Below are 72,089 nucleotides of genomic sequence, written 5' to 3'. Positions count from 1 at the left end.
TAGTATTTCTTTTAAGTTATTAATTTCTGATTTTAATGATGAATTCTCTTCAAGTATTAGATCTTGAGTTGGATTTGAATTTTTTATTTGTTTCTTGAGGTCTTGATTTTCCTCAAGGAGTTATTTGTTTTCATTTTCTATTTTAATTAACTTACTATTTAAGCAAGAAATAATTTTAAAGAATTTTTTGTTTAAATTAAAATATACCTCATCCTGGCCTTCGGAAACGAGTACGGACTCGTGGCTTGATTCGGGTTCGGGCCATCAGCGCGAGGTGGCTCTGGTGTTTCTTCTCTTCTACCTCTGATTCGTCCGAGGAGTCATCCCACGTTGTTTTGAGGACCTTCTTTTTGGTTGGCTTCGGTTTGTCGAACTTCAGTCTTGGACATTCGCTCTTGTAGTGCCCCTTTTTGTTGCATCCGAAGCAAGTCACATTCTTTTGTTCCGCGGGAGGACTGATCTTTTGAAGGTCCTTTTTGCTGAAGCTCTTTTTTCTCCTGGTGAACATTTTCCTTACCAAGTTCACCAAGTATTCTTCGTCTTCTGAATCTTGACCGGAATCCTCTTCAGATTCAGACTTGCTCTTCTTTTCTTTGGATGGTCCTGCAAATAAAGCAATACCTTTCTCGGCTCCAGCATTAGTTTGTTCATGTAATTCTAACTCACAGAAAAGCTCGTCTAATTTTAACTTAGATAGATTTTTTAAAATTTTGTAGGCATCTACGATTGATGCCCACAAGCTATTACGAGGAAAGGCATTTAGTGCGTACCTTATTAAATCTCTGTTTTCCATCTGATGGCCTATCGCGTGGAGTCCATTGAGGATGTCCTTGATTCTCGCGTGCAGTTGACTTGCCGTTTCCCTTCCTGCATTTTTATATTATGTAACTCGATCAATTTGTCCCACAATTCTTTAGCATTCTGATGCGGTCCGACCCGGTTCAGCTCTTCTCGTGTTAGGCCGCAGTGTAGCGTATTGATTGCTTTGTTTTCTGTCGACACCTTTTTCCTCATGTCCGGAGTCCATTGTTCCGTGTCTAGTGGATTTCCGGAGTTGTCGGTTGGAGCTCGGTAGGCCTTTATAACGCTGAACCACTGATTGTAATCCGCCTTTAGGTACACCTCCATTCTTTTCTTCCAGTAGGAGAAGTCATTTCCGTTGAATAGGGGAGGACGTACTGTGCTGAAGCCTTCTAGTTGAGACATTCTGCACACAAGTAAACAACGAAAAAATATTCCAAGACTTGGTCTTGGATTAGCAGTGTGGAAAAAAAATAATAGGAGTATTTAAATTAGTGTTTCACAATTATAGATTTAATTGCAACGAAAAAAAAAATTTCCCAAATTAACAATAATATCAACTTAGAATTAAGCTTAAATCAAAAAAGGAAAAAAAAATTTTCGCCCCCTGTCAGATTGGTGGTTGCACCAAATCAGAGCGGTACCCGCTCTGATACCACTTGTTGGATCGTGAAACGTCGATAGAGGGGGGGGGTGAATATCGATTCGAAAAACAGCGTTAATAAGAGTTAAGCGATGAGATTTACTTCGTTCGGAGCCTGTGACGACTCCTACTCGAAGGCCCGTACTCCGTGAGTACTTTCGTTGGACAATCACTAGCAGTTCGAAAATGATTACAATTTAAAGTACAGGAATGCTAGCAAAATAAAGAAAATACCGACAAGAATTAAAGAAAAGGAAAGGAGCGTATTGTCGGATCTTTGTTAGCGTCGCTGGAGCGATAGAGCAGCAGAGAGACTTTCTTTGGCTGCACCCTCGACCCTCCTTTTATATGAGGCTCGGGCGCCTGGATCCTGACGAGTCCAACCAGGCAAGCTCCACGTGTGCGAGTTTGGATAAAACATACCTCGGCGCCGGATCCCGAAAGGCTCGGACCTCCTATTTCAGAACTCCTTCTCCAAAATAGAGTTAGTCCGAGGCAAATATATATAAAACATATTGTTAGCACAATTAAAGTTCAACAAAGTTATAGCAAAGAGTATGACTTGAGGTCGGAATCTAGTCACGATCTCGACTTAGATATCCGAAATGGATCTAAGCGGATCGATGCCTAATGTTCCTTCTAGGAACGCCTCGATCCAACTCCGACTTACCTTACTTACCCGGACATCCGTCAGCCCGTTGACCTCTGGACTTCCAACTATCCGTCAGACCTTTGGGACTTCTCGTTTGGCCCGTCGACCAGTCTTCTCGCTATCCAACGACCTAGCCGGGCTTCGTGTCAAACATCCGTCGACCTGTCTGGACTTCTCCTACACACTTGATCAAAGTGTCAGACAACAACAAACTAACTTAACCTGATTTGTCATTCATCAAAACCTAGGTTAAATCATTAATGCTAACCGCACCAACACTTGTCATATAAAACATATCATTTTCATGCATAGTTAGGGGTTTTGAGCCTTCTACAAACCCTAATCATACTTGGAAGAAACTTGCAAGGGTTTTGGTCTTGGATCTTAAGCAACTTTAAATAAGGAAAGCATCATATTAACATCGCATGGTACTTATCATAACATAGAGGACCTTTAGCAAATATAAACCCTAGTTTTCTTGGTTTGGCCGAACCTACATGTCATGGTTCTAGGTTTTTTTTTTTTAGCAACATAAGCATGAAAGATTTAAACTAACATCATATAGGAGAACCCTTCATCATAAGGAATCATGAACAAACATAGTTAGGTTTCAAAAGTTTACTCCAAACCCTTTTTTTTTCTCTTGGCCGAAACCTAAGGAGATGGTTTCTAACTTTTAAATCAACATGTAGCATGAAACTTTTAACCACCATAGCATAGCAAGTGAGGTTCTTAATAAGCATAATTAGGCTTCTAACCCTAGTGTTCAACCTTGGCTGAAACTTGTAGACATGATTCTTAGGTTTTTCACGCAACATTTTAAGCATGGATCTTTAACCTAATTTCTCATGATACATAGCATACATGTGAGGCCTTTAGATATCATGGAAAGTTCCTTAACCCTAATTTTCTTACTTGGCCGAAACATACATGTCTTGGTTTTGGATTCTCTTTTTTTTTTCTTTTTTAAACAATATGAAACTAGAAACTTTTTAACCAATTATCATATAGTGGGTACACATCATGAGGAAATCATTAGTAACATAGTTAAGTTTCTAAACTTCCTCTAGTCTCCTTATTCCTTCTTGGCCGAAACCCTAGGAACATACATCTAGGTTTTTAACAACTTGAAGCATAAAACCTTTTAAGCAAATATCATACAATGGGTTATTTATCATGAGGAATCATAACAAGCTTAGTTGAATTTTTAAACTTCCTCTTATGCCTTTATTTCTTGCTTGGCTGAAACCCTAAATTATGGATCTACCCTTTTATGCAACCTAAACATGAGAACTTCAGGCTAACATCATGTAGTGAGTTATAAACCATAAGGGGTCATAAACAAGCATAGTTTATATCTTAAACTTTCCCTAAACCTCTTTATCTATACATGGCTGAACCCTAAAGAGCAAGGTTCCAAAAATCTAAGCAACATCAACATGAAAAACCTTAACCTAACATCATGTAGTGAGGTATAAACCATAAGAAATCATGAACAAGCATAGTTTATATCTTAAACTTTCTAATAACCACTTTATCTTTTCATGGCCGAAACTTCAAGAATGCGATTCTATGTTTTTAAACAACATGAGTCCATAAAACTATTTAACAACCATAGATGACCAAAAACTAATAGATAGCATGTTTCCATCTTTCTTATCATGGCCAAACCCTACAAGATAACATCCTAAAAATTTTTTTTCAAAACATTTTCAAACATAGAAATCGTAGGAGGCTACTTGTACTGCAGGTGATGGGGATACTTACTTCCTCTCGCTTGATTTACTAAGGAAAGTAACCTTGCTTGGTGAAACTTTTTCCTAGAGAGAAGCTCCTTTGCTTGGTTCGGCAATGGTGAGGAAGAAGAGGTTGGTTTTCGGTGGAGAGAAGGAGGAGGAGGAAGAGTGAACAAATGAAGTTTTCCTACTCATTTTTCTTATTTATTCATAATGAGAAGAAGAAGGAAAAATGGTCTTTTCTTCCCTTAGCTCTCTTACTCTCATTCATGAAAAGAAGAAGACAAATGAAATTTTCATTGGAGGAAGAAGAAGAAAACTCAAACTTTTCTTCTTAAGTGAAGGGGGCCTTCACCTTTCCTACCTTTAACTATCATTTTCCTCCTCTTTCTAACAGCACACCCCTGTTGGGGCTACTGGTTATAACATGGAACCACTTATTAAGAGGTCTAAGGTTCAATCCTTGTCATGCCTCTTTTTGGTTCTTTTTATTATATATATTTTTTTAAACAAGGATCCACATGAAACCCATTTAATCATGCATAATTTATGTAAAATTTCTAGGGATCCTATGGGTGTTACATGAATTGTTTTATATTGAGTATTATTTTAAGAAATTTGACTATAAAGTTCTGGTGACACTCCTTCATGATCTTGATGCAACATCACATGTAATTAGTAATAAAGTAGAAAAATAAGTTGATATCATTATTATTTCACTACTAAGGAAATACTGAGAGTAAGCAGATTATTAGTACAAATAGTAAAATTTTAGTATACATTGTGAAAATTTATGTAAGAATTATTTTAGATTGAGTATTATTTTAATAAATTTGAGTATAAAGTTCCGATGACATCTCCTTCATGATCTTGATACAAACTCACATGTAATTTAGCAACTAAGTAAGAAATCAAGTTGCTATTGTTATTATTTTAAGAGTAAACACATTATTGGTATAAAATAGTAACATTTCAATATACATTGTGAAAATTTAAGTATAAATTATTTTAGATTGAGTATTATTTTAAGAATTTTGAGTATAAAGTTTCGGTGGCACCTCCTTCATGATCTTAATGCAAACTCACAAGTAATTTAGCAACTAAGTAGGAAAATAAGTTGCTACCATTACTATTTCACTACCAAGAAAATGCCAAGAGTAAGCAGATAATTGGTACAAAATAATAAATTTCAGTATACATTGTGAAAATTTAAGTATAAATTAGTTTACATTTAGTATATTTTAAGAAATTAGAGTATAAAGCTCAAGTGGCACTTCCTTCATGATCTTGATGTGTAACACCCATAGGATCCCTAGAAATTTTACATGAATTTATGCATGATTAAATAGGTTTCATGTGGATTCTTCTTCAAAAATATATATATATAATAAAAGAACCAAAAAGAGGCATGACCAAGGATTGAACCTTGGACCTCTTAGTAAGAGGTTCCATGTCATAACCAGTAGCCCCAGCAGGGGTGTGCTGATATGAAAAGAGGGAAATTATGGTTAAAGGTAAGGAAAGTGAAGGCTTTCTTCACTAAAGAGGAGAAGTACAAGTTTCCTTCCTCTTCTTTAAATGAAAAGAGAGTTTTACTTCCTCCCTTCATTTAGGATGAGTAAAAGAAAAGGGAAGGAAAAGTTCATTTTTCCTTCTTCCTTTCATTTGGAATAAAATGAGAAAAGAAAGAGAAAATTTATTTTTCTTCTCTTCCTCCTCCCTCCTCCTCTCCACCGAAACAAACCCCTCCTCCCTCACCATTGCCGAACCAAGCAAGAAGGTTTTCTCTCTAAGAAAAGCTTCACAACCAAGGGTACTTCTCTTAGAGGATTAAGCGAGAGATGTAAGTATCCCCTCACCTCCAGTACAATAGTTTTCGTACGCTATATGTTTAAAGATTTTTGAAAAAAAAACTTAGGGATTTCCTTTCAAGTTTCGGCCAAGATGAGGAATTGTGGTCACTTATGGTTGTCAGAGTTTACAATTTATGCTTCATGTTGTAACAAAAAGTCTAGAACCTCACTCTTTAGGTTTCGGCCAAGATGAATTATAGGGTTTAGATCAAAGTGTTGAAACCTAAACATGATTGTTTATGCTCCCTCATGATACATGATTTACTACATGTTGTTAGTTAAGTTTTCATGCTATATGTTGTATAAATAAAACCTAGAACCTCACCTTAGGTTTCGGCCAAAATGGAACATTAGGTTTAGATCAAAGTGTTGAAACCTAAACATGATTGTTTATGCTCCCTCATGATACATGATTTACTACATGTTGTTAGTTAAGTTTTCATGCTATATGTTGTATAAATAAAACCTAGAACCTAACTTAGGTTTCGGCCAAGATGGAATATAAGGTTAGATCAAAGTGTTGAAACCTAAACATGATTGTTTATGCTCCCTCATGATACATGATTTATTACATGTTGTTAGTTAAGTTTTCATGCTATATGTTGTATAAATAAAACCTAGAACCTCACCTTAGGTTTCGGCCAAGATGGAATATAAGGTTAGATCAAAGTGTTGAAACCTAAACATGATTGTTTATACTCCCTCATGATACATGATTTATTACATGTTGTTAGTTAAGTTTTCATGCTACATGTTGTATAAATAAAACCTAGAACTTCACTTTAGGTTTCGGCCAAGATGGAACATAGGGTTTAGATCAAAGTGTTGAAACCTAAACATGATTGTCTATGCTCCTTCATGATACATGATTTATTACATGTTGATTAATTAAGTTTTCATGCTACATGTTGTATAAATAAAACCTAGAACTTACTTTAGGTTTCGACCAAGATGGAACATAGGGTTAGATCAAAGTGTTGAAACCTAAAACATGATTGTTTATGCTCCTTCATGATACATGATCTATTACATGTGGTTAGTTAAGTTTTCATGCTATATGATGTATAAACAAAACCTAGAGTCTTACCTTAGGTTTCGGCCAAGGATGAACACAAGGTCTAGGGCAAGGTTTTGAATTCTAACCATGCTTGTTTTATGCTTCCCCATGATGTATGATCTTCTATACAATGTTAGGTTAAATTTCCATGGCTTATGTTGCATGAAAAACCTAGAAACACCACCTTGAGGTTTCGGCCACGGTTGGATATTAGAATTAGAACCTCACTTATGGTTACCAAAGGACTCGCTATGCTATGTAGGTTGCAAAAGTTTCATGCTTTGAATTGATTAAAGGAAAAAAAAAATTAAACATGCCTTCATGTTTCGGCCTAGATAAGAAGAAAGACGTTAAGAAGCTACCTAGGGTTCCTTAGGTCTTACATGCTATGAATAATGATTATGAAGACTTAGGTAGTTGATTTCATGTATCCATGTTGTTTGAAAAGCTATGATGTATGTATATATGTTTCGGCCAAGCATGATTTAGGGCTTGTAGGAAGTTTCAAAAACCTTAATCATGTATGATGTTGACTCTTATGATATGAGATGAATTTTTATGTCACCATGTTAATTGATATGTGCACTCCATGTTATCATGCTATGTTTTTTTATGAGATGCTATATAATGTGTACTTCATGTTATCATGTTATGTTTTTATGATATGCTATATGTTATGTGCACTTGGTGCCATCATGCTATGTTTATGCAAGGCTTACGTAAGATGAAAAGCCTAAGAGATGCTTCCCTTAAGTTGGGATCAAGAGCACTCTTCATGATATGACAAGAATATGAAATGTTATGAAATGACAAGAACATGATATGTTATGATATGACATGCTATTTTACTTTGTATGACTTGTACCAAGGGTGGGCTCCACAAGCGCCCCTAGGTCGATGGTCTATGAAACGGGTCTAGTAAAAGGGATGAGCTCCTAAGTGCCCCTAGGTCGATGGTATATGAAACGGACCTAGTTCCTAGTAGGTTCAAGATTTGCTACCTTGGATCTATTTAGGATGCACGCATTTATGTATGTATGTGGTACAAGTCGGACCCTCATTTTGAGATTATGTTTAAGTATGTATACGATATATGTTTTCAAAAGGACATCTTGCATATACTCATTTCATGATACATGTTTTCAAAAGATCATCTTGCATTTACAAGTTCATGTTATATGTTTTCTTTATGTTTCTTAAAGATGTTCTTGGAAATATGTCCATGATGTTTATATGATCATGTTACTACTTTATGTTTATGTCCTCACATGATATGATATGACTTTATGTTTATGCTCTCACATGATATGATATGACTTTATGCTCTCACATGATATGATATGACTTTATGTTTATGCTCTCACATGATAGGATATGACTTTATGTTATTCTCTCACATGTTATGTTATGATTTACCAAATGAACATGTTATCACTTTATGTTCATGCATGAATCATGGTTTTTGTGAGTAGGAAAGGGACTTACTAAGCCTATGGGCTTATAGTTTTTATGTTTCCTTGTACTACAGAAAAAGGAAAGGAATGGCTAAACTAAGAGGAGCAGCAGGAAGGGCAAGTGTGTGTGTGTCAGTGGCACGGTGGAAGAAAACTGCTATATGTTTTTAAGTTCTAAGTTGCTTATGAACCATGTGTTATCTTTATATTTTGATAGTACTTTAACTAGTATGGATAGTTATGCACTTATGTTCTTTATGTTTCATGCTAGTATGCTTATGATATCATGAATTATGCTTCAAGTAGTTGGTACTAATTAAGTTGTATGCATGAGTACTAGTAAGTCTACATGTTCAGTATGATAAGCATGATGATTAGTGTCGAAAAAAAATTAAATAACTACTTCCGCTGCCATGATTTTATATGTATGCACGTATGTAAGTAAGTAACCCCGTCCCTCCTTAAGCAGTGGGAGGGCGGGCGTTACAGTATGGTATCAGAGCAGGTCTGCCTTTCCACTACACACACATCAAGCCTACATCCTGCCGCTCCAAGTAAGAATTTCTATGCCTACGTTATTTTAAGGAATGCTTTAATTTAAGTATGCATGTCTACCTCATATATTGTTTTTTTCCTTTTTATGATAAGTTACCGTTTTAGTTTAAGTATGCATGATGGTAGATTAGGAAAAAATAATAATAATAACTTATGCTAGCCTTGTTGTCATTCATGAAGATAAGCATGGCTAGAAGACGCAATACTAGAGCTGATGAGATAGTACCTCCACCTGTTCTGATGCATGTAGTCACTGAACTTCAGCGTCAGGTCACAGAATAGCAGCAGATAATAAATACTCTAATGAATCGGCAAGGGAACCCTGCTACCCCACCAGGGAATCAGAATACGATGCCGGTCACTGCTGCACGACACCAATACCACCAGGCTGCAAGTGGTTCAGAGGTGTATCGATTCGGTGGGCTGGTGAGAAGCTTTCTCAGTAATGAGCCACGCCCAAGCCTGGTTCAAGACTGTGGAGAGCATAGTGGAGCTATTGGACTGGCCTGAACACGAGAAAGTCAAATGTGCATCATTCTGCCTTACGGGTGATACCAGAATGTGGTGGGACTGAGTTAAAACAAAGAGGCAAGTAAATAAAATGAGATGGACAGACTTCGAGACTGAATTCTTCGAGGAGTTCTTCCACATGCGTGTGACGAACAAGCACTACGATGAGTTCACCGAGTTCCGGCATAATGAAGCCGTGAAGAGATTCAACCGTTTAGCGCGCCTATGCCCAGAGTTGGTCAAAAGAGTCAGACTTATGCTGAAGATGCTTAGACCCGAGATAGCTCGAATGTGGCCATGAGTTACTAGACCGCTCAAGAGTTAATCAGCAGTGCCTCGATCACCGAACACTACTTGAAGGCGCCGAGAAGGCAAAAGTCAACCCTGGGAAAAACACCAAAGCCAATGAAAGGAAACCACTGGCAAGAGAAAGCAATGGAACGATTCTAAGGGTGGTCCAGCAAGCAAGCAACCCACGTTCCTCAGTGTATCACATGTGGGAAGAAGCATCCGGAAAATGTCGTATGGGCACAAATAAGTGCTGAATACATATGGCGATGAAGCAGCACCAGTCGCGACCAACCCACCTCCTCACAGATATGTCCAAAGAGAGGTGCTCCCTCACTACACATGCAGCGATAGCTGCGAGGTCCTCGGATAAGCCAAGAGTGATTGGGCCCCGCCGCATTTAATGCCATGCCAAGTTTCTCCTCACCAAGGAAGATGTGGCGAATGCTTCCTACGTTGTCCAAGGTCAGGTGATATTTATACCCGATGCTACTGAATGTATTACATAGGAACAAGGAAGATAGACATGCCACCCCAAGCCTTAGATTGCAAATTCTTAACGACCCTGCCTTAAGGAGAAGGAATGTCATCTACTCATATGTTGCGAGCCGCACCCATCAGAATCGCAGACAGAGAACTCTACTGTGATCTGATAGTGCTTGACATGCAAGATTATGATATTATATTAGGCATGGATTTCCTGAGCAAGTACGGTGCTTCGATAGAGTGTCGTAAGAGAAAAGTGGTCTTCCAGCCAGAAGCAGAACCGACGTTCAAATTTATTGGAGAGACAAGGAAAGAAATTAAGAAATTCTTATCAGCCTTAAAGGCACAAAAGATGTTAGACAATTGATGCACTGGGTTTCTAGCACATGTGATTGATACAAGTCAAGCAGAGGAACTGAAGCTGGAAGATGTCAGAGTTGTACGCAACTACCCAGAGGTATTTCCCGATGAACTACCAGGGTTAGCCCCAGATAGAAAAATCGAATTTGAGATCGAATTGATTCCGGGTACTAAACCGATCTCTAAAGCACCTTACCGTATGGCGCCGGCTGAATTGAAGGAACTTCAGGAACAGCTACGAGAGTTACTCGACAAGGGACTTATCCGCCCTAGTCACTCCCCATGGGGAGCTCCAGTACTGTTTGTGAAGAAGAAAGATGGGTGTATACGAATATGCATAGACTACCGAGCGCTAAATAAAGTGACGATCAAGAACCGGTACCCTCTACCACGGATTGACGACCTATTTGACCAGTTGAAGGGTGCCACCATTTTCTCTAAGATCAATCTGAGGTCTGGCTATCATTAAGTAAAAGTGAAACGGGATGATATACCAAAGACGGCTTTCCGAACAAGATACGGACACTATGAGTTTGTAGTTATGCCCTTCGGAGTGACGAATGCTCCTGCCTTGTTTATGGACCTGATGAATCGGGTATTCTCAACATTTCTCGACAAATTTGTGATCGTCTTCATTGATGATATCCTCATCTATTCGAGAACTCAAGCGGAGCATGCCGAACACCTGAACATAGTTTTGCGAATTCTTCAGGAGAAACATCTGTATACGAAATTTTCCAAATGCGAGTTCTGGCTCGATCGAGTATCATTTTTGGGTCATGTTATCTCTAAAGATGGAGTAATGGTAGACCCAATCAAAATTGAAGTTGTGAGCAACTGGAACAGGCCAAAGAATGTCAGTGAGATCAGAAGCTTTCTCGGGCTAGCAGGCTATTACCGGAAGTTCGTAGAGGGTTTCTCCAGAATTGCAGCCCCTATGACAGCTCTCACCCGGAAGAATAAGAAGTACGAATGGACAAACGATTACAAGAAGAGTTTCATAGAATTGAAAAGGAGACTGACCAGTGCTCCAATTCTCACTCTTCCGGAAGGTAACGAAGGGTTCGATATGTACAGCGACGCTTCCAGACTAGGACTCGGAGCTGTACTCATGCAGAACAGCAAAGTCATTGTCTATGCCTCTAGGCAACTCAAAGAACATGAAAGGAATTACCCCACTCATGATTTAGAGCTAGCAGTCGTGGTCTTTGCTCTCAAAATATGGAGGCATTATCTATATGGAGCACAGTGTAAGATTTATATAGATCACCAGAGTCTAAAATATTTCTTCACATAGAAGGACCTAAACATGAGACAACGTAGATGGCTTGAGCTAGTCAAGGACTATGACTGCGAGATCTTCTACCATCCGGGAAAGGCGAACAAAGTGGCTGATGCACTCAGCAGGAAGTCCTAGGCCACCTTAGTTACCCGGAGCTATTTTAAGTTCGAGGACGAACTTTTATGAGGTATGGGGGACTATAACACCCATAGGATCCCTAGAAATTTTACATGAATTTATACATGATTAAATAGGTTTCATGTGGATTCTTCTTTAAAAAAATATATATAATAAAAGAACCAAAAAGAGGCATGACCAAGGATTGAACCTTGGACCTCTTAGTAAGTGGTTCCATGTCATAATCAGTAGCCCCAACAGGGGTGTGCTAATATGAAAAGAGGGAAATTATGGTTAAAGGTAAGGAAAGTGAAGACTCTCTTCACTAAAGAGGAGAAGTACAAGTTTCCTTCCTCTTCTTACAATGAAAAGAGAGTTTTACTTCCTCCCTTCATTTAGGATGAGTAAAAGAAAAGGGAAGGAAAAGTTCATTTTTCCTTCTTCCTTTCATTTGGAATAAAAGGAGAAAAGAAAGAGAAAATTTTAGTTTTCTTTTCTTCCTCCATCCTCCTCCTCTCCACCGAAACAAAGCCCTCCTCCCTCACCATTGCCGAACCAAGCAAGAAGGTTTTCTCTCTAGGAAAAGCTTCACAACCAAGGGTACTTCTCTTAGAGGATTAAGTGAGAGATGTAAGTATCCCCTCACCTGCAGTACAATAGTTTTCGTACGCTTTATGTTTAAAGATTTTTGAAAAAAAAACTTAGGGATTTCCTTTCAAGTTTCGACAAAGATGAGGAATTGTGGTCACTTATGGTTGTCAGGGTTTACAATTTATGCTTCATGTTGTAATAAAAAGTCTAGAACCTCACTCTTTAGGTTTCGGCCAAGATGAAATATAGGGTTTAGATCAAAGTGTTGAAACCTAAACATGATTGTTTATGCTCCCTCATGATACATGATTTACTACATGTTGTTAGTTAAGTTTTCATGCTATATGTTGTATAAATAAAACCTAGAACCTCACCTTCGGTTTCGTCCAAGATGGAACATGAGGTTTAGATCAAAGTGTTGAAACCTAAACATGATTGTTTATGCTCCCTCATGATACATGATTTACTACATGTTGTTAGTTAAGTTTTCATGCTATATGTTGTATAAATAAAACCTAGAACCTCACCTTAGGTTTCGGCCAAGATGGAATATAAGGTTAGATCAAAGTGTTGAAACCTAAACATGATTGTTTATGCTCCCTCATGATACATGATTTATTACATGTTGTTAGTTAAGTTTTCATGCTATATGTTGTATAAATAAAACCTAGAACCTCACCTTAGGTTTCGGCCAAGATGGAATATAAGGTTAGATCAAAGTGTTGAAACCTAAACATGATTGTTTATGCTCCCTCATGATACATGATTTATTACATGTTGTTAGTTAAGTTTTCATGCTACATGTTGTATAAATAAAACCTAGAACTTCACTTTAGGTTTCGGCCAAGATGGAACATAGGGTTTAGATCAAAGTGTTGAAACCTAAACATGATTGTCTATGCTCCTTCATGATACATGATTTATTACATGTTGATTAATTAAGTTTTCATGCTACATGTTGTATAAATAAAACCTAGAACTTACTTTAGGTTTCAGCCAAGATGGAGCATAGGGTTAGATCAAAGTGTTGAAACCTAAAACATGATTGTTTATGCTCCTTCATGATACATGATCTATTACATGTGGTTAGTTAAGTTTTCATGCTATATGATGTATAAACAAAACCTAGAGTCTTACCTTAGGTTTCGGCCAAGGATGAACACAAGGTCTAGGGCAAGGTTTTGAATTCTAACCATGCTTGTTTTATGCTTCCTCATGATGTATGATTTTCTATACAATGTTAGGTTAAATTTCCATGGCTTATGTTGCATGAAAAACCTAGAAACACCACCTTGAGGTTTCGGCCAAGGTTGGATATTAGAGTTAGAACCTCACTTATGGTTACCAAAGGACTCACTTGCTATGCTATGTAGGTTGCAAAAGTTTCATGCTTTAAATTGATTAAAGGAAAAAAAAAAATTTAAACATGCCTTCATGTTTCGGCCTAGATAAGAAGAATGAGGTTAAGAAGCTACCTAGGGTTCCTAAGGTCTTACATGTTATGAATAATGATTATGAAGACTTAGGTAGTTGATTTCATGTATCCATGTTGTTTGAAAAGCTATGATGTATGTATATATGTTTCGGCCAAGCATGATTTAGGGCTTGTAGGAAGTTTCAAAAACCTTAATCATGTATGATGTTGACTCTTATGATATGAGATGAATTTTTATGTCACCATGTTAATTGATATGTGCACTCCATGTTATCATGCTATGTTTTTTTTATGAGATGCTATATAATGTGCACTTCATGTTATCATGTTATGTTTTTATGATATATTATATGTTATGTGCACTTGGTGCCATCATGCTATGTTTATGCAAGGCTTACGTAAGATGAAAAGCCTAAGAGATGCTTCCCTTAGGTTGGGATCAAGAGCACTCTTCATGATATGACAAGAAACATGATATGTTATGAAATAACAAGAACATGATATGTTATGATATGACATGCTATTTTACTTTGTATGGCTTGTACCAAGGGTGGGCTCCACAAGCGCCCCTAGGTCGATGGTCTATGAAACGGGTCTAGTAAAAGGGATGGGCTCCTAAGTGCCCCTAGGTCGATGGTCTATGAAACGGGCCTAGTTCCTAGTAGGTTCAAGATTTGCTACCTTGGATCTATTTAGGATGCGCGCATTTATGTATGTATGTGGTACAAGTCGGGCCCTCATGTTGAGATTATGTTTAAGTATGTATACGATATATGTTTTCAAAAGGACATCTTACATATACTCATTTCATGATACATGTTTTCAAAAGATCATCTTGCATTTACAAGTTCATGTTATATGTTTTCTTTATGTTTCTTAAAGATGTTCTTGGAAATATGTCCATGATGTTTATATGATCATGTTACTACTTTATGTTTATGTCCTCACATGATATGATATGACTTTATGTTTATGCTCTCACATGATATGATATGACTTTATGCTCTCACATGATATGATATGACTTTATGCTCTCACATGATATGATATGACTTTATGTTTATGCTCTCACATGATAGGATATGACTTTATGTTATGCTCTCACATGTTATGTTATGATTTACCAAATGAACATGTTATCACTTTATGTTCATGCATGAATCATGGTTTTTGTGAGTAGGAAATGGACTTACTAAGCCTATGGGCTTATATTTTTTATGTTTCCTTGTACTGCAGAAAAAGGAAAGGAATGGTTAAACTAAGAGAAGCAGCAGGAAGGACAAGTGTGTGTGTGGTAGTGGCACGGTGGAAGAAAACTGCTATATGTTTTTAAGTTCTAAGTTGCTTATAAACCATGTGTTATCTTTATATTTTGATAGTACTTTAACTAGTATGGATAGTTATGCACTTATGTTCTTTATGTTTCATGCTAGTATGCTTATGATATCATGAATTATGCTTCAAGTAGTTGGTACTAATTAAGTTGTATGCATGAGTACTAGTAAGTCTACATGTTCAGTATGATAAGCATGATGATTAGTGTAAAAAAAATAACTACTTTCGCTGCCATGATTTTATATGTATGCACGTATGTAAGTAAGTAACCCCGTCCCTCCTTAAGCAGTGGGAGGGCGGGCGTTACATGATGCAAACTCACATGTAATTAATAACTAAGTAGGAAAACGAGTTGCAACAGTTATTATTTCACTACTAAGGAAATGTCAAGAGCAAGCGGATTATTAGTACAAAATAGTAAAAATTTTAATATACATTTTTAAAATTTAAGTATGAATTATTTTAGACTGAGTATTATTTTAAGAAATTTTAGTATAAAGTTCCGGTGGCACCTCCTTTTTGATCTTGATGCAATCACATGTAATTTAGCAACTAAGTAGGAAAACAAGTTACTACCATTACTATTTCACTACCAAGAAAATGCCAAGCGCAAATGAATTATTTATTAGTACAAAATAGTATAATTTCATTATACATTATGAAAATTATGTATGAATTGTTTTAAATTGAGTATTATTTTAAGAAATTTGAGTATAAAGTTTCGGTAGTGGCTCCTTCATCATCTTGAGTCAATCTAACATATAATTAGTAACTAAGTAGGAAAACAAGTTCCTACCATTATTCAAACTATGGCAAATATTCAATGAATGAATCCATTAAACTATTGTGCTAATGCTAGGTTGTTCCCTGGAAGGAACGCGTTGCAGGGTCCGACTGTAACGTCTCGGCAAGGACCGCTACATCTCCAGAACTCGGGTGTAGTGATAAATATGCAAGAGTTCGCGTTACAGGGTTCGACTGTAACGTCTCAGCAAGGACCGCTACATCTCCATAAGAACTTGAGTGTAGTGTTAAATAGGCAAAAGTTCTCACACCATAGGTTAGATAAGAACAAATATGATAAGAAAACTAATAATCTAAGATTTGGAACATGGAATATAGGAACTCTCACTGGTAAATCAATGGAGGTAGTAGATATGATGATTAGGAGAAAATTAGTATTTTGTGTGTACAAGAGACAAAATGGATAGGCGAAAAGGCAAGGATGATAGAGAACTCGGATTTTAAGTTATGGTACACTGGAAAGCGTAAAGCAAGAAATGGAGTAGGTATCATTGTAGTTAGTTTGTTAAAGAATGAAGTTGTAGGAGTAGTTAGAAAAGGGGATAGAATTATATCCCTTAAGATAATAGTGGTGAAAGAAACTATGAACATAATTAGCATATATGCACCACAAGTAGGATTAGATGAAGCTACCAAATTAAGATTTTGGGAGGACTTAGATGAAATATTACAAAATATTCCACCAAATGAAATGATTTTAATAGGAGGTGATCTAAATGGGCATGTCAGAGTGAAAAATGAGGAATATGAGAGAGTACATGGGAGTTATGGGTTTGGAACGAGGAATGAGGAAGGGAAAACTATATTAGATTTTGCGATAGCATATGACCTTATATTAGCTAATACGTTTTTTAAGAAAAGAGAAGAACACTTAGTCATATTCAAAAGTGTAAATAATAAATCACAAATTGACTTTCTTATGGTTAGGAAAAAAGATAAAAAGATTTGTAAAGATTGCAAAGTCATCCCTAGAGAAAGCTTAACTACCCAACATAGGGTAGTAGTGTTGGATATACGCCTCAAACATAGTATCAATAGAAAGAAAATATATACAATTCCTAGAATTAAGTGGTGGAAGTTAAAGGATGGGAAACAAAATATATTTAAGGAGAAGGTAGAAGTACAAGCATTAGGTAAAATATACGATGACTCTAACACAACATGGGATAAGATGATATCAAAGTTGAAAATAGTAGCTAAGAGTGTACTCGGTGAGTCAAAGGGGCATGCACCACTAAGTAAAGAATCTTGGTGGTGGAATGAGAAAGTACAAGAGAAAGTGAAGGAAAAACGAATAGCTTATAAGGAATTATATATTTGTAAGAACGAGGAAAACTTAAAAAAATATACAATAGCCAAGAAAGAAGCTAAGAAAATAGTGAGTGAAGCAAAAAAATGAAACTTTTGAATGGTTATATCAAAAATTGGATACAAAAGAAGGGGAAAGAGACATTTATAGAATAGCTAAAGTGAGAGAAAGGAAAACAAGAGATCTTAGCCAAATAAAATGTATTAAAGATGAATGTAATAGGGTATTAGTAAATGATGGAGAAATAAAAGAGCAGTGGAAGAGGTATTTTCATCATCTTTTTAATGAAGGTTTAGGTGACCAACTTAACTTAGGTAATTTAATTAGGTCAAATAAGCATAGAAATTTTAATTTTTATCGTAGAATTCAAACTTCAGAAGTAAAACAAACTTTAAATGAGATGCACAATGGAAAAGCCGTTGGACCAGATGATATTCCGATAGAGGTATGGAAGTGCTTAGGAAAACAAGGTATTGAATGGCTTACAAAATTATTTAACATGATATTGAAAACGAAAAGAATACCTGATTAATGGAGGATAAGTACTCTAGTTCTCTTATATAAGAACAAGGGAGAAATACAAAATTGTGCAAACTATAGGAGTATTAAACTAATGAGTCATACTATGAAACTTTGGGAAAAAGTAATAGAAAAAAGATTAAGGAAGGAGACCACAATGACAGAAAATCAATTTGGGTTCATGCCTGGAAGGTCGACAATAGAAGCTATACATCTCCTTAGATAATTAATTGAAAAATATTGGGAGCAAAAACAAGATCTACACATGGTATTCATTGACTTAGAAAAATCTTATGATAGAGTCCCAAGAAAAATTATATGGAGAATTTTAGAAAAGAGAGGTGTTAGCATAACATATATTGAACTAATTAAGGATATGTATGAGGTTGTAACGACCAAAGTAAAGACTTCAGGCAGAGTAACTGAAGTATTTCCAATAAAGATAGGGTTACATCAAAGATCATCCCTAAGTCCCTATCTTTTTACACTAATTATGGATGAACTCACTGCGCAGATTCAAGACACAGTACCGTGGTGCATGTTGTTTGTAGATGATATTATTTTGGTAGATGAGACACGTGAAGGAGTAAATGCTAAGCTAGAATCTTAGAAGGAAATACTAGAAGGGAAAGGTTTTAAGCTTAGTAGATTAAAGACAAAATATATGGAATTTAAGTTTAGCAATATTAGAAGTAATGAAACAATTGTTAAGATAAGAGAGGACGAGTTGCCTGAAACCGAGAGATTTAAATATTTAGGATCATTTTTACAAAATGATGGAGGGATTGAGAGAGATGTCTTACATATAATACAAGCAGGATGGGTGAAATGGAGGGGAGCGTCAGGTGTTTTATGTGACCGTAAAGTACCTCTTAAACTTAAAGGTAAGTTCTATAAAACCGCAGTTAGACCTGCTATGTTATATGGAGCTGAATGTTGGGCTATGACTCGAGCACATGAGCATAAGATGAGAGTTGCAGAGATAAGGATGTTAAGGTGGATGTGTGGACATACGAAGATGGATAAAATAAGGAATAAGAGCATTAGAGAGAAAGTCGGAGTTGCACCTATTGAGGACAAACTTCGAGGGGCACGTTTAAGATGGTACGGACATGTACTTAGATGACCAATAAATGCTCCAGTTAGACGATGTGAAACTATGATAAACATGCATATCAAACGAGGAAGAGGAAGACCAAAAAAGACTTGGTTAGCAACAATAAAACAAGATAAAATTTATTTAAATATAGATGATGATATAATAGGCGATAAAGCTCAATGGCGTAAAAGGATTCATACAGCCGACCCCATCTAGTGGGAAAAATGCTTGGTTGTTGTTGTTGTTGTTGTTGTTGTACCATTATTATACCAAAAGCAAGCGGATTATTGGTACAAAATAGTATAATTTCAATATACATTGTGAAAATTTAAGTATATATTATTTTAGATTGAGTATTATTTTAATAAATTTTAGTATAAAGTTTCGGTGGCATCTCTTTCTTCATCTTGAGGAAACCTTACATGTAATTAGTAACTAAGTAGGAAAACAAGTTGTTACCATTACTATTTCACTACCAAGAAAATGTAAAAAGTAAATGGATTATTGGTACAAAATAGTATAATTTTAGTATATATTGTGAAAATTTAAGTATGAATTATTTTAAATTAAGTATTATTTTAAGAAATTTGAGTATAAAGTTCTGGTGGCATCTCCTTCATCATCTCGAGTCAACCTCACATGTAATTAGTAACTAAGTAGAAATATAATTTGCGATTATTATTATTATTTCATTATCATTATTATGCTAAGAGCAAGTGAATTATTGATACAAAATAGTATAATTTTAGTATAAATTATGAAAATTTAAGTATGAATTGTTTTAGATTGAGTATTATTTTAAGAAATTTGAGTATAAAGTTTCGGTGCATCTCCATTATCATCTCGATCCAACCTTACATGTAATTAGTAACTAAGTAAGAAAATAAGTTGTTACCATTAGTATTTCATTACCATTATTATGTAAAGAACAAGAGAATTATTGGTATAAAATAGAAAATTTTTAGTATAGATTGTGAAAATTTAAGTATGAATTGTTTTAAATTGAGTATTATTTAAGAAATTTGAATATAAAGTTCTGTTGGCACCTCCTTCATGATCTTAATACAAACTCACATGTAATTTGCAACTATATAGAAAAATAAGTTGCTATCAATTATTATTTCACTACCAAGAAAATGCCAAGAGCAAGTAGACTATTGATACAAAATATTAGTATTTAAGTATACATTGTTAAAATTTAAGTATGCATTTTTTTAGATTGAGTATTTATTTAAAAAATTTGAGTATAAAATTCCGGTGGCACTCCTTCATGATCTTGATGCAACCTCACATATAATTTAGCAACCAAGTAGAAAAATAAGTTGCTACCATTACTATTTTACTACTATTATTATGCCAAGAGTAAGCGGATTCTAGATACAAAATATTGTAATTTCAGTATGTTAGATCGGGTTGCACGTGAGAGGGGGGGGGGGGGAGTGAATCACGTGATTTTCAAAAATTGGTCCTTTTAGTTTTCAAATCAAAGTATGAACGCAGCGAAGAATTAGTGACAAAATCATACGAACACGAGAGGTTTACTTGGTTCGAAGCCTTCGGTGACTCCTACTCCAAGACCTAGGTCTCATGGACCTATCGATGGGTAATCTACTAAAATACCTCTTCTAGTAACTCCGGAAGAGAAAATCGAGTACAAGGAAAGTTAGAACAAGTGCAACACACTGCACTTGTTCTTTTGCAATAATTAAGTACAAGGAAATAATTTTGTTACCAACACTTAGATGAGAGAGAGCTCATGTGTCTGTATGCCGACCACCATCGGAAATCCTCGGAGCAGTAGTCGAGCACAGCAGCTTCACAGCAGAGTCGTAGCAAGAGCCCAGAGCAATCAGAAAGTCGTTTAGATGCGTAGAAGCTTGTATAAGTGTTATGTTTGAAGCTTTGGGCGAGCATCCTTATAAAGAGCTTGGAAGGCGTCTTCCATAGCCATTGAAGGTGCCTCCAACTCAAGAAATTTGATCCTGAACAGCCCAGCTTCTATCCGCGACGAGGTCTGAATTCTATCCTTCGGAAGGCACTTTCAAGCCATTGAAGGCGCCTTCCATGAACAGTGCGAAAGCGCCTTCCATAGCCATTGAAGGCGCCTTCAGGTACTGTTCATCTAAAAGTTTTTTTGCTCCTTTTGCCATGCAAGTTGTGTTAGTTCAAAACTAAAACATCTAACCTGCAAAACAAAGTTAGCACAGTGAAAAATAGGAAGTAGTAATTAGTTCCTATTCTCCCAGGACCATGAACTTGTCATGGTCTCAGATTAGGGATCCAAAATGGACCTAACCTGGATGGATGCTTATTGTCCCTCAACCGAGACATGTCCTCACAAAGTCAGTCTTCTCTTGTGACTTACCTGCCAAACATCTGGTCCTTCAAACCTATCTAGACTTTCTCTAGCTTTGCTTAGTATTTGACCAAGCTGATCTACTAAGACTTTCCTACAACACTGAGTTAGCACAATAGATATAAAATGTAAAGACAAAATAGTGTTAACATTATTAATATTTCGCTGGTCTGGTCGACCGCACGCGGTCGACTAAAAATCAATTGATCACATATTACCTAGGGTTACCTTCCCCTAGGGATGCCCAGCTTCACTCACTAGGACTTCCATTGTTTGGCTTCACTCACCAGGACTTCCATCACTTAGCTTCACTCATTAGGGCTCAGCTTCACTCACCAGGACTTCCATTGCCTAACTTCACTTACCAAGACTTCAACCACCTAGCTTCACTCACTAGGGCCCGACTTTACTCACTAGGACTTTCACTACCTAGCTTCACTCACTAGGGTCTGGCTTCACTCATTAGGGCTTCCTCTTGCCTAACCTTCAGTTAGGACTAGTCACTTAGTAGACTTCTCACCTGCCTATCCTTCGGTTAGGACTTACCCTTGCTAGTCATCTAGTCCTAACTAGGATTTTTTTCTTCCAAACATCAAGTCATGTTTGAATCAACCCTTGGTCAAACTGAAAAGACTAAGGTTCATTGTTAAACATTGAAACCCTAGAGGTCGGTTGCACCAACACAATATACATTGTGAACATTTAAGTATGAATTGTTTTAGATTGAGTATTATTTTAAAAAATTTGAGTACAAAGTTCCGGTGGCGTCTCCTTCATCATCTCAAGTCAATCTCACTTGTAATTAGTAACTAAGTAGGAAAATAAGTTGCTAGCATTATTATTTCACTACTATTATTATGCCAAGAGAAAGCGGATTATTGGTACAAAATAGTTTGATTTCAGTATACATTGCGAAAATTTAAGTACGAATTGTTTTATATTGAGTATTATTTTTAGAAATTTGAGTATAAAGTTTTGGTGGCGTCTCCTTCATCATCTCGAGGCAACATTACATGTAATTATTGTTGGTGAAGTCAGCACCGATAATCAAACCTGAGTTTTGATGAATGATAAATAAGTTAAAATTAGACATGTTGCAATCTAACCTTGTTACTGAGTGTACAAGGTTGACTAACCCTAACCAGGATGTTTAATTACTGATTGGTTGTAGACTGGATGTGTGATTTTGTTAAGTCAAGATGTTTGATTCTCGATAGGTTGAAGTCCAGATGTTGGATTCTGGAAAGGGTCGAGATGAGAGATTCCCAATTGGAGAAGACTGAATGTACGATTCCGGTAAATCGAGATGTTCGATTCCCCGATTGGAGAATACTGAAAGTGCGATTCAGTATGTCGGGATATTTGACTCCTGATGTCCGAATGTGTGAATCCGGAATGTATCTTTACACCTGGTAAGTAGAAGTATGTCACTGGAGGAGAGTGTTTAAGTGAGTACATGTCCCCATTCAAAGGGACAGTAGGCATCGGTTCAATTTATGTTCAGTTCAGAAACTTAAATTGAAACCTTGATTAGATCCTGGTCATAGAGAGATAGGATCTAATTACTACTTCTTATTATTACTGTGCTAACATTGTCTTGCAAATTATTGGACTAACACTTTTTGCAAGGCAAAAGGAGCGCAAAAGGCCTCGGGTGAACAATGGCCGAGGCGCCTTCAAGCATTGGAAGGTACCTTCGATGCCATGGAAGGCGTCTTTTAGTGCATAAATTCTAGACTTCATCACAGATAAGGAGCGAGCTATCTGGGATCAGATTTTCACATTGAAGGCGCCTTCAAAGGCCATGGAAGGTGCCTTCAACACCCTTTATAAGGTGTCTCAACCTAGCTTCAAAGATAACCACTTCTACAATCCTCTAGGCTTCCATTTGAAGTTTCAATTGCTCTGACTTCCTGTTGCTACTTTATAGAAGCTTGTCTGCCACCAAGCTACCTTTCCGAGTCATTCGATCATCTCTGGTAGACCGACAGTAATACATGAGCGCTCTCGATTGTTGGTAACATTTCATTAAGTGTTACAAATTTTTATTACTACTCTAAAAGGGGAAGTGTAGGCTATTATACTATCCCTATCTCTTGTATTCGATCACTTCTTCCGACGATTCTGGAAGAGGCATTTAGTGAATTATCTATCGATAGGTCCGCAGGACTTGGATCTTAGAGTAGGAGTCATCGAAGACTCCGAACAAAGTAAAAAAATCCTTGTGTTCGTGTCTTTTTCATTTTTGTCTATTTCTTTTTTTTTGCTTCAAGCTCTTGTTTTTAAAATGAAAAAAAGACAAGTTTTCTAAAACTGCGTAATTCACTCCTCCCCCCTCTCACGTGTGTCTCAATCTAACAATTAGTAACTAAGTTAGGAAAACAAATTGCTACTATTACTATTTCACTACCAAGAAAATGGCAAGAGGAAGCAGATTATTGGTATAAAATAGTATAATTTTAGTATACAATGTGAAAATTTAAGTATGAATTATTTTAGATTGAGTGTTATTTTAAAAAATTTGAGTATAAAGTTCTGGTGGCCTCTCCTTCATCATCTCGAGTCAACCTCACATGTAATTAGTAACTAAGTAGGAAAACAAGTTGCTACCATTATTATTCACTACCATTATTATGTCAAGAGCAAGTGGATTATTGGTACAAAATAGTATAATTTTATTATAAAGAATTGTTTTAGATTGAGTGTTATTTTAAGAAAATTGAGTGTAAAGTTCTGGTGGCATCTCCTTCATTATCTCGAGGCAAGCTTACATACAATTAATAACTAAGTAGGAAAACAACCATTATTATTTCACTACCATTATTATGCTAAGAGCAAGCAGATTATTAGTATAAATAGTAAAATCTCAGTATACATTGTGAAAATTTAAGTATGAACTATTTTAGATGAGTATTATTTTAAAAAATTTGAGTATAAAGTTCCGATGGCACTTCCTTCATGCTCTTGATGCAAACTCACATGTAATTAGCAACTAGGAAAACAAGTTGCTATCATTATTATTTCACTACCAAGAAAATGCCAAGGGCAAGCTGACTATTTGTATAAAATAGTAAATTTTAATTATGCATTATTAAAATTTAAGTATAAATTGTTTTAGATGGAGCATTAAAGTTCCGGTGGTGTCTCCTTCATCATCTCAAGTCAACCTCACATGTAATTAGTAACTAAATAGGAAAATAAGCTGTTACCATTATTATTTCACTATCATTATTATGCCAAGTGCAAACAAATTATTAGTATAAAATAGTATAATTTTAGTATACATGGTAAAATTTAAGTAATAATTATTTTAGATTGAGTATTATTTTAAGAAATTTGAATATAAAGTTTCGGTGGTATCTCCTTCATCACTTCGAGTCAACCTCACATGTAATTAGTAACTAAGTAGAAAAACAAGTTGCTACCATTATTATTTTACTACCATTATTATGTCAAGAGCAAGCGAATTATTGGTATAAAATAGTATTATTTCAATATATAATGTGAAATTTTAAGTATAAATTATTTTAGATTGAGTATTATTTTAAGAAATTTGAGTATAAAATTCTGATGTCACCTCCATCATAATTTTGATGTAATCTCACATGTAATTAATAACTAACTAGGAAAATAAGTTGCTACCATTACTATTTCACTACCAAGAAAATGTCAAAAGCAAGTGAATTATTGGTATAAAATAGTAAAATTTCAGTATATATTGTGACAATTTAAGTATGAATTATTTTAGATTGAATATTATTTTAAGAAATTTGAGTATAAAGTTTCGGTGGTGTCTCCTTCATCATCTCGAGGCAACCTCACATGTAATTAGTAACTAAGTAGAAAAATAAGTTGCTATCATTATTAGTTCACTACCATTATTATCGCAAGAGCAAGCGGATTATTGGTACAAAATAGTAATTTTTCAATATACATTGTGAATAATTGAGTATGAATTTTTTTAGATTGAGTATTATTTTAAGAAATTTAAGTATAAAGTTCTGGTGTCACCTCCATTATGATGTTGATGCAACCTCACATGTAATTAATAACTAAGTAGGAAAACAAATTGCTAACATTATTATTTCACTAGCATTATTTTTGATGAAATTTTGACAAGATCCTATTACACATATTACTATATCCACAAATGACATGGAAATAAAGAGTATATAAACATTCAATTTCATGACTCAACTAGAAAATACATTAGCACAACAACAACAAATACGAGTCACTTACTAAAAGTATGAATTATAGATATCACATCATTCTCAAACATCAACTAGTAATAAGCTCACATTGCATAAATAGTACATAAAAGTCACTGACTTAGTAGAATACGATAACATAAAAGGACCATCAAAGCAACAACATGCCACGAATACTGCCACTGGATCGAGTACACCTTCTCGTCGATGCATCCTCGCTTCTTCTTTGTTCTATCATCCCCCTTTTCCTGTATATTGGAAAACGTATTAGTTGTTTTTAGAACAATCATCATCTTTTGAGTTCAAATATATGAGTGCATGCTCATTAAAAGAAATTTTAGTATATAATGATTTACTTGTAAATCAAACAGTTCCACACTATTTTCACAAAACAAAAATAGAGTTAGTTAATGTCTTCTTTTCAATTGAGTCGGTTATGGCCTCGCCTATGGCACCGATCACACTTTATCACATGCTTTTTTTGACTTGTGAAGGTATCCTTTAAATTCTTCTTCTGCCTGGTTGGCTTCAAACATTAGGAGCATTGATTACAAATGGGCGCTGAGGATTGGACTCATACATCTGACATATAGGGATTAGATTTAAGATTCCACTGTAGTTTTCACGATACAACTCTATCTTAAAGTATTTGTCATAGAAATCATATAATGACAATGACTTTGACTCTATTGCTGCACATGTATGTTTGCATGGAAACCTATTAATTTGTCATGTTTTGTATGAACAAGTCATAGCAGACAAATCAATAGCAAATTATTTATCCCCATCCACAACCTTAAAACTCTAACCACATGCCTTGTGCACTTTCAAGTTGTGAGATTCAACCTATGTTTTTACAAGAGCATTCTCCTTTTATGGACTCAATCTTTAACCATTCCCATTGTTGCTTCATGTCGTCTATGCATCATGTCCATAATTTAAATGCGTATATGGTCCACCATGGGCACAATAGGAAGAAATCAAGCTGTTTTAACCTAATTATTCCAAGATTCGACTATATTATTATTCATAACACCCCATTGATTTCCTAGAAAACATACATTTGCCCAACTTTCATGACACGAAAATACTATGAAGTCTTTAGCAAGTGGCATTGACTGTACTATATTATTAACATGTTCTTGAAACTCTTATCTTGATAGGATATATACAGCTTTCTTGAAAATAGATGACTAATATTTTTTGTTATGAAGTGGGTAGATTCGCATGACCTACATTCAAATAACAAAAAAAAAAAAGAATATAAACTAATATACACAAGATAATATTCAAAAAGTAATGTTTCCTAACACAAATATACCATTAGACAAACTTGTTTCACAAAATTATCTACCAAATGTCTTAAACAGTAAGCATGATAACTACCTGGGAATACTAATTGAATATCCTTGATTATCCTAGGATCTCAGTTAGAGAAAAAGGTGAACTCATGGAACCCAATAAAGCGATGTGAAAGCAGAACACTTTTAAGTTGGAAAAAAACCATCCCCAATTATTATAATTTTCAGCATCTACAACTGAATATGGTAATATAAAAAGATTATCATTAGCATCCTTTGCCATAGCAAACAAAACGCATCCCTTGTATTTATTCTTTATGTGAGTGTCATCCAAGAAAATCAAGGGTCTACATCCATTGATAAAACAAGTTGCATATGAATTGTACCAGGTGAATAATCTTTTAAAGTTATTACTACAATGATCAATTTCACACTCAACAAAACTTTCAGGATTAGTTTCTTTGATAACACTACAATACCATCTTAATCTATCATACGACCCCTCCTCTACACCATGAATGTCATGTATTGCAAATTCCTTTTATTAGATACTGTAAAATTAAATAATAAATGTTATTGGACGAAAAGTCTTATTGAATTTTTTTGAAATTTTTAGAAATTTTTCAGGATTTAAACGGAGTCTGTATAACCTATTTTAAAGGGATGAATTGGTTAGACTAATTGGAGGCCTGTTTGGAATACCCTTAAGTGGGAATGGATTACCTAAGTATAAACACTTAGGCCCAGGTTTAATCGCCGAACCACTTGTGCTTCTCCCGATTTCTTCTCCGCCTTCGTGTTCGTGTGAGCCTTCTTCTTCCCGACCCTCAATAGCGACGGCGATCTTTCTCCTCCCTCTCGGCGTCGCCGGCGCAGTGCACACCAGAGCTTCGAGGAGGAAGCGAGTTGCTGATCCTTCTTCCTCTGCCTCTCGATTTCTCTCTCACGGACGATCCGACGCACCCGACGGCGATGGAGGGCAACTTGTTTCCCCGATAGTCTCGGCCTCACCCCGCCGCCTGACGACCGTCGCCGGAATCTTGAAGGGCTGACGCTGACCAAGTTGTCTCTGGTGGAGCGATCTCTTGATCGGTCGTTTCTTGCACTCGATCGACGGGGGATCGGCTTTAGGGCACGGTGAGGGATTTGGGATCGCGTCGCCTCCTTTGCCGGTTGATCTCCTTGTTCCTCCTCTGCGATCTGGTCACTGGAGAGTGACCCGTATTTCCACACCAGCTGGATTGGATCGGGCAATACCACCTGGAGGTGAGCAATTGAGGTATGTTTCATCTGGATTCATACAACTTCAAGAATCTTGTCTATTGGATCTCCATTGTGACATTTTTTTTATCTGGATTAATGGGTGGCATCAGATATGCTAGTTGGTGGATTTCTCCTCTGCCGAGCTTTGCTTCTCCACTTCTTGTAGCTATTGAAGTCTCGGTGAAGAGGTGAGGGTCTATTTGAGATAAGTAGAGTTTTGTTTGTTGGGGTTTCAGTAATTCATTGCTGTACAATTGGTTCTAGATAGATGTTAGAAGGATTGATGTATGGATGCTTCTTTGGTAGCGGTCAGCAGGGGTTCTTGTTGGCTGTGAGCTCTTGATTGTGGTCATACCTCAAGGTAAGTGTTCTACAGTGGTATTTTGGTTCTTATCAGTAGTGTGTTACGTAATTAGGTTTTCTATGGGTTGTGTGGGGTTTTGTATTGCTTAGATTTATGAGTGGTGTGATGTGGATTGGATGAATTATTGTGGATTAAGGATTAAGGTTTTGCCTCTAGTGGTAAGTATTGTTTTGGTTGATATAGATTATTATGTGATCATTTTTAGGATCATTGGATTGGTTGTTGATTGGATTATCAGATGAGGTAGGTTGATGATTTGGTTGTTTGGTTGATGTGGATTTATGATGGAGATTTGAGCTTATGATAGGTTTTGTGGTTGATATCATTATGTGGTGGGTTGGTAATTAAGAGAATAGATTTATTATTGGATTAAATGTGTTGTTTTAGAGGAGTTTTGGAGATGTATCATGTATAACCTAATCTAATTTGGTTGTATTATGGTTAAGGTTAGTTGGGGGATCAATCCATAATCATGTTTGATTAGGGTTATTCTAATTAGGTGGGGGAAAGTAGTTTAGTTAATTACTTTCTATGTAATTAGCTAAATATACTATGTGATGGATGGATTCGGACGAGTGTCTCGACGTGGAATTTCCACGATCTACTGGTATTTTCTTCCTTGGCCTCTCTTTATAGTTTCTTTGAAACTTAGTATGGTTATTATTAGATGAATTAGGTCGCTTTATCTTATATCATGCGGTTCACGGTTTTCGCTCGCTACGACTTATGTCTGACCGTGATGATCTATTTAATCATATACGCCCACTACTTGATATCTACTCTGATTACACGATATAGTAGTATGTCTCGAGGATGGATCGGGTTGGATCGGCATATTATTACTGCTGGGGTGGACGATACGGTATACGTGGGTATGTGTTATAGTAGTCGTCGTGTATTTACATGTGGTGTGTACATACGTATTTGTCATGTACTTTGGAGGAGTTGTGTTGATTGTATGTTTGGGGTATATACACGTGTTTTGTTTTTGGAGGATACATGTTGATTGTACTTATATTTTTGTGTACATTTGGTTGATTATATATGTGTAGTGTGTACATATGTTTGGTGGGATACGTGGAGGTATCGTGACGATTATACTCGTTGAGGTATTTATTTGGGCTTTCCTTCGTTTCATTGTGTTCTAAATACAATCGTGGATATATATAGTGATTGTGATTTCAAGGGCTGTGATTATGACTGCGTGATTGTGTATATATTCCATCCGTATGTGGCTGATGTATATTTTGTCTGTATATATATTTTATATTGTCACCGGTACAGTGGAGATGTTGTCGGATTTTTGTCTGGTAAGGACTCCTTTGGGGGCTTGACACCTTTCCTTTCCAAACCCTGTTGTAATCAAAATCTTTGTGAATATCTTTCAATATTGTGCATGACCGATATGAGGGATCTCCCCTCAATCCGTCCATCACAATATTAGAAACCTAGGAAGCATCAGCTTTAGGATGTCCTCTACTAAGAAGATTGTCATCTCCACAAGTATGAATTAGATTGCATTTCATAATACCAAAAAGTTTATTAGCTTTATGTCTTGAAGCATATATTCTCCAAGAACAGTTGTTTGTTCTACAGACAAGAATAACCTTCTTATTATTATTCTTTTTATACAAAAATGATCATTTCATAGCAATTGCATAATTTTTAGCACATTTTTAAAATTCTGCAGCATCCTTGAATATCGGGCCCTCTCCACGGATGCAATGACTCCAAACATCTATGGAATTTCTTACCAAACCCATTTTAAGATGACCATCATTACTAGTCTATCTCTTCTTCAGTATAAAATATCAGTATAACAATTAGTTAATATCATTATAACCATAAAAAAAATTCTTACATAATTATCAAAACTTATCAATGAAACCGAAATGTATACAAAATGTGGATGTGTATAAAATCTAAACAATAGGACATCATTTTCTATCATGGAATTATTTAACCTATTAGTACTTTACGTATATATACATAACTATTTTAAGGAGTGCAATATTTGTTGATCTCCCATTTTTTATCTTTTAATAAATTATTAATGCAACGTAAATGGAATATAGTCATGTTCTATTTAATAATTCAAATGATCCAATGCCTTCAAAATTAAAACTTACACATGATTAAGATTCACAAGAAGCACACCCACAATATATCTCCATGAAACATATGATAAAAAATAATAAATAACTAAACAAGATATCATCAACAATTGCAATCTACAAATGAAGTATCAAGCAAAATAAAAAACATAAATTTCATCATCATCAATATCAACCCAATTCCCGTGGGAAAAAAAATAAAGGTAGAAATTTTTTACCTCTCGAGATTGTGGGAACTCATTTCGTCTTTTTTCACTACTCTTATATTAATTATTGTCAATCTCATAGATGTGTAAAGATGTGTCATAATAAAGACGTCATTATCTTCATTCAATATCACATACATATTCTAATGTGGAGCTAGATATTGCAAGATCACATTTTGTGGAGCAATCTCCTCACATTTTCTTCTAAGATTAAGAAGCAACTCCATTAGACTGAAGCCATTAAAAATTGAAATAATATAAAGGTCTTCGTTATACTTGCAACTACCCAAAAATGAAAAATTCGAAGATCTTGATCCAGATTCCATTTCTCTAAGAAATGGAACAAAAACCTACGTCACCTAAGTAGTTGAGAAATTGCATCGGAAAACATTATACAATTTCATAATCAAATCATAACATAATACCAATTGCAAAATAAATTGAGAAATGATATACAATTTCATAACACATCATAAATGAGGAACAATATACTAATTCAAATATTATTGACCTTTATTTTTATATAACATTAGAAAATTGTCTTCAGGGAGTGGAACACACAATGTAATTTCTCAAATTCTATAACCCTTTATTAGTTGGTTCTATTTGCTTGCTCTCTCTAAAATAAAAATATCCAAGACCTAGTGTTCCATATTTTGGATAAAGAATCCATTTAATATATTAAATATCAGTAATATAAGTGAGATTTTTTTAAAAAAAAAATCATTTGTTGAATAAGTAAGTGTGATCTATTACAATGGACTACAATAGTATGATAAAAGAAATAAGTGGACTTTCATAATGTCCATGTAAAATTTAAAATGACTCCTTGTACTCACCATTTAGTTATAATTAAGGAATTCTTAAATTGAAACCTTACAAAAGAAGAAAAATAGCCCATAAGTTTCAAAATACAGAATAATTCAGTTTTCTTGCTTAAATATGAAATAGTATATTTTATGAGAATTTGATTAATATAGCTTATGTTAAGGGGCTATTTTTAAAAATAATCTTATTTATTAGATATTTAACAAAAATAACCTTTCATAATTTTAAACTCCTAAAATATTCCTGTTTTTATTTTTTTCTTCATGTTTTTTCACTAAATTATATTGAAGATATTCTCAATTATTTGCCTGGTTCAGATCATAGTTGATTCTGTCATTGCTATTAGTTTGATTTGTTCTAAATTTCATCTAACTACCATGAAATCACCTTACATTTTCTAGTTCATCATTGACTCTTAGTATTATCAAAACATAACCAATCATCTAATTCATCTTCTCATCTCAATCTCTCGACTCAAATAAAACTATACCCATTGCAGTGTTATATTCTTGCTAAGTATCCCTTTGCCCAACCTCCCAAAGTGATTATCCTCATGCAAATTCCTTTTAGCAAGAAAACACTAAACAATGATTAAAAAAACACAACAAATCAAAGTGGTTTGTGGAGATTCTTAATCCAAAACATGTCATCATTAATTTAGTGGGCACCAAAATATAACAAACCATCACCAAATAGCACAAATTTTTACACAAATCACACAACGACCCTTTGAATATCGAGAAGCCAACAAATTCAAACAATAACCAACAACAAACAAATAATGAACTGTGGAACTCGAACAAAATGCGACTAATCGATCAAAAAACTATAAAATGTGAAGCAACTCACTATTTTTCGAGGATACTGGTGAAAAGCAATGGGGTCAGACTAATAAGAGGCTTAGTGCAGGGTAAAGAAACTTCGACTCTGTTTCTTTCGTAGCTTGTTTCAGTCTCCTCGTCGATGGATTTGATCGGTCGATGAATCTCGGTGGTTAGGGTTTTACATTGTCGTTGGTGGGAATTGGCCTAAATTATGAGAAATTATAAAATAAACCTTAATATTTTAAAATTATCATATTGACTTTTATAATATAATTTGGTCCTTAAAATGTTTATATTTATTATTATTTTTTTAAAAAATATGAAGTAGGGCTGCCGGTAACTAGAGTAAAGTTATAAATTGAACTCTAATATTTTGTATTGTAATTCCCAACTCAGAGTACCGTTGATTAGGCATATTATAATCTAGGCCTTCAAATATTGTGATTCATATTTTTACATTTTTATATAACTATATTACAAATCAATTTGTATAGTTTCTATTTTTTTTCTCACATGATGAAATTTAATAGTCACAAAGTTATAAAATGGACACTTCCTATTTTAATTCTCATTTATATCTTTATAAAGTTATATTTAACTATAAAAATGATAATTTATTTCAAATTAATTTTTATATATTTCGTTCTAATCTATAATTGCAAATCATTATCTCTTCTTGAAATTTCAAGAAGCATAGGTGTATTTTGGTATAAATCCCAAAGCCATCTGCGGTTTGAACTCCACAGGCGTTTAAAAATGTCATGAGAATCATCTTCACTTCTCACTACGGGGCTTATGCCTCGAGGGCAAAAAACAAACAAGGACTAATTGGGCGCAAAAAAACAAACTATATATATTAATGTGCGTTAATGTAACATAAGGCTTTACTTTAAATTCTAATTGAAAGTTAGCATAAAAATAAGGATGACTTATTGAAATCCTTAAATTAAGGATGTTTTCAGAAAATAATATTCAATAGGGGTGTTTTTTTATGAAAACCGAGGGGGGAAATGTAATTTAGGTACAATTTGGCTACCTAGTTTGCCCAACCCATGGTCCTCGGCCCGATGGCATTCTCTTCTTCTCCCGTCGTCGCCGATCGTCGATTGGACCTCGATACCGGCGACTGATCAGGACGAAATCCAACTTCAGTTGACGTTATCATTCTCTAACTCTTGACATCGCTTCATCTACTTCGTTGGCCGGGTATGCGTTCCTCTTCCATTCCCACTTTCCGCGTTTCGGGTACCGAAGGTAGATCCCCAGCATTTGACGTACTTGTGTTGGGAAGCCTACGATACAATTCTGTTTCATGACGGCCGGTAGAAGGACAAGTTTCGTCCGTGATGACAGAAGTGGCACGACCTAAAACCCTAGTTTGTACATACATGCTGCTGCAATTCATAACTTGAAAGAAATATGATCTCATGAAGTAGGATACTATAAGATGAATCATTTCAAAAGCGAAGTTAGATGGAGAATCCTCTTCTAATCCTTGGCGCGAAAGCAAATAAGAAAATTTTCTTTAGGAGCTATTTATGTCACAAATTTCCAGTTAGAGTTACTATGTAATGTTTTTTGTGGTTATGATCCAATAGAATAGTGTGTTAAAAATCCAAAAGTTCATCTTGAGCCTTTTACTTCAATTTATTAATTTTGATTTCAGTATCTTGGCATGGATTCTGGTTTAGTTGGTGTTCCACTTCCGATGGATAAGATCTCTTTAACAAATCTTCAAGAATCAAGTGCCAATGGATCTTGCAGCCAAAGGTGTATTTTTTATGGAATATTTTCTACATATTGTTAATCAAAGAAGTCATCCTTTTTTGTGTTAAAGGATGGCAATGTTAAGCATTTTAAAGAAAATAGCTGGAGTTAGTCACAGTGGGCTTTGTCCATTGACACCCTCTCTTCGTATAATCAGATTGAAAAGATTTTCATAGCTTTGTGTCATATTTTTCTGTCTAAACATGATATTTCTCTATTAACTTCATTGAACTTTAGCCCACATGATAAGTTTATTCTATGAGTTTTTCATGCAATTAATGCCAAACTTGTAGGTGTCAGAAGTTTGTTGTTTTGTTGTCAGCAGGAAGTTTCAATCCACCAACTTATATGCACTTGCGCATTTTTGGTGAGTCTTCTGTGAAGTATACACGCACTCATGTTTGATAATTACCTTAATGAAAAGTTGAGAACTACTATATCTAGATTTTTAGCTTGAGAAGTTCTGTTCCATGTTTTTCTCGAAATTGGGTGGAGTCAGTTATTCAATTGCATGATGAAATGCATGTAAACCACTTTTTGTCTCTATCTAATATTTGCAGCATTACACCCATGTGTATATGCCAAATCCAAATTTGCTTTATGCATCTCTCATATTTTGATGTAACCAGTATTAGTAATGATGAATTGGTGGCACAAAATGTATTAGACATGACTATTTTGAGCTAATTATAAACTTTGCCAGAGTTAGCAAGAGATGTGTTGCAAGCACAAGGATTTGTCGTGATAGGAGGTTATATGTCGCCTGCAAATGATGCATACAAGAAAAAGGTTTGTGGCGCGTCAACATAGAAGTAAACTATTGTAGCAACATAGAAGTAAACTAGATCAGATGGACTAGTGTTATTTAGCATAAATTATGCATGTCTAGCATGATTTGTACATGCAATTGAACTGGAGAAAAGGTCCTTAAGTGATTACATTATTACACGAGTATCTACCTGATTTATGAAAAGCTATCACAGTCTTACTGTTATAATCAGTATATTTTGCTAAAACAAGGTCCATGCTAAAATAACTATGAACCTATGGCCTATCTTTTTTACCATGAATTGTCCATATTAATTTGGATATGGTCATGCAAATGCTTGGGCCATTGGAGATCATTTCTCAACAATTTTTTTGCACTTTACCAATAGTAGTCAAATCTTGTGCATGAAAAGCATATCCATGTTCTATATATATGGTTTCATTTCTTCTGCAGATGCTATATGTGTTCTGTAATATTTTCAATTTGATCCTTTATTTTTCCATTCCAAGCATTTTTTGTTTTGGTCTTTTGCCATTTCATTGTATCCAAAGTTAGTATCCATTTGATACTTAAAGCTAATTTAACTAATTACTCATATTTGTTGATTAAAGAAGTCAATGTACTTTGACCAAAAAAAAGATGTGAATACTAAAATGGACTAATGCTGCTATTGCTTTCATGCATATTTCTGATTTGTGTTATAGAAAGCCAATTCACTTTTACTCCTGCAGGATCTTTTGCCGGCTATGCATCGAGTTCAGCTGTGTGAATTAGCATGCAAAAGTTCTTCCTTTGTCATGGTAGATCCATGGGAGGTAATTAAAATTGTACTGTGATATTTTATTTTGTTGAAGATATTAGATGAACGATGACCTTGTGTTATGTTTAGGTTGTTTTTCGCCCCAAATCAATTTATTGTTGTTATCATTTTTCTAAAAATTTATGGTCCATTACTAGGCACATCCTGTCTGTATTATTTTCCAAACGGCCATAACACATACTGGGCTTTAATTTTTTTCAACCAATATCTTAATGATCTTTATTCACACTGTAGGCAAAACAAAACAGTTATCAGCGCACTCTTACTGTCTTGTCCAGGATACAAAATTTCTTATGCCGTAATCTTTCCGTAGGAAAAGGTACAAAGTTCCCAAATCCAATGATATTTTTGGGTTAGTCCACATAGTCTAATTTTCCTTTTTTGGTTAAGAATTTAATTTGTCGTACATTTTAACTTTCTTTTTTAACTATGCTATGTTTCTTGGTTTTTTGCTCAAGAGGATTAAAATTCTTCTTTTTTTGCACACTATATCTAACCATGTTCTTCTCAAATTCTGTGAATCTATTATATATTTTATTTGCATTTTCCAACAGACAACATAATTTCGTACCTGTATTCTAGAGCTTTAAACTCAGTCTTTGAGTTTCTTTTTAGGATTAATTATCTTAATTTTGGTTATAGAATCACTCAAAGTAATGCTTCTATGTGGATCTGATCTACTTGAATCTTTTGCTATTCCTGGAGTCTGGATGCAAGATCAGGTACATCTCATATAAAAGGGCATTCATTTGTTTTTATGCCAAATTGTTCCTCCCACTTTATTAAAAAAAACTACTTCTCTTCATCTCTACCGATTTAAATTGCATTTGAAAATATACACAAAGGGGTAATTGCTTTTTTATATACCGGGTATCTAGATCTTACAACCCAACTAATTATGGGGTAGACTTTTTGGCTTCACATTCCGTCTACTAAGTAAATTCAGGAAACGCGGTGGCTTCTAATGTGGTGCTTCAGCTTCACCAGTAGTTCAATCGCTGTAGATGCACCTTGCGCGGTGAACCCTAGTTGTTTGGGAAATGCACCCTACCTCTTACTACCAAACCAAGCCTTGGGGGACAACGGGGGAATTGCTTAGGGATTAGTTATGTGGATGGATGTTGTAAAACACATGAATTCTATCAATGTCATTGAAATATTCTGATTTTATATAAATTACTTCTTTAGACAAATGATTAGAATGAACTATCAAATTTATAAATATTCTAACAAACATTTTACTAATTCTTTGAACTCCAAAACATGTTTCCTATGTTGCTACTAAAAATTCAATGACATAGAGGTCAAGAATATAATTAATTTAATAAGGAAAATGGAAATTGTTAAATAATTGATTTTGGAAGGAGCATTAGACCTATGGTTGTAGGTAGACTCGACCATGGTTTGGAACCAATAGTTTGATAGTTCAGAACCGACGGTTTGATGGTTCTAAAGATGTCTAACCCTTAACCATAACTGTCTAAGATGGTTATAATTCACGGTTCAGAATTACTGGTTACGGTTTAGTTCACGGTTTACGACTGCTCAAAATTATTTTTGTTTTTTTTTTTAAAAATAAATATTATAAAATTTATAAAAAAATAAAAAAGAGCTTGCATTTATTTAAATTGCCTATATATCCCCTTAGGATAGGGAAATCAAAACACATATAGTTTGCTTATCTTTTTACCCTTGTTATCTTAGGAATTGACATTATCACTCACTTCTCAACTTCTGTTATCTTGCAAATCAAATTATTTCAACCGTTTAAAAAATTAAAAAAAAACTTTTGAGAGATCAGAAGAGATGGTTCCAATGAGTAAAATAGCCTTCATTTATCTTTTCTTTTCACGAGGCTTATCAATTAATAGCAGGCCTTCTTTTATCACCGATGCCATTAAACCTGATGAAACAATCCATATATCAATTTTTATATACATTGCTTGATCCTTTCCGTTCTAGATTGGAAAGATCTTATTTTCATTCTCAATCTGAAAAATCGGAATTAGAGTTAACAAAGGGAATTTCTATTGCGTTTGGAAACCAAACAACAACTATTTTAGGCATTGCTTAAGATAGTTGTGAAAGGCTTGCTCCTTCGACATAGGCCTCGTCGTTTGAGAGGTTTGATACATCTCTATCGGGAAAGAAGTTAGAATGTCTTGGTCAATGTTTTTTTTCCTTCTAGCCGCGGAGATCCAATCATCAAAATTAAGAAAAGGTCATCATGGAAGATCCAAACAGATTAATCTTGTTGGGAAGTACTGCCCAAGGAGAAAAAAAGGTCATCAAAGCATGCACCGGGCTTTAATGATGAAGAATGATAACCATCACCCTTCCATGATGTCATTTCTTCCTCATCCAATGTTCAAAAGAGAAAAAAAAGTATTTCGGTACTCTCAATCCCTTCTCCTTCCATCCCTTTCTTCTTAGAGTTGATAACTTGCTTTGTTTCACTCTTTTTTTTAGGCCAGATCCTCTAGTCCAGCATTTTCTGACTAGAAGAGGCCCTGTTCATTTATTGGTGCGGATAGACGGGACCTCATCTATTTAACAGGTGGGATCCAACCCACCCAACCAATGGATGAGCAGGGGACCAGGACTCGTCCAGGATCGATCCTGGACCAGAAGATCCCTATCACTTTTTAAATATTTTTTTTCAACTGTAAAATAAAAAAAACGGTTGAATGGGCGGTTTAAATTGCAGGTTCACAGTTATTTTGGGCCTTGAATTCCGGTTCTAGCTCATTTAACCTGGTCACCGGCCCGAGGTCTGGTCTATTTGTAGGTGGGCTCACAGGATAAGGTTTATAAGAGTGATAGAATTAATAGAGACAATTAGAAAGTAACATGACATGATACGATCCAAGTATATAAATGAGCTAGCACAAATTGACCCATTTGAAAAAGAAATATTACTTTTTTTATCATATAACTTAATTCTTTAGAGAAGTTAGTTAGTTTTATAGCTTATAAAATTATTTTAAAATTATCATTGTTTTTCTATGTTATATAGAATTTCTATTTGAAATTTGAAATGTAGCATAATCTAATTTGAAAATTAACTAATGTTCAAATAAATTGGTAGGTCAAATAAACAAACATTACAATCATTCTTTCTCACGATATGGCTAAATAAAGTACATATTAATGATATAAATGGACTTGTGTTATTTGGATATTTTTTTAGCATAATTCTTCCATTTTAATTAGTCCATTGATTGTAAGTGATAAATTGATGGGTCAAATGAACAAACATTACCAAATAAAGTAGAAATGAAGGATATATATATATGCATTTGAGTTATAAGAAGTTTTTTTTTTAAGCTTAATTCTTTCATTTTAATTAATAGTTCATTGATTGTAAGTGAACTAAGGTTAAATGATGCTATTATTGTTTCTTACACATTAGAAAAGATGACCGCATTTGAGTTATAAGAAGTTTTTTTTAAGCTTAATTCTTTCATTTTAATTAATAGTTCATTGATTGTAAGTGAACTAAGGTTAAATGATGCTATTATTGTTTCTTACACATTAGAAAAGACGACCTAATTGAATATGCTCATTAATGATAGAGAATGATGTAAACTATGTATTAAATTTAATTAGAATTTTGAATTTGTAATTGATTTTGATAATTGTACTATTATAAGTGTCATGAAGTTTGGTATTTTTTATTTGGTAGAATTTCTTTTAATTTAGTTAGAATTTTATGTATTTGGATATATTTTTTTTATTTTGCTAAGATTTTATATTTCCAAATCATATTCAATTTATTTCCTAATTGTGAAGTCCTAATAGATAAGTGGACATCTCCTACCAGTTTGTTTAATTTTATTTTCCAAAAGTAGTTGGGTTGGAGCCTTTAAAAAGACTCGAACTCCATTCACTTTGGCTATCAGTTATTGAGTGGTTAACTTGTATGAACAATAAAATGTTAACATTGTTACCCATCCTTCCAGGTCAGAACTATATGCGAGGACTTTGGTATTGTCTGTATACGCAGGGAAGGGAAGGATATTGAAAACATAATATCTGCCAATGAAATTTTGCAGCAAAATAAGGTACGTATTTTTATCAAACCTTCAAATCCTTTCCTAAAGTAAAATGTTCAATAAAAGTTCCTTGTGAATCTGTGCCCCCTACTAAATATGCATATTTGTTGTTGTTTCCAGAGTAATATTTTCTCAGTAGATGAAATTGTACCAAACCAGATTAGCTCAACAAGATTGAGGTAACCTAGTTTATCTTGCTCATATTCCAAATACCCAAACTGAAATGCTTAGTTATGAACTTTCTTGTTTCCATTTCGTGATTAAAAAAAAATACCCAAAATTTTTCATAATATTATTTTTCTTATTTTCAGAGAAAATTAAACATCTTCTCTGGAAAATATAAACAAATAATTCATTATAATAATGTCAAATAAGCTGGTGACAAATATTTTTTTTATTTTTTTTCAATTTTCAAATTCATTTGTTATGGTAAATTTGGAAGCTGAAAACATAAATGGGAAAATTTTAGAATGGAACGAGTTACCTGATACTTTGTCCTTTCATTCTTATTTTCTTTTTCTACTTTTATTCCAAAATGAGAACTTTAGTTAAGATAAACTCATCATTGTAGCAAAATGACAAACTCATCATGATGGTATTGATGATTTGATTCAAAATGAGAGTACTTTGGCTGTCAACCCGTGTAATCCGTACACGAACAACTGGCTGCTTGGCTAATCCAGCAAACAAGATCTAATAATTTCTCTTTTTATTTTCAGGGAATGCCTTAGGAAGGGACTCTCAATTAAGTACCTAACTGCCGACGAAGTCATTGATTACATCAAAGATCAAAAGCTTTACACAACTGGTTCTACTTGATATTTTTTTAGATCCTCTCAAGCAAAAGATGGTGAGAGATGGACCAGAATAATGTTTTTTCACCCAGTTGAGGTGGCATGCAAACGCAGTAGCAGATATGGCCCCTTTGATCCACATGGGAGAATTCTCAATAAACCGTTGATGAAATAATTTCCTTAGAAATTTGTTTCAATGTTGTAATCGGTTATTATGTTATTTTATTTATGAAATGTCAACTTATAAGTTGACAAAATGTGAAACTAGTGTAACGCAGAAAATGAGTGCGATATTGACAAAGTTATCTCCAAGTTTGATGCTAATATACTGCGTTGGATTAGAAGCATAGAATCGGATGAATTTGTTGTTTCGGGAATGGCATGAAAGGCAATGTATAGCCTTTTATTTATTTATTGTTAGATTTACTTATGATTTAGGAGGGGAGGACGTAACGATAAAATTATTATCATATGATTAAAAGGTCATGAATTCGAATCTTGGAAATAGTTTTTTGTAAAAAGTAGGTAAGACTATGTAGATCTTTTTCCGAGACTTCATATGACGAGAGTTTCGTGCATCAAATTGTCTTTTTTATCATTTTGAAAGAACTAGGGAACTTTTCATGAGCCCCGGGCTATGGTTCAGTGGTGTGCTTTAAGCACACCTTAACTTTTTCATACATCCAAGATTTAAAACTTAGGAGCGGAATAAATTCGTTTCACATTTGAACCATTGGAATCATGTGGATTGTTATTTGTGCTTTCACAATTATTCGGGGCGGTGGATAATTTTTGTAGAACTGAATTGATTATCTTATTAGGGGAAAAAAATAAAGTGTCAGGAATTTTGAAAGAACCAGGATAAATTATTTTTAAAATTTGAGATCTTTTTATCTAAGTTCATTTCAATAATTTTTAGCAAATACATGGGTGCTTATAATTAAATTAGTTAAATACATGTAAATTTCAACATAAACTTGATTAGGTATCAATATGTAACAAAAATTCAAAGTACATTTATGAATTTATTATAAATTACATTTAGGAAGATTGACAAAGGAGATGGAAGGCCCCAAATAAACTTGGTATGTGAGGAAACAAAGAGTTATCCATTATTTTTTTTTACAATAAAAGATAAAATTATCATCTCTACGATCCCTTTAAGGTGGCCCCTTATCTCTTAAAGGGATTTAGCACTAGTTTTAGGAGTGGTTATAAACCACTCTTAATATCGAATTTGAACCAATTTAATACCGATGGCAAAAGATGAATACGTTCGCTCCCAGCGTCCTCATTAATCCATCTCAGAGTTAACACGAAAAAACTAGTTTAATAATGATCCTATATCATATTGTATTGATACTTTTATTAGATTTCCAAAACCAAATGTAATATCAAATCAATTTACATTTCACTTCACAAAACTAATTTATTACATTACTAAATCAACACATAATATTCATACTTCATTCCAAAATATTAATATAAAACATTCTTCGATCCCTAAAAATATACAATCTTTAATAACAACTCTTCTCCACTAGAAAAACATAAAAGGAATCTACTTAAGTTAAATTAAATAAACTATTACACTCCAATCTGATAGTCATCTACGTGTAAATCATCTTCCAAATTATGACAGTATGTTTGCTCCAAGTGACAAAAAGTAGACTTTGTATATTCTACACATATCTCAAATTAGCACTACTATAAAAAAAAGTGCATAACATCAAAAGTTCTTGTACGCAACCTAGATTCACATGAATATCATCATCCACCTAGCATAAAAGTCCGCATCTCATATGCCAACTGTAGTGGAAAAGAATGCTTTTGTTTTTTATAGAAAGTGCATGATAACCTTCTATATGCTCGTCGAAGAGGTACGTACGACCTGATTATATTTAGATCCAATTTTTTCAGTAAGTTAATTTCCAGTCAGTTAATTCCTGATCGATAGGGTCGTCTCAAGGTTTCACGAGGTCCTAAGTAAATTTTTTTTTAAACCTTTAATAATTTTTTTTACTAAATAATTTAAAGTAAAATATTTTACCTAATTCTTATAAATATATTAACTATTTTCTATCATATTTTTTTGATAATTTTTTAATATAATGAATTATAAAAAAATATCTAGAAGTTTTATCATTTAGAAAAGAAATATTGATTTTCTCTGGTTGGAACTTTTTTAACAAATAAATATATTTAATTATATATATATATATATATATATTTTTTTTTTTTTTTTGATATATTAGATTTACGATTATTAGAAAGTTTTAACAGATTTTTTTTCCTAAATACTATCTTCTAGTGAAAATTTAATTAGTTTTTCATTTAAATTTTTAATTATATTATTTTTGAGTTTTAATTTTGATTATTAATAATAAATCTATAATGAGATTGAATAAATTCTTTTCTTTTTCTTTTTTTTTATATATGTTTTGTATATTAGAATCAGATTATTTTTTTAACATAGATATTTATATTAAAATAATAATAGAAAGAAAAATAAATCCCTACTATTTTATCAAAATACAATATAATTACTTAGAATTAAATGAACAATAAAACCTAATTTAGGTCATATAGCTTTAATTTGATAATATTATAATAAAATAAATAAATATTAAGTAAAGATTTTTTTTTTTAAAAACTGAGTTATGCATTTAAAAACTTTATTTATGCATTTAAAAACCTGATTTATGTACTTAAAAAGTATATAATAAACCAAGTGCACTTTAAGTATTAAAAATCTATGACTATATTCATATTTTATGATTTTTTTAAATGCATAAATCAGATTTGTAGTGAATTATGATGGTAACAATTTGATATTTTGCTTGCACGGGAAAAAAGAAAAAATAGAGAAAAAAATTTCATGTAATTGTTAATATTCTATTTTTTAAAAAATGGTTGGATCTATTTCATCTATAATTTATCATTTATACATAAAAATAAAAAATATTTTGAGAAAAAAATATTACTAAGTTAGGAAGGAGAAGGATGCCCTTTAAGAATCAGAGCACATTTATGAGCGAATAAGATGATCTGATGGATTATCTTATTATAAAATTGGATGGAAAAAAATTTAGATATAATTTTAGGAGAATGTAATTAATATGGAATTAATTGATCGATATAATGGGTTAATGAGGAGCGGAAATCGAAGCATCATTGTTGCAAAATTGAAGCGTCACATGCATGCGCGTGTTGCAACTTTGGTGTAGTATCCCGATCCATTATTATGATGTTTAGCCATTAAAAATTTAATGAAAATACTTATACATTTAAAAAAATAAAAATAATGGGCCCTAATTTTATTTGGGCCCTAGGCATAAGCTTTAATGACCTATACCTTAAGCCGGGCCTGCCGATCGACTTTTGGAGATTTCTTTATAGCTCCTGGCCTCTCAAGATTTAGATCAGGTGTTATATACGACAGATCATCCAGAGCTGCCCTATTCATACCTGATCAGGACAGAAGGCGCTATATGATAACAAGGTCAGAGAATCACAACCGTCTGTCAGAGAATCACAACCGTCTGTCAGAGACTAACCACTGAGAGTGAGGGAATATTCCAATGGTCATTTGTGAATAGAACCTTCCTTCAGCCTGCAGGAGGAGGCCACGCGTCCTCCATCACCTGACAGGTCCTGACACCCGATATTCTTTGACATCGGTCAGCCTCTCGAGGTACGCAGTGTCATATAAGAAGGGAGGTCCTCTCCTTTGCACAGGTTGTTGGTTGCTACTCGAAATATCGTTCTAGTTCCCCTGTACAAAAATTTGTACAAGCATAAAACTATCCTAGCTACCCATGTGCTCCACTGAAGTTAAATTTGGATTGCAAACAATGCTTAACATTATTAATCCAAATTGTCCTTCAGAAGTTAAACTTGGATTGGAAACGATACTTAATATTTTTACTCCAAGTTTGACCGATGTGATCTTCCTAAGTTTAAACCATATTACAGAAGTTAATTAAATATTTATTTCAAAGATCAGCTTCCAGATTAAACATGGCGAGGTACTAGGTCTTCTTGGGTATGAGATCATCCACTACTTCCTAGACAAAGCCTTTCTAAGAAATTGGATATTTAACTTCTTACAGTAAACTAGGTTTAACTACAGAGACCTCAATAGAAGCACAATATCGAAACATGAAATCGAAAAATAAAATCGATAACAAAATGATAACCTAAAACCGATAGCCTATTGTGTTTGGTTTTTCAAGATCTATACAAAGAAGATGAACTAGTTATGATGCGGAAACAAATAACTAGTTATACCTTTCTTAGTAGCTTATAGACCTCTTGAACTTCTGTTGTATTCCTCTCCTCCTCTTGGACATCGTGTGGGCGACGATCTACCAAGATGAAATCCACCCAAGCTTCTTCCTTTGCTTCTAAGTTTCGGCCACCAACTAACCTCCAAGGGATGCTAGACAAGAGAGCTTCCTTCTCTTCTTCTTCTCCTTCAAGCAACCGACCACTAAGAGAAAACCAAGCTTGATGCCGCCGACCTCCAAGAAAGAAACAAAAGGAGAAGAGAGAAGGAAGAGGGCCGACCACCAAGGGAATAGAAGAGAGGAGTTTCGGCCACAATAGAGAGGATGCAAGGCTTAGGTTGTTCTCAATGAGGCATCCTCTCCCTCTCTTTTATAATCCTTGGTGAATCAAAAAAAATAAAGTTTTAAAACAAAAAAAATTAAAACTTCCTTTTATTCCTTTACATGGCCGGCCACCACTTGTGCATCAAAAAAGGAAAGATTTTAAACAAAAAATTTAAATATATCTTTTAAAATCCCTTTTGTGGTTAGTTATAAAAGACATGTTTTATAAAATTAAAATCTTCTCTTTTAAATCCTTTTGTGGATGTCTATAAAAGAAAAGATTTAAAATAAAACTTTTTTTATATCATAGTTATAAAAAAAAGGAAAGTTTAAAATTCAAATCTTTCTTTTAAACTTATAGATAACTACAAATAAGGAAAGATTTCAAATTTCTCTTTTAATCCTTTGTAGAAAGCTATAAAAAGAAAGATTTTAAAATTTAAAACTCTCTTTTAAAACCATGTGGAAAGCATCATAAATGGAAAGTTTTTAACAAAATAAAAACTCCCTTTTATTTCCTTTTATGACTGATCTAAAAAGGGAAAGTTTTATAATTAAAATAATCTTTTTAAATCCTTCTAATGGATCTCTATAAATGGAAAGATTTTACAAAAAATAAAACTTCTTTTTTCTATGTGTGGATGGTCGACCCCTTGCTTGGGCACCAAACAAGGCTTGGCCGGCCCTAGCTTGGGCTCCAAGCTTGGCTTATCCGACCCCTTGTTTGGGCTCCAAGCAAGGATGTGGCCGGTCCTTAAGTTTGGTTATGAAGCTAGGCTTTGGGTAGATATAAGGCTTTATAAATAAGAGGTTACAACAGGGACCGAGAGGAGGAATTGGTTTTGGTCTCCCGATGAGCTTGAGCTTCCCGTGTTCGCCCCGAACACCAAACTCAAGTTCATCAATAATAACTCATACCACTAAAGAGTTATTATTACACTACCACACCAATCCCATATTACAATATGGGCTCCTTCTTATCATGAGTGCGCTAATATCTCTATGCTTAAGATATCGAATGCCCTTTAATTAAATGAGTTACTGACAACTGATTTAATTAATATCTAATTCCAAGAGTAGTACCACTCAACCTTATTGTCATGTTGAACTAAGTCCACCTGCAGGGTTTACATGACAATCCTTATGAGCTCCTTAAGGGGACATCATCAACCTATATCACTATGACACAATCTCATTCTATAATTAACAACACTATATAAATAATATCATTCCCCAACTTATCGGGCCTTTTGATTTAACGAACTAAATCTCACCATTTGATAAATTAAAGAAATAAATATTATGTATACGTGTTTGTTATTATATCATGATTAAGAGTACATACTTCCATAATAACAGAGGTCCTATTCTTTTTTACAGTCAGTATAAAATGAACAACCTCAAATGGTCCTGCTCAATACATTCAGAGTGTACTAGTATAATTTTATAGTCAAGATAAACTAATACCAAATTACACTACAACCATTCCAATGGTTTGTACTATTCCATCTTGGTTGTGAGCAACTATTTATAATTTATAAGGAACTGATAACATGATCTTCTGTGTGACACCACACACCGTGTTATCTTCAATATAAATTAAATGAACAACTAAATTTAGCATATAAATGTAGACATTTAACTAATGTGATTCTTATTTTAAAATAAATGTTTATACAAAAAGATAGACTTTTAGTATACATTCTAATAATCTCCCACTTATACTAAAAGACTATGCTGTCATAAATGCTGCCATACATCTGATTCTCATCCCCTCAACATACCGATCAAAAGCTTTCGCCGGAAGGACCTTACTGAAAGGATCTGTTAGGTTATCTGCTGATGTGTTAGTTAGAGCCATAGAGCCAATCATTTGATGATTGTTGTATGGACTCATTGTATCGTATTTCTTATGTATATAAAGGCATTTATTTATGATTATTATACTTACATGTATTGGTGCCAAATAACTAAATATAATAGCGTCCTTGAGTAGAAGATTCTTACCTATATCAATCAATTGGTTGAATCAATAGTATAGGGAACGCTACTCTTAATCATTCCTAGTCAAGTATTAACATTCAGGGATAATGTTAATGCGACAAGACTAGCATGTAGGTCAACTCGATGACTTGATCTCACAAGTCATGGATATGGAGATATCAAGTTGACACATGGGTATGCATTGGAGAATGTATACTGAATGACCCGCCATGAGAAAGTATCATGGATCGTTATATAAGTGTCATATACTTTCTCATGTGGCTATTAGTATGACTATTAGTCCTTGTACCTAAAGTCACCATGGTTCCCTACATAAGGAGTTACATACTTTGGCTTTGTCAAACGTCACCCGTAACTGGGTAGACTATAAAGGCGATTACTGGGTATGTAACAAATTATGCGGAGGGATGTGAGTGATGTAGATGGGATCTATCCCTCCTATATGACAGGAGTGACATCATTATTCTTGATAGACTGAGACCAGTAAGTGCATGGCCATGCCCAAATGAGTCAATATGAGATGTTGAGCTCATTTGATTGAGTGAGTCTACTTGGAGTTCAAGATTTTGATTGATTAGAGGATGACACAGTCTATGCCTCATATTGATCAATCTAGATGTCAAGGATAGAAGGACACTTGTCACATATTGTGAAGAGTCACAATTAGTAGTCACAAGGTGATGTTGGATCTCAACATTCTTGTAACTTAGGTAGTAATGATGTGTTGCTAGATACCGCTCATTACTTATGCTTCTAAATGGGTTTAGGAGCATTGCCAACGTTACAAGAACCTATAGGGTCACACACAAAGGGCAATTAGATGGAGATTAGGTTCATTTGATGAACCAAGAGGATTAGGTTCATGTGATGAACCAAATTGGATTAAGAGTAATCCAAAGTAAACTAATTGAGTTGGACTCAATTTGGTTCATGTGTTAAATGAGTCTAATTTGGACTTAGACTCATTGAGCCAATTTAATTCAATGAATAGAGATTCATTAAATTAAAATTGATTTGAACCAATGGTTAGATTTGATCAACCATGGGAGAGAAGTGGTCAAGTTTGACTTGACTTGAGAGGAAGATGAAAGGTCAAGTTTGACTTGACCATTGCCACCTCATTTGTGAGTTGGCATTAAGTGGGCTAATGATGATGTTCCACATCATCAAGGTTGGCTTATGTGTGTGCCACATCATGAGGGAGATCAAGAGTTGTGACTCTTGATATCCCATGGAGGTATATAACCTCATTTCAATGTGGCCGACCACTTTATGTCATTGTGGGAGTTTCATTTTGTGTGTGTAACCTCCTTCTTCTTCCTCTCTACCTTTCTTCTCTCCCTCTCCTCCACTATTGCTGATACTCTAAGGTTGCTAGCACATCTTTAGAGGTTCTCTCCATCGATTTGTTCGTGTGGACACACATAGAGGGTTGTACACTTGACAACCTTGAGATTCGGCGAACCTTGGACGAGCGGGATACGCGAAGGGCTTCGCTACAAAGGTATAAGACTCTTCCTTGTAGATCTAGGCTAGAAAACATGTACACGAAGTTTTTACGAAATTTTATAACTTCGCATGGATCCGGTGGCATGGGATTCGAGGTTTCCGCAACGCAAAAGGGGTTTTTGCGGCCCAAAATCCCAACAGTGGTATTAGAGCCACGTGCGAAGCGTGTACATGTTTTATTTGTATTTTTATGAAAAATATCAGTTCTGTAATATTCTGTAAATTTACTGTTTTTATAGATTTTATGGGCATTTTTCTTATAGAAGCAAAGCACAAGAGTTTAGACACTTGTAGGCTTCGACTACCGAGAAAATTTTTCTGAAATGGCAAGGTTTCACCCCAAATCATTTTGGGACAACGGGCTAAGGCGCTGTAGGATCGCTTAGGAACACTCGCGATGGTTATATCGCGGGTAGGGGTGCTACCCCTTGTAGGATCGAAAAGAATTTAGATATCTCCACAATGACATGATATTGTCCACTTTGGGCCTAAGCCCTCATGGTTTTGCTCTTGGGCTCTACCCAAAAGGCCTCATGCCAATAGAGATATTTTTTTCTTATAAACCCATGATCTTTTCCATGTGTTTTCAATATGGGACTATGTTTGCAACCTTGCAACCCCAACAATCCCCCCCTCAAACAAAGGACCATGGGCTTCCCACGTCCGATCCTCGACCCACCAGGTCTTCCTGCCCCTCGGTCTACTTGACCTACTAGGACTTCCTGCCCCTCGGTCTACCCGACCTACTAGGACTTCCTTGCCTAGCCGCAACTAGGACTTCCTGCCCCTCGGTCCACCCGACCTACTAGGACTTCCTACCTGGTGTCTGGTCCTCTTGATCCGAACATAGGAGCCCCCACTTTCTTTGTTCGAGGTCAATATTGTACTCACATGGTTCAATCAGACCATAGCTCTTGTGCACAGTCGGCAGTCCGGGCTCTGATACCAATTGTAGGATCGAAAAGAATTTAGATATCTCCACAATGACATGATATTGTCCACTTTGGGCCTAAGCCCTCATGGTTTTGCTCTTGGGCTCTACCCAAAAGGCCTCATGCCAATAGAGATATCTTTTTCTTATAAACCCATGATCTTTTCCATGTGTTTTCAATATGGGACTATGTTTGTAACCTTGCAACCCCAACAATCGCTAAACGGGGCCGCCGAGAATTTTTACTCATAAAATCGTAAAAATATTAGACAACAATTATAGAAATTTATGAAAATTACATAATTTAGAATTATGTATCATTTTGTGATGGTCATGGCCCAAAAGACCCCAATTTGATTGGAAATTGTGTTGTAATTCATAATACGACCTGCGTGCCGTCATGTGATTGTGCGTGTTGTATATATGATACGCGACCTGCGTGTCATGCCTTTCTATTTATTTATTCCTGTTGTAAATAATTTAGACTTGAAAGTAACTCGAGTTTCACCTTTTGTAATGTACAAAATGAGGCGGTGGAAGGTTCACTCGAGACGGAGTTACGAGGAGGGTGCGAGCGACACAAGGTGGTCAAAGGAAGGAGCTTGAGAAGCTGTTGACCTTAGGTTGACCTTCCGATCTTCTCATTGACTTGAGAAGATCGTAGTAGGGCCATGACTAATCACAAAAAATTAATTAATTGCTTGTATGTGTATATGTGATGCATGCTAGATTAGTAATTAATTATTGCCTTAACGATTGGATTAGATCTAAGTCACACACATGATGCACCTCCACGATTAGATTAGATCTAAATCCAGTATATGATACGCATCGTCGATTAGATTATATCTCAATCGCGTCAACTCAAAAATACCTACCATGCCGTGATACCTATCACTACCTCGATCACATGTTGTTGTTGAATCTGCCAAAGCAGAGCAACACATATTATCTTGGTAGGGTACGGAGGGACAATCTTGGTCCCGCCTATCAACGCATGGGTGAGTAAAAACTCAATTAGATTGAGTACAACTAGTTAAATCAAGTTTAACTGTAGGCATTTATCCAATAGTTTAAAGATGGGACAAAATCACGTTTATATTAACTCTTGGGCGTATTAGCCAAAGCTAACTCGAGTTTTAAAATAAATGCGGATCTTGATCCTATATACAAGAGTTGCATAGAGATGTAATTGGTAATTAGTTACCTACCGATCATACTAAGTCTTGGGCTATTTAGTCAAAGCTAACTCAGGGCATAGTATGATGTGGATCTTGTCCCATATGATTTATATAATTCAGTGGGAGCATCATTTAATTAAAGACCTAATTAGATGATTAATTGGAATATGAAATTTATTTTTATGCATTTTTCTGTTGTAGATTACCATGTCATCAAACACGAACTCCTTCTCCCTGCATTCTGTCCTCGATAAGGACAAGCTCAATGGAGCTAACTTCCTGGACTGGTACAGGAACCTGAGAATAGTTCTCACACAAGAACGAAAACTGTACGTCCTAGAGCATCCCATTCCTGAGGCACCTCCTGCCACTGCTACGCAAGCTGATCGTGATGCTTACAAGAAGCATCAAGATGATGCATTAGATGTGTCATGTCTTATGCTCGCGACCATGAACTCTGAGCTTCAGAAGCAACACGAGTTGATGAGTGCTTATGATATGGTTGAACATCTTCGTCAACTATATCAAGGACAAGCGAGGCGCGAGAGATTCGAGATCTCTAAGGCACTGTTTCAGTGCAAGATGCAAGATGGGACTCCCGTAGGCCCATATGTACTCAAGATGATTGGGTACATAGAAAACCTACAGAGATTGGGATTTCCCCTTGGCCAAGAGATGGCCACTGACTTGATCTTGCAGTCCTTGCCAGAGAGCTACAGTTAGTTTGTCATGAACTATAACATGAATGAAATTGACAAGCTACTGCCCAAGCTGCTTAGCATGTTAAGAAGGTTAAGCCCAACTCTATTCTGATGGTTCAGAAACACAAGGGCAAGGGCAAGCCCAAAGGCAAGGGAAAGTCCCAAGCCAAGGGCAAAGGCAAGGCACTGAAACCCAAAGGAGGGGTTGCCAAGGATGCTACCTGCTTCCACTGCGGTCAGACTGGGCACTGGAAGAGGAACTGCAAAGTTTACTTGGAAGATCTTAAGAAGAAGAGAAGTGAGACTTCCACTTCAGGTATCTATGTTATAGAAGTTAATCTATCTATTTCTTCATCATGGGTATTAGATATCATATGTGCTTCTCACATTTGTACTAATGTGCAGGCACTGAGAAATAGCAGGGCATTGACGAAGGGTGAGGTGGACCTACGAGTAGGCAATGGAGCACGGGTTGCTGTTGTTACTGTAGGAACTTTTCATCTATCTCTGCCTTCTGGGCTTGTATTAGAATTAGATGAATGTTGTTATGTGCCTGCTTTAACTAAGAACATAATTTCAGTTTCTTGTTTGGACAAGAAAGGTTTTTCATTTACAATAAAGAACAAATGTTGTTCAGTTTATTTAAATGATATGTTCTATTGTAGTACATCTCTGATGAACGGACTCTATATTCTAGACCTTGAGAACCCTATCTATAACATAAGTACCAAGAGGTTCAAGTCAAAAGACATGAACCAAACCTATATCTGGCACTGTCGCTTAGGTCATATAAATGCCAAACGCTTATCCCAGCTCCATAAAGATGGTTTGCTGAACTCATTTGATTTCGAATCATATGAGACATGCGAGTCATGCCTACTGAGCAAGATGACCAAGACTCCCTTTAGTGGACACAATGAGAGAGCGACTGACTTGTTAGGACTTATACATAGTGATGTATGTGGCCCTTTCAATGTCGCTGCCAGAGGTGGTTATAGGTACTTCATTACATTTACTGATGACTTCAGTAGATATGGTTATGTGTATTTGATGACTCATAAGTCATAATCCTTTGAAAAGTTTAAAGAATTCTAGAATGAAGTACAAAACCAGCTTGGCAAGAGTATTAAGATACTTCGATCAGATCGAGGTGGTGAATACCTTAGCCATGAGTTTCGTGACTATCTAGCTGAGTGTGGGATTCTTTCTCAACTCACTTCTCCTGGAACACCACAATGGAATGGTGTATCCAAAAGGAGGAATCGTACCTTATTAGATATGGTACGGTCTATGATGAGTCACACAGATCTTCCTATGTATCTTTGGGGCTATGCTCTAGACACAGCAGCCTTCATTCTCAACCGAGTTCCATCTAAGGCTGTAATGAAGACACCATATAGGATATGGACTGGGAGAGATGCCCAGGTGTCTTTTATGAGGATTTGGGGTTGTGAGGCTTACGTTCGACGTCAAGTCTCGGACAAATTGGGACCCAAATCCGATAAGTGCTATTTTATTGGATATCCCAAGGAAACAAAGGGATATTACTTCTACATTCCCAGTCAACACAAGATAGTTGTGGCTAAGACTGGGATATTTCTAAAAAGGGATTTTATTTCTAGAAAAACTAGTGGGAGTACGTTCAATCTTGAAGTTCAAGATGTGAACCATAACACTGAAGCCTTGATGGAAGTTGAACTGGAACCACAAAGTGTTGTAGATGATGTTGTTCCACAAGGAGTTGAGGAACAACAACCAGTTCAAGTAGACCTACCTCTTCGCAGGTCTGGTAGGGTACATCGTCAGCCTGAGAGATATTCATTTCTCTTGTCTGACCATGATGACGTTGTGCTCATTGAGGATGAGTCTACCTCCTATCAGGAAGTTGTGATGAGACCAGATTCCGAGAAATGGCTAGAGGCCATGAGATCTGAGATAGAATCCATGTACACTAACCAAGTATGGACTTTGGTTGATCCACCTGAAGGGGTCAAACCCATTGGGTGTAAGTGGGTCTTTAAGAGAAAGACTGACATGGATGGACTAATTTATAAGGGTCACTTGGTAGCTAAAGGTTTCAAGCAAATTCATGGTATTGACTATGATGAAACATTTTCTCCAGTGGCGATGTTTAAATCCATTCGGATTATGCTTGCTATTGCAGCGTACCACGATTATGAGATCTGACAGATGGATGTCAAAACCGCGTTTTTGAATGGAAACCTGCTCAAGGATTTATACATGACACAACCTGAGGGTTTTGTAGATCCATAGCATACTGTCAGAGTATGCAAGCTGCATAGGTCCATTTATGGACTAAAGCAAGATTCTCGGAGCTGGAATCTTTGATTCGATGATGCAATCAAACAGTTTGGTTTCATCAAGAATGAAGATGAACCTTGTGTCTACAAAAAGGTTATTGAGAGCACAGTTGTCTTCCTTATATTGTATGTGGATGACATACTACTCATTGGAAAAGACATCCCTTTGTTGCAGTTTGTCAAGACTTGGCTAGGGACTTGTTTCTCAATGAAGGACTTAGGTGAAGCATCCCTCATTCTAGGCATACAAATCTATAGAGATAGATCTAAAAGATTGTTTGGCCTAAGTCAGAGTACATACATTGACAAGGTACTACTACGGTTTGCCATGTAGAACTCTAAGAAGGGATTTCTGTTGATGTCACATGGTGTGAGTCTTTCAAAGACTCAAGGTCCCTCTTCTAGAGAGGAGAGAGACCGCATGGATCAGATCCCTTATGCTTCAACCATAGGATCTATCATATACGCCATGCTATGTACTCGTCCTGATGTCTTGTATGCTTTGAGCATGACGAGCAGATACCAGTCAGATTTAGGTGAAAGTCACTGGATAGCAGTCAAGAATATTCTTATGTACTTGAGAAGGACTAAAGAATATTTCTTGATATATGGAGGCGATGACGAGCTAGCTGTAAAGGATTACAGTGATGCCAGCTTCCAAACTGACCAAGATGATTATCGATCGCAATCTGGGTTCGTGTTTTGCATAAATGGTGGTGCTGTGAGCTGGAAGAGTTCGAAGCAGGACACAGTTGCTGATTCTACAACAGAAGCCGAGTATATTGCTGCATCAGAAGCAACAAAGGAGGCAGTTTGGATCCGCAAGTTCATTACTGAGCTTGGGGTGGTTCCTAGCATAGCTGATCCGATTGAGTTCTATTGTGACAACAATGGAGCAATTGCACAGGCTAAGGAACCCCGTTCACACCAACGGACCAAACACATACTACGGCGCTTCCATCTCATTCGAGAGATTATCGATAGAGGAGATGTGAAGATTTGCAGAGTACCCATAGAGGCTAACATCGCAGATCCCTTAACCAAGGCTTTGGCACAGAGAAAGCATGAGGGTCACACTAGGTCATTTGGCCTTAGAGTCTACACTGATTGGCACTAGTGCTAGTGGGAGATTGTTAGTTAGAGCCCTATAGCCAATTATTTGATGATTGTTGTATGGACTCATTGTATCATATTTCTTATGTATATAAAGGCATTTGTTTATGGTTATTATACTTACATGTATTGGTGCTAAATAACTAAGTATAATAGCGTCCTTGAGTAGAAGGTTCTTACCTATATCAATCGATAGTGAGATGATATAGGGAACACTACTCTTAATCATTCCTAGTCAAGTATTAACATTCAGGGACAATGTTAATGCGACGAGACTAGTATGTAGGTCAACTCGATGACTTGATCTCACAAGTCATGGATATGGAGATATCAAGTTGACACATGGGTATGCATTGGAGAATGTATACTGAATGACCCACCATGAGAAAGTATCATGGATCGTTATATGAGTGACATATACTTTCTCATGTGGCTATTAGTATGACTATTAGTCCTTGGACCTGAAGTCACCATGGTTTCCTACATAAGGAGTTACATACTTTGGCTTCGTCAAACGTCACCCGTAATTGGGTGGACTATAAAGGCGATTACTGGGTATGTAACAAATTATGCGGAGGGATGTGAGTGATGTAGATGGGATCTATCCCTCCTATATGAAAGGAGTGACATCATTATTCTTGATAGACTGAGACCACTAAGTGCATGACCATGCCCAAATGAGTCAATATGAGATGTTGAGCTCATTTGATTGAGTGAGTCTACTTGGAGTTCAAGATTTTGATTGATTAGAGGATGACACGGTCTATGCCTCATATTGATCAATCTAGATGTCAAGGATAGAAGGACACTTGTCACATATTGTGAAGAGTCACAATTAGTAGTCATAAGGTGATATTGGTTCTCAACATTCTTGTAACTTGGGTAGTAATGATGTGTTGCTAGATACCGCTCATTACTTATGCTTCTAAATGGGTTTAGGAGCATTGCCAACGTTACAAGAACCTATAGGGTCACACACAAAGGGCAATTAGATGGATATTAGGTTTATTTGATGAACCAAGAGGATTAGGTTCATGTGATGAACCAAATTGGATTAAGAGTAATCCAAAGTAAACTAATTGAGTTGGACTCAATTTGGTTCATGTGTTAAATGAGTCTAATTTGGACTTAGACTCATTGAGCCAATTTAATTCAATGAATAGAGATTCATTAAATTAAAATTGACTTGAACCAATGGTTAGATTTGATCAACCATGGGAGAGAAGTGGTCAAGTTTGACTTGACTTGAGAGGAAGATGAAAGGTCAAGTTTGACTTGACCATTGCCACCTCATTTGTGAGTTGACATTAAGTGGGCCAATGATGATGTTGCACATCATCAAGGTTGGCTTATGTGTGTGCCACATCATGAAGGAGATCAAGATTTGTGACTCTTGATATCCCATGGAGGTATATAACCTCATTTCAATGTGACCGACCACTGTATGTCATTGTGGGAGTTTCATTTTGTGTGTGTAACCTCCTTCTTCCTCTCTACCTTTCTTCTCTCCCTCTCCTCCATCATTGCTGATCCTCTAAGGTTGCTAGCACATATTTAGAGGTTCTCTCCATCGATTTGTTCATGTGGATACGCATAGAGGGTTGTACACTTGACAACCTTGAGATCCAACGAACCTTGGATGAGCGGGATACGCGAAGGGCTTCGCTACAAAGGTATAAGTCTCTTCCTTGTAGATCTAGTGTAGATCTAGGCTAGAAAACATGTACATGAAGTTTTTACAAATTTTTTAACTTCGCACGGAACCGGTGGCATGGGTTCTGGGTTTCCGCAACGCAAAAGCGGTTTTTGCGACCTAAAAATCCCAACATGATGCAATCTTGGCAACAACAACTTCTCCTCGCTTTACAATGTCTCGTATCAGGTGGTACTTGCACTCAATGTGTTTACTCGCCTTATGGGCTCGTGGTTCCTTTGAGTTTGCTACTGCACCACTATTATCACAATAAATTGTGATGATTTTGGGCATACTAGGAATCACATCTAAGTCCATCAAGAAGTTCCTGAGCCATATAGCTTTTTTGGCTACCTCAGAGGCTGCCGCATACTCAACTTCCATGGTGGAGTTTGAAACACATTTCTACTAACACTCCTCCATGCTATGGCTTCACCTCCTAAAGTGAACACATAACCTGAGGTAGACTTACTATTGTCCCTATCTGATTGGAAGTCAAAATCCGTGTAACCTACAGTGAGCAAATCATCTGCTTGGTAAACCAACATATAATCTCTAGTCTTTCTCAGGTACTTTAGTATATGTTTTACGGCAGTCCAATGTCCCTGTCCTGGATTACTTTGATATCTGCTAACCATGCCCACGGTAAAACAGATATCCGGTCTCGTGCATAACATTGCATACATTAGGCTTCCTACAGCTAAAGCATAAGAAACTGTCTTCATTTCCTCTATCTCTTTTGATGTCTTTAGGAGACATCTCTTGCCGAAAAGGTAGAAAACCTTTTTTAGAGTTTTGCATGCTAAAACGAGCTAGGATAGTATCGATATATGAAGCTTGAGATAAGCATAACATTCTTTTCTTGCGATCCCTTATTACTTTAATCCCAAGAATATGTCCGCATTCTCCCAAGTCCTTCATATCGAATTTCTTGGACAACCATAGCCTTACTTCTGACAACACTTTGACATTGTTGCCAATTAACAAAATATCATCTACGTATAGTACAAGAAATACCACCACATTTTCGTCACACTTCTTGTATACACAAGACTCATCCGGGCACTGAATAAATTCATAAGACTGGATTACTTCATTAAACTGGATGTTCCAAGATCTTAAAGCTTGCTTCAGTCCATAAATAGATCGATTGAGCTTACATACAAGATGCTCTTTGCCCTTTGCAATAAACCCCTCTGGTTGCTTCATATGGATGTTTTCTTCAAGACTTCCATTAAGGAAAGCTGTCTTAACATCCATTTGCCAAAACTCATAATCCATATGAGCAGCAATAGATAAAAGTATCCGGATAGACTTAAGCATAGCTATCGACGAAAAGGTTTCCTTATAATCGATTCCCTCTTTCTGAATATACCCCTTCGTAACAAGCCTTGCTTTGAAGGTTTCCACCTTCCCGTCTGTCCCTCTTTTTCTTTTGTAGACCCATTTACATCCAATAGCTTTTATACCATTTGGTGGTTCTACTAGCACCTAGAGTTTGTTAGAATACATAGATTCTATTTCTGAATTCATTACTTTTTGCCAAGATGCTGCATCTTTATCTTGGAGTGTTTTGTCATATATTCGGGGATCAGGTTCATGTTTACTTGGGATCAAGTCTGAAGACTCTCCAAAAAACATGAATCTTTCAAGTTGCCTAACAATTCTCTCACTATGACGAGGCACTGTCTGTATTTGTGCATCATTTGTGATACGTGTTGCAGTTTCTTGTGATATTTCATCTTGCACTATTGGTACTAGAGTAGACGTGTCCTCTTTCATTTCTTCTAGAACAATTTCAATCATAGGCTTGTGGTTCATTACATAGTCCTCTTCTAAAAATTGGGCATTAGTACTAACAATGATCTTCTAATCTTTAGGACTATAAAACAAACCACCTTTCGTTCATTTAGGATAATATATAAACAAGCGAACTTTTGTATGAGATTCTAACTTATCATCATCTCCCTTCAGCACATGTGCTGGACTACCCCAAATCTGAACATGTCTCAGATCAGGCTTACGCCCACTCCACAATTCTGTGGGAGTAGAGGGTATTGATTTAGAAGGTACCACGTTTAGAATGTACACTGCCATTTCTAGAGCATATATATCCCTAGAATGAATTTGGTAATTCTTAATAACTCATCATCGATCTAACCATTTCCATAAGAGTCCTATTCCTTCATTATTTTACACCATTCTGTTGGGGTGTACCAGGTGCAGACAATTGGGATTAAATCCCAACCTCTGATAAGTAATTCCTAAACTCTCCTGAGAGGTACTCACCACCACAATCAGACCGTAGTATCTTGATACTTTTACCATGACATTTCTCCACATCAGTCTTGTACTCTTTGAACTTATCAAAGCACTCAGACTTGCGACGTATCAAGTAAATGTATCCATATCTCAAATAGTCATCTATAAAAGCGATAAAATATTCGAATCCACCTCTCGCCTGGATAGTCATAGGTCCACACAAATAAGAATGAATCAATTTCAATACATCTTTTGCTCTATACCCCTTGGCCTTAAAAGGTCTCTTGGTCATTTTTCCTTCCAAGCAAGATTCACAGGTTGCGAAGTTTTCCACCACCAATGAACCCAAGAATCCATTGGCTATTAGCCTTTGAATCCTACTCAAGTTAATATGACTAAGCCTTAGATGGCAAAGATATATTTGGTTCATTTCCGAAGGTTCCTTTCTTTTATTAGAATTAGAGGATGTGCTATTAATTTCCATTTGTTGCTTTGTGGGAGTTATTGGATTTAGAGTATACAAATTACCAACTAATGTACCAGAATAGATAACTATCCTATTTTTCTTGATAACCACTTTGTTATCAAAAGAAATAGTATATCCATCCAAAAATAGTTTAGAAACAAAAATTAAATTCTTTCTAAAACTTGGTACATAAAGACAATTTCTCAAAATCAAAGTTCTATACCTATCAAATGATAAGTAAACATCTCCCACTACAACAACCGCCACTTTCGTAGCATTACCCATGTAGACAGTTATCTCTCCTTCATATAGTCGTCAGGTTTCCTGGAACCTCTTTATTGTTCTCTTTCCTATGAGGACAGTCCGCCTTCTAATGTCCAGACTCCTTGCAAATGAAGCACTTGTCCTTCGGCTTCTTCACTCCTGCTTTTAGTCTAGTACCTAGAGATCGATTCACTTTCTTTGCCCAGCCAGCTTGTTTCTTTTTCTTCTTCTTGTCTTTCGACTTAGAAGTAGAAACATTTTCTGCTCCTTGAAGTGCTGTCAGTAGTTCCGCCAATGAATAAATCCTTTTATTCATATTATAGTTCAGGCGGAACTGCTCAAAACTTTTGGGTAGCGATTGGAGAATAATATCGACCTAGGTTTTCCCATCGATTTCAGCTCCAAGGATTTATATCTCATTCAAGTAAGCCATCTTTTGAGGATATGATCCCTTACGGGTGTCCCCTCTGAGATGGTGGCTGTCATTAAGTTTCTCATAGCCTCTTGCCTAGTAGTCCATTTCTGGTGTCCGAAGAGTTCCTTGAGATTGTACATCATGTTATAGGCAGTAGGCATGGCCTGATGCTGATGTTGCAGCACATTTGACATAGAAGCCAAAATGTAACACCGCGCCATCTCATCTGCCTTGACCCATTTCTTATGATACTCAATCTCCTCTTCACTAGAATCACTATTAGGCACATCAGGGTAGACCTCTAACAGTACAAACTTATAGCCTTTAGCAGTTAGGACAATGTCCAAGTTTCTTTTCCAATCTATGTAATTGGGACCAGTAAGTTTGTTCTCTTTCAGAATAATAGCAAGTGGGTTGAAGGCCATTTGAAATCCTAAGAATCACAAAATAAGTTTTGGCCAAAACTTAAGAATTTAGAATAATATTGATTCCTCAAACAATATCATTTAAATTCACCAACACCTCAAAACACCGTGAATTTTGTATGCCACAATAGTGTGGACGTATACAAATTTAAACATTTGTAAGAGGAGATTTTATCCATTAATTTTATTCTTGTCAACCTAACTTTATGACAAATAAAATTAATAGTTGGTATTCCTTCGGTCACACAAATAATAGTAGTGACTCCGATGGGGAGGATACTATTAAATGCGCCTAAGTGTATACCATTTCTTGATACTTAGTCCATTAAATAGGATTGTGCCCCTTCAGATGGAGAAGATCACACGCTCCTAGATAATTTCCTATAATTATCCATAAAGGAAGTTTGATCTAGTGATCCGTAAACAAACTCATCCGATGTGGAGGAAGGCACTCAAAACCAATGTGCAAGTTTGTTTGCATCACTTACAAACCAGTAATGGAGACCATGGAATTTATTTAGAAATCCCTCTCCCACTTAGTTATTTAAGATGATGATTTTATCATGCACACACACACATCACAGCAAATAAAAGCAATAAATATGGAAAAAAATTCCCAATTATTATGGCCTCTTTCATCACTGTCCTCTGTGTGACGCCAGCCCTAACAGTCGTCAAACCTAGCCGCTAGCCTTAGGACTCATGTCGTCGCGTCCATCGAGCTTCCTTTTTCGCTGCGCCTTTGGACCTCAAATAGCACCACGCCTCGCATGGATACGATATGCAATAAAAATAAAATTTTACATATATCAATCCTATATTCCACAAAGGAATGCACATAAAGTCTAGATCAAACAAAATATAAAATCCTAAAACTAATACAGCTCTTGCTGTATTTAATAAATACAATCATGCACACACATAAAATTCCCTCGACATGTCCGAGGGTCCAATCACACATAATCACAATAGGTCATAATAGTTGGAGCTTGCAACCATAGAGTTAATCTATTTGCACATCCTACTATTTTCATGCCTAAAATATGTATGACATGTGCATAATTAAACTAAAAACCAAACACACAGAGGCATAAACTTAGCTCTGATACAATTGTTGGTTGTTACTTGGAATATCGTTCTAGTTCCCCTGTACAAAAATTTGTACAAGCATAGAACTATCCTAGCTACCCATGTGCTCTACTGAAGTTAAATTTGGATTGCAAATGATGCTTAATATTATTAATCCAAATTGTCCTTTAGAAGTTAAACTTGGATTGGAAATGATACTTAACATTTTTACTCCAAGTTTGACCGATGTGATCTTCCTAAGTTAAACCATATTACAGAAGTTAATTAAATATCTATTTCAAAGATCGGCTTCCAGGTTAAACATGGTGAGACACTAGACCTTCTTGGGTATGATATCATCCACCACTTTCTAGACAAAGTCTTTCTAAAATATCGGATATTTAACTTCTTACAGTAAAATATGTTTAACTACAGAGACCTCAATAGAAGCACAATATCGAAACATGAAATCGAAAAATAAAATCGATAACAAAATGATAACCTAAAACCGATAGCCTCTTGTGTTTGGGTTTTCAAGATCTATACAAAGAAGATGAACTAGTTATGATGCGGAAACAAATAACTAGTTATACCTTTCTTAGTAGCTTATAGACCTCTTGATCTTCTATTGTATTCCTCTCCTCCACTTGGACGTCGTGTGAGTGACGATCTACCAAGATGAAATCCACCCAAACTTCTTCCTTTGTTTCTAAGTTTCAGCCACCAACTAACCTCCAAGGGATGCTAGACAAGAGAGCTTCCTTCTCTTCTTCTTCTCCTTCAAGAAACCGGCCACCAAGAGAAACCCAAGCTTGATGCTGCCAGCCTCCAAGAAAGAAAACAAAAGGAGAAGAGAGAAGGAAGAGGGCCAGCCACCAAGGTAATAGAAGAGAAGAGTTTCGGCCATAATAGAGAGGATGCAAGGCTTAGGTTGTTCTCAATGAGACACCCTCTCCCTCTCTTTTATAATCCTTGGTGAATCTAAAAAAGGAAAGTTTTAAAACCAAAAATTAAAACTTCCTTTTATTCCTTTACATGGTCGACCACCACTTTTGCATCAAACAAGGAAAAATTTTAAACAAAAAAAATTAAAATCTCTCTTTTAAAATCCCTTTTGCGGTTAGCTATAAAAGGCATGTTTTATAAAATTAAAATCTTATCTTTTAAATCCTTTTGTGGATGTATATAAAAGAAAAGATTTAAAGTAAACCTTCTTTTATATCATGGTTACAAAAAAAGGAAAGTTTAAAATTAAAATCTTTCTTTTAAACATTATAGATAACTACAAATAAGGAAAGATTTCAAATCTCTCTTTTAATCCTTTGTAGAAAGCTATAAAAGGAAAGATTTGAAAATTTAAAACTCTGTTTTAAAATCATGTGGAAACATCATAAAAGGAAAGTTTTTAACAAAATAAAAACTCCCTTTTATTTCCTTTTGTGACCGATCTAAAAAGGAAAGTTTTATAATTAAAATTATCCTTTTAAATCCTTTTATTGGATCTCTATAAAATGAAAGATTTTACAAAAAATAAATTTCCTTTTTCTATGTGTGGATGGCCGACCCCTTGCTTGGGCACCAAGCAAGGCTTGGCTGGCCCTAGCTTGGGCTCCAAGCAAGGATGTGGCCGACCCTTAAGCTTGGTTAAGAAACTGGGCTTTGGGTAGATATAAGGCTTTATAAATAAGAGGCTACAATATAGACCGAGAGGAGGAATTGGTTTTGTTCTCCCGATGAGCTTGAGCTTCCCATGTTCGGCCTGAACACCCAACTCAAGTTCATCAATAATAACTCATACCACTAAAGAGTTATTATTGCACTACCGCACCAATCCCATATTACAATATGGGCTCCTTCTTATCATGAGTGCGCTAATCTCTCTGTGCTTAAGATATCGAATGCCCTTTAATTAAATGAGTTACTGACAACTGATTTAATTAATATCTAATTCCAAAAGTAGTACCACTCAACCTTATTGTCATGTTGAACTAAGTCCACCTGCAGGGTTTACATGACAATCCTTATGAGCTCCTCAAGGGGACATCATCAACCTAGATCACTAGGACACAGTCTCATTCTATAATTAACAACACACCATATAAATAATATCATTTCCCAACTTATCGGGCCTTTTGATTTAATGAAATAAATCTCACCTTTTGATAAATTAAAGAAATAAATATTAAGTATACTTGTTTGTTATTATATCATGATTAAGAGTATGCACTTCCATAATAACAGAGGTCCTGTTCTTTTTTACAGTCAGTATAAAAACAACAACCTCAAATGGTTCTGCTCAATATACTCAGATTGTACTACTGTAATTTTATAGTCAAGTTAAACTAATACCAATTACACTACAACCATTCCAATGGTTTGCCCCATTTCGTCTTAGTTGTGAGTGACTAACATGATATTCTGTGTGAAACCACACACCATGTTATCTTCAATATAAATTAAATGAACAACAACATTTAGCATATAAATATAGACATTTGACCAATATAATTCTTATTTCAAAATAAATGTTTATACAAAAAGCTAGACTTTTAGTATACATTCTAACACAGGTACACTCTCTCGCACATTCGCACTTATCTTCTACTTTTCTTTCTCCTTTGTACACTATTCATCTGGGGAAAAGTACCTGACTTGAGCGTCAGATGGCCTGCTCTGAGGACTATTTCCTTGGTTTCTAGCTTCTAACGTCCTGTGTGCTTGTCTGAGTATGCGTAGAGTTCAAGTACCATCAGTGCAGTTATCATCATCCGTTAGCACCACATGGGGATCCATTCTAGTAGGCGCATACGAGAATAGTGTCCCAGTTGCCACTTCGTCAACGTCATCAACAGCTCATCCGACCTTCATCTAACTCAGATTCCGGACAAGATCAATTTGGAGTCGTCTGTGGGAGCTTTCTTCACCTGTTTTGGAATGTGAAGATAGAGGAGACCAGATGGATTAATGTGACCATGTTGGTAGGGGAGTATGAATTGTTCAAGGAGGCCAAGAGGTGAGCGACTTCCAAGAAATAAACCACTGCTTCATTACCGTACAAGATGCCTATAGTTTCCAATGACCCGACTCATGTTTCTGATAGAGGGTTTAAGAGGAAACAGCCCGAGGAGTTCCCCCCGGCCTTCTATCGAGAACCTAGCCCAGACTATTATCATAAGGGCCCGGACTGTTATAATAAGAAAGAGCAACTGCATGCCTCTATGACGGAAAGCTCCCCGCCCAAGGACTCAAAAAAATGGAAAGCTATAGTCCTCAGGGAGGAGCCCCGAGGGGAACCCAATGAGCAAGTGCCCTTCTCTCTAATGGTACTAGAGGAGAAGCTACCGAAGGGGTAAAAGCCCCCGACAATTGGAGAGTACGATGGTAGCAAAGATTCGGATGATCATCTCCGTAAGTTCAGGAACACTGCACTGTTGCACCAATACAATGACGCCATTAAGTGTCGAGTGTTCTTGAATACTCTATCTGGCTTGGCACAAAAATAGTTTGATGGATTACAGAACGGGTCCATCACTTGTTTCCATGACTTCAAAACTATCTTCCTACGCCACTTCGCCAACAACAGGAAATATCAGAAGACAGACCACTGTCTCTTCGCCCTCAAGCAAGGGTCAACCGAGCCCTTGAGGAGCTATATTAAATGCTTCAACTAGGTGGCCCAGGATGCCCCATCCGCTACCTCTGAAATACTGATGAGCGCCTTCTGTCATAGACTAGTAAAGGGGGAGTTCTTCTGAGATCTCATCCAAGACCCCGTGAAGAACTTCGATGAGATGCTGGGGAAGGCCGCTAGCTATATCAACGTCGAAGAGGCTCAGACGGCTCAGCGGAAAGCAAACAAGGTGCCTACTTCCGCCAACAAACTAGAGAAGAGGCCACCCCAACCACCAGCTCAGCCTCTTCCACGCTCCCGGAATGCACGACCGCCCTTCCCTCCCGGTCAGGATCCCAGGCTGGCCCCACGTGTGGTAGCTGTCCAAGCCCCAAGGCCTGTGCCATGGCGGACGGATTACTGTACTTACCATAGGTGCCACACCCATGCCACCAGTGATTGCTTCTAGTTCGCCCAAGACTCTCGTCGCACAGCTAAGATGGGCTGGCCTCCATCTAAGATTATGCCTAGGATTCAGCAGAGGATGCTGGCCAGCCAACAACCCATGGCAGGTCAGTCTGGTAGACCCTACGTTACAATGTGGGATAAGGAAATCAGCAGCCCGGTCACAACCAGGAGCCATGGGAAGCCCAGGAAGAGGGGAATAGGGGAAACACGACCATCCGTGAGATTGGTATGATCTCTAGAGGGCCCATAGATGGAGACTCCGCTAGGGCTCGAAAGTCTCACGAGTGGCACCTGGAGATAAACGCTGTGGGATGCAGGCGGGAGCAAGCTGCAAGGCCCATCATCAGTTTTGGGCCAGACGACCTGGAGGGGCTGGAGCTTCCTCACAACGATGTGCTAATAATCAAGGCCATCATCGCCAACAGTCGCATGGCCAGAGTGTTCGTTGATATCGGAAGCTCTGTAAATGTGCTGTTCAAGAGTGCATTTGAGAGCTTGCAAATCGACGCCAGTGAACTCCATCCTGTGGCTACTTCATTGTATGGTTTCACCAGAAATGAAGTACGACCCATGGCCCAGATCAAGCTAGCCATATCTTTGGGTAGCGATATCTTGGTGAGGACGTGGAGGAGCACCTTCATAGTGGTGGATTCATCATCTTCATACAATGTCATCTTAGAGAGACCAGCGATGCACGAGTTCCGGGCGGCAATCTCCACTTTTCATCAGAAGATCAAATTCCCTATGGGATACCAGGTCGAGGAACTTAGAGGTGAGCAATTGGTCTCTCACAGGTGTTACATTGACATGGTGAAGGTGGAGGCCCGTAAGGTCCATCGAACTCAGGATGGCAGGATCCACGTCATTCAATAGGAGCCTTTGCCTATAGCAAAGGAGCTTATCCCTTGGGAGGAGGTCTAGCTTTATTCTGAACGCCCAGAGTGTTGGGATTTTCGGGCCGCAAAAACTACTTTTTGCGTTGCGGAAACCCCGAATCCCATGCCACCGGATCCGTGCGAAGTTATAAAATTTCGTAAAAACTTCGTGTACATGTTTTCTAGCCTAGATCTACACTAGATCTACAAGGAAGAGACTTATACCTTTGTAGCGATGCCCTTCGCGTATCCCGCTCGTCCAAGGTTCGCCGGATCTCAAGGTTGTCAAGTGTACAACCCTCTATGTGTATCCACACGAATGATTAGGTGGAGAAGAAACCTTAGAGTGTGCTAGCACTCATGCAAGGTTTCGGCAATGGTGAGGAGAGGGAGAGAAGAGAAGCAAGGAAGAAGAAGATGATCTCTTCAATGAGCACACAAAACATTCAACACCCTTGAATGTGGCCGACCACTAAAGGAAGAGGTTATATACCTCCATGGGATATCAAGAGTCACAACTCTTGATCTCCCTCATGAGGTGGCACACACATGTGCTAGCCTTGATGATGTGGCACATCATCATTAGTCCACTTAATGCCAACTCACAAATGAGGTGGCAATGATCAAGTCAAACTTGACCTTTCATCTTCCTCTCAAGTCAAGTCAAACTTGACCACTTCTCTCCCATGGTTGATCAAATCTAACCATTGGTTCAAGTCAATTTTTAATTTAATGAATCTATATTCATTGAATTAAATTGGCTCAATGAGTCTAAGTCAAAATTAGACTAATTTAACACATGAACAAAATTGAGTCCAACTCAATTAGTTTACTTTAGATTACTCTTAATCCATGTTGGTTCATCACATGAACCTAATCCTCTTGGTTCATCATATGAACCTAATCTCCATCTAATTTCCCTTTGTGTGTGACCCTATAGGTTCTTGTAACGTTGACAATGCTCCTAAACCCATTTAGAAGCATAAGTAATGAGCGATATCTAGAAACACATCATTACTACCCAAGTTTCAAGAATGTTGAGATCCAACATCACCTTGTGACTACTAATTGTGACTCTTCACAATATGTGACAATGTCCTTCTATCGTAGACATCTAGATTGATCAATGTGAGGCATAGACCATATCATCCTCTAATCAATCTAAATCTTGAACTCCAAGTAGACTCGCTCAATCAAATGAGCTCAACATCTCATATTGACTCATTTGGGCATGGCCATGCATTTAGTGGTCTCACTCTATCAAGAATAATGATGTCACTCCCATTATATAGGAGGGATAGATCCCATCTACATCACTCACATCCCTCCGCATAATTTGTTACATACCCAGTAATCGCCTTTATAGTCCACCCAGTTACGGGTGACGTTTGACAAAGCCAAAGTATGCAACTCCTTATGTAGGGAACGATGGTGATTTCAGGTCCAAGGACTAATAGTCATACTAATAGCCACATGAGAAAGTATATGACACTCATATAATGATCCAAGATACTTTCTCATGGCGGGTCATTTAGTATACATTCTCCAATGTATACCCATGTGTCAACTTGATATCTCTATATCCATGACTTATGAGATCAAGTCATCGAGTTGACCTACATGCTAGTCTCGTCGCATTAACATTGTCCCTGAATGCTAATACTTGACTAGAAATGATTAAGAGTAGTGTTCTCTACATCATCTCACTATCGATTCAACCAATCGCTTGATATAGATAAGAACCTTCTACTCAAGGACGCTATTATACTTAGTTATTTGGCACCAATATAAGTAAGTATAACAACCAAAACAAATGCCTTTATATATACATAAGAATATGATACAACGAGTCCATACAACAATCATCAAATGATTAGCTCTAGGGCTTTAACTAACAATCTCCCACTAGCACTAGTGCCAATTAGTATAGGCTCTAAGGCCCAATGACCTAATGTGGCCATCATGCTTTCTCTGTGCCAAAGCCTTGGTCAAGGGATCTGGATGTTAGCCTCAGTGGGTACTCTGCAAATCTTCACCTCTCCTCTATCGATGATCTCTCGAATAAGATGGAAGCGCCGTAGTATGTGTTTGGTCCGCTGGTGTGAGCGAGGTTCCTTAGCCTATGATATTGCTCCATTGTTGTCACAATAGAGCTCTATGGGATCAGCTATGCTAGGAACCACCCAATGTTCAATAATGAACTTGCGGATCTAAACTGCCTCCTTTGCTGCTTCTATTGCAGCAATATACTCGGCCTTTGTTGTAGAATCAGCGACTGTGTCCTGCTTCGAACTCTTCCAGCTCATAGCACCATCATTTATGCAAAACACGAATTCAGACTGCGATCGATAATCATCCTGGTCAGTTTGGAAGCTAGTATCACTGTAACCCTTTATAGCTAGCTCGTCATCGCCTCCATATATCAGGAAATATTCTTTAGTCTGTCTCAAGTACTTAAGAATATTCTTGATTGCTATCCAGTAACTTTCACCTGGATCTGAGTACATAGCATGCGACGTGATAGATCCTATGGTTGAGCATAAGGGATCTGATCCATGTGGTCTCTCTCCTCTAGATGAGGGACCTTGAGTCTTGAAAGACTCACATCATGTGACATCGCAGAAATTCTGCATGGCAAACCGTAGTAGTACCTTGTCAATGTATGTACTCTGACTTAGGCCAAGCAATCTTTTATATCTATCTCTATAGATCTGTATGCCTAGAATGCGGGATGATTCACCTAAGTCCTTCATTGAGAAACAAGTCCCTAGCCAAGTCTTGACAGACTGTAGCAAAGGGATGTCTTTCCCAATGAGTAGTATGTCATCCACATACAATATAAGGAAGACAACTGTGCTCTTAACAACATTCTTGTAGGCACAAGGTTCATCTTCATTCTTGATGAAACTAAACTGTTTGATTGCATCATCGAATCGAAGATTCCAGCTCCGAGAAGCTTGCTTTAGTTCATAAATGGACCTATGCAGCTTGCATACTCTGCTAGTATGCTGTGCATCTACAAGTACACATCCTTGAGTAGGTTTCCATTCAGAAACGCGGTTTTGACATCCATCTGCCAGATCTCATAATCGTGGTACGCTGCAATAGCAAGCATGATCCGAATGGATTTAAACATCACTACTGGAGAAAAGGTTTCATCATAGTCAAAACCATGAATTTGCTTGAAACTTTTAGCTACCAAGTGACTCTTATAAATAAATCCATCCATGTCAGTCTTTCTCTTAAAGACCCACTTACACCCAATGGGTTTGACCCCTTCAGGTGGATCAACCAAAGTCCATACTTGGTTAGTGTACATGGATTCCATCTCGGATCTCATGGCCTCTAGCCATTTATCAGAATTTGGTCTCATCACAGCTTCTTGATAGGAGGTAGGCTCATCCTCAATGAGCACAACGTCATCATGGTCAGACAAGAGAAATGAATATCTCTCAGGCTGATGAAGTACCCTATCAGATCTGCGAAGAGGTAGGAATACTCGAACTGGTTGTGGTTCCTCAACTCCATGTGGAACAACATCATCCACAACACTTTGTGGTTCTAGTTCAACTTCCATCGAGGTTTTAGTGTATGGTCCACATCTTGAACTTCTTCAAGATCGAACGTACTCCCACTAGTCTTTCTAGAAACAAAGTACTTTTCTAGAAATACCTGTTAGGATGTATACTAAAAGCCTAGCTTTTGGTATAAACATTTATCTAGAAATAAGAATCACATTGGTCAAATGTCTACATTTATGATAAATGTAGTTGTTCAATTAATTTATATTGTAGAAAACAAGGTGTGTGGTGTCACACACAAAGGATCATGTTATCAGTACCTTATAAATTATAAACAGTAGCTCACGACCAAGATGGAAAGGAACAACCATTGGAAGGTCGTAGTGTAATTAGGTATTAGTTTATCTTAACTATATAATTACACTAGTAAACTTAGAGTGTATTGAGTAGGACTATTAGAGGTCGTTCCTTTTTATACTGACTTTATAAAGGAATAAAGACCTCAGTTATTATGGAAGTGTGTGCTCTTAATTCTAATATAATAACAAGCACATATATTTGATATTTATTTCTTTAATTTATCAATGGGTGAGATTTAGTTTGATAAATCAATAAGCCCGATAAATTGGGAAATGATATCACTTATAGTGTATGTTGTTGATTATAGAAGAAAACTGTGTTCTAATAATCTAGGTTGAGAATGTCCTCAAGTGGAGCTCATAAGGATTGTCATGTTAAACCCTGCAGGTGGACTTAGTCCGACATGATAAAAGGTTGAGTGGTACTACTCTTGGACTAAGATATTAATTAAGTGAGTTGTCAGTAATTCATTTAATTAGTGATCATTCATTATCTTAAACACAGGGAGACTAACACACTCATAATAAGAAGGAGCCCAAAATGTAATTTGGGATTGGTGCGATAGTTCAATAATAGTTCTCTAGTGGAATGAATTATTATTGATAAAATTAAGTTGCGTGTTCGGGGCGAACACGGGATGTTTATTTTTATCGGGAGACCAAAGCCAATTCCTCCTCTCAGTCCCTATCGTAGCCTCTTAGTTATAGAGTACTATACCCACCTATACCCACCTATACCCACCTTCATACCCATGTTATAGGGGCCGACCAAGCTTGCTTGGGGACCAAGCTAGGGCCGGCCAAGCCTTGGTCCATGGGTGGCCGACCCTAGCTTGAACCCAAGCCTAGGTGGCCGGCCATTAAAAATACAAAAGGAATTTTAATTTTAAAATTTTTTCTTATGTGGAATACATGATTTAAAAGAGAGTTTAAAAATTAAAATATTTCCTTTTATAAGATTCTACAAAAGATTAAGAGAAGAGTTAAATCTCTTTCCTTATTTGTAGATTAAAAGGTTGATTTTAATTTTGGTAAAAACTTTACTTATTTATCATCCACATGTTGAAAAGATAAATTTAAAAATTATAGAAATTTTCTTTTATAGCATCAACCAGGAAGGGATTATTAAAGAGAAATTTTATTTTAAAATTTTTTCGGAAGCAAATTAGGAAGCTTTAATTTTTCTAGCGAAAAATTTCCTAGTTTGCTTATTTGATGTGGCCGGCCATATACATTAAGAAAAGAATTTTAGTTTTAATTAATTAAAATTTTCCTTTTCAATGGCAATAGAATTAAGGAAGGTTTTATTAAATTTTCCTTATTTGCCAAGACTAAGGATTATAAAAGAGGGAGTTTGGGTTCCTTCATTAGACACAACCTCTATTCTATTTTCTCCCTCTTTTCTTCCTTGGTGTGGCCGGCCCCTTCAAGTTCTCTCCTCTCCTTGGTGTGGCTGAACCTCTCATCTTTCTTGGAGATCAAGTGGTGGCCGGATCTTAGCTTGGAGAAGAAGGAGAGAAAGCTTGCATCCCTTGGAGCTTGGTTGGTGGAAAAAGTTCTTCATCCTTTGGAAGTTTTGTGCTTGGCCAAAACTTGAAGGAAGGAGAAGAAGGTGCTAGGTGGTTCTCGTCTCGGAAGATCGTTGCCCACACAACCTCCTAGATTAGAAGAGGAATACGGTAGAAGATCAAGAGGTCATTATTCACAAAGAAAGGTATAACTAATAATTATT

The 72,089-nt window shown here is 36.3% G+C and overlaps 1 protein-coding gene across 2 annotated transcripts; it reads left to right on the top strand.

The window, feature by feature from the left end:
* The first annotated feature begins 33,011 nt into the window (after window positions 1-33,011).
* On the top strand, window positions 33,012-40,882 carry LOC122031775 (nicotinamide/nicotinic acid mononucleotide adenylyltransferase-like). 2 transcript variants are annotated; one of them, XM_042590910.1, is made up of 9 exons: window positions 33,024-34,123; window positions 34,414-34,487; window positions 34,824-34,909; window positions 35,621-35,704; window positions 35,944-36,028; window positions 36,352-36,431; window positions 39,672-39,773; window positions 39,885-39,943; window positions 40,484-40,882. In XM_042590910.1, exons 1-9 carry the CDS (start codon window positions 34,029-34,031, stop codon window positions 40,581-40,583), a joined length of 765 nt encoding a protein of 254 aa, XP_042446844.1. In that variant the 5' UTR covers window positions 33,024-34,028; the 3' UTR covers window positions 40,584-40,882. The 2 variants fall into 2 exon arrangements, with proteins under 2 accessions (XP_042446845.1, XP_042446844.1); XM_042590911.1 differs by lacking the exon at window positions 34,824-34,909 and having other exon boundaries at window positions 33,012-34,123.
* The last annotated feature ends 31,207 nt before the right edge of the window (window positions 40,883-72,089 follow it).

The sequence above is a fragment of the Zingiber officinale genome, chromosome 11A (assembly GCF_018446385.1).
Source record: "Zingiber officinale cultivar Zhangliang chromosome 11A, Zo_v1.1, whole genome shotgun sequence".
Lineage (NCBI taxonomy): Eukaryota > Viridiplantae > Streptophyta > Magnoliopsida > Zingiberales > Zingiberaceae > Zingiber > Zingiber officinale.
This window is presented reverse-complemented; position numbering and strand designations above follow the sequence as displayed.

Excerpts from the sequence above, each read along its gene's own strand:
- LOC122031775 (XM_042590910.1), top strand. The coding sequence starts at position 34,029 with ATGGATTCTGGTTTAGTTGGTGTTCCACTTCCGATGGATAAGATCTCT. Across the intron at positions 36,029-36,351 it reads TAATCTTTCCGTAGGAAAAG|AATCACTCAAAGTAATGCTT; the intron begins GTACAAAGTTCC and ends TTTTGGTTATAG. Across the intron at positions 39,774-39,884 it reads AAATTTTGCAGCAAAATAAG|AGTAATATTTTCTCAGTAGA; the intron begins GTACGTATTTTT and ends TGTTGTTTCCAG.